The 72,089-nt window shown below is 37.3% G+C and overlaps 1 protein-coding gene and 1 pseudogene across 1 annotated transcript in view; both read left to right on the top strand.

Annotated features, from left to right (window-relative positions):
* The window catches only part of LOC145016947 (uncharacterized), a 648-nt gene extending 546 nt beyond the window's left edge, over positions 1-102 (top strand). Inside the window, exon 1 of the mRNA XM_078975093.1 lies at positions 1-102. This exon is cut by the window's left edge and continues 546 nt beyond it. Within this exon, the coding sequence (XP_078831219.1) occupies positions 1-102 (102 nt within the window).
* Positions 103-34,639: 34,537 nt separating this feature from the next.
* LOC145015296 (putative germin-like protein 2-1) lies at positions 34,640-49,044 on the top strand (annotated as a pseudogene).
* Positions 49,045-72,089: the final 23,045 nt, after the last annotated feature.

The raw sequence follows: 72,089 nt of genomic DNA, 5'->3' as shown, positions 1-72,089 counted from the left end.
CGGGAGATTGATTGGGAGCACATTGAGAATAGGAGGTCAGATCAGGTGCATACCTTGGAGGGTACTGGGAAGAAACCCAAGACTTCTGATGTAACATCCTAGATTTCGAGACCAAAAATTTCATTTATGAATTAATATTTTATAAAGCATTTCACCAAAACATTGTCAATAATGTAACACATTACAAAATCATAATGTTTTGTCTCAGCCCATGACGTCAAAAGTAATGAAAATCAGAGTACAATCCCAGAAACCCAATGTGGAAACCATGTGTGTGTGTGATGCGATGCTACACCGCCGACTCCTTCCCCTTCGACGAAGAGGTACCTGAAGCCAAACCAAAAACTATAAGCAAAAAGCTTAGTGAGTTCCCCCATCATACCACATATCATGTAATATCGACAGTATCTTTCAACCGGTAACTGCCATCGGTATCTTTCAACCGGTAACTATCATCGGTATCTTTCAACCGGTAACCGCCATCGATATCTTTCAACCGGTAACTGCCATCAGAACCTTTCAACCAGTAACTAGGGACTATTTCCACTACCACTAGCACACTATAAACATATAGTCAGACATATCGGGTACTGACCTACCCCTCGGTCTTAACGACCTACGCCAGGGAAAGACTATTCCCTATCACAACCAATGACACAAATATTATATCTCTCAAGAATATCTCATAACCAAATCACATAACCAAACCAATATAATTATCATAAAGACAACTATCTACTAATTACCCCTATTGGTGGGTTGGCATTGTGGCCTTAGACCCACCCCTACTAGAAGGTAACTCACCTCCATGTCGTGTAGTGTCTGACCCATCCTCAGCGTGAAGATCGACTCTCCTCGAATTTTTAATCCCTACACGACAATTCTCAAGTAATCAAATAGAACATGCAACCCTAACCAGGGTCAATACCATAACCAGCCAAAGTCAACATCCAGTTGACCTGACTCGGCGAGTTGGCCCGCCAACTCGCCGAATCCATACTCCACTAATCCGATACAACCTCAACACCGCTCGTCTAGTCTAGCGAGAACTCGTTTAGTTTTTCTTCATTCAAACCATCAGGACCATCTCCATACGACTCGCCGAGTTCTTCCTTTAACTCGACGAGTTCATCTCCCTCATAAGAACGTGTCCAGTCTATGACTCGCCGAGTTGTAGAACAATTCGTCGAGTCCATCTTCAAAGGTTAGGAGATTGCCTTGGACGAGTCGAGTCTGTTCATACACTCATCGAGTCGCATGATTCCTATGTCCCTTTACAAGTCTAAACATTTATGAGACTTCCTTCCCGAACCACTGGTCCAACCACCGAAAGGATTTAGTGGTCATTACACACCAACTCACTGTGTTCCAAGAACAACTCGTCAAGTCCCTTCTTGACCCTTACTATACAGTTGATTTAAATGGGTCTTAACATGTCAAAATCATAGATCTGGCCTCCTAATGTCCATTTTATACGTAGAGTTCCAAACTTGGTGCACATGCATGGGGTTTTTGGCTTAAAAGTCCATAAAAGGTGCTTCTACAATGTGCATTGGGCTCTCATGGCCATAGAGTTGGCACCTTTATGCTATGAGACCCCTCCAATGACTCAGATCTGAAAGTAGAACCCCATGAATCACTTCATCAATTCGGAAATAGCTTAAAAAGCCCTAAATGCACCCAAAATCTAAGCCCTAAAGATGAACAACCAAATGGAAGACCAAAACAGGGGGCATTTACCTTGGTTGAGTTGAAGATGGAATAAGATATTTGGATCTACAAGCCCCAGCTCGAATTCCCAAGCTTCTCCCTTCCTTTCAGGCTTCACAACCACCCAAAAGCACCAAAATGGCCTTAGATCACTCAAAGCGGCTAGAGTTTCGATAAGAGGTGTTCTGGAAGCATAAGGGACAATGGAGGCTGCAATAAGGCGTTTAAATAAGGTGCAAACCCTCAAATTTAGGGTTTCACTTAAACAGAACCTACTCGCCGAGTCGGTCTCCGACTCGTCGAGTAGGTTACTTAAACTTCCCACGGAACTCGTCTCAACTCGTCGAGTCCCAGAGAAAAAAATACACAAAATTCTTGAATTAAAGACATACCAGGAATCGGGTGTTACAAATATCCCCCATTTATCTTAGACTTCGTCCTCGAAGTTTGTTGCACGATCTTGAAAAAGCTTGGGGTAATGCTCCCTCATCTCGTCCTCCAGCTCCCAGGTCCATTCCAAGCCCTTTCAGTGCTACCACTACAGCTTTACTAGCTCCACTCTCTTGTTCCTTAGATCCCTTGAGTTCCTGTCAAGGATTGCCACTGGTCGCTCAACGTAGTTCAGGCTGTCATCAACCTGAATATCCTCCAGAGGCACCCGTTGACGGATGGTCAGAGCAAGCGGACCATCATTTTTAGACATGCATTTTAGCACTTCCTCCTATACAAGATCTCGAAAGGAGGACAGTCGATACTCGCATGATAGCTATTGTTGTAGGAGAACTCCCCAACGGGAGGTAAGTATCCCAACTACCTCCAAAGTCTAAAATACATTCCTGCAGCATATCCTCCAGAGTCGGGATGGTCCGCTTGCTCTGACCATCCGTCTGCTAGTGCAAGGCGATGCTAAAATGTAGTCGAGTACCCAGTTGATCATGAAAATTCTTCCAAAACCGGGAAGTGAACCACACATCCCTGTCTGAAATCACCGAAAGTGGCACCCCGTGCCGTGCCACTACATCCCGGATGTAGACGCTGGCCAACTTTTCGGCCGAAATACTCTCCTGAATTGGGATAAAATGAGCACTCTGGGTCAATCGATTATCAATGACCCAAATCGAATCCACCCCTCATGCGGTCCTGAGAAGCTTCGTAATAAAGTCCATAGTAATATCCTCCCACTTCCATAGCGGGATATCCTATGACTAGACCTTGTCGTGAGGTCTATGGTGCTCAGCCTTGACTTTCCTGCAGGTCAGGCACCTCTCCACAAACCAAGCTATGTCCCTCTTCATGTGGGCCACCAATAATCGAGACGAAGATCCCTATACATCTTCGTCGCCCTAGGATGGATGGAGAACCTGAATTTGTGCGCCTCTGCCAACAGTACCTGGCGCACACTCCCATGTTACAAGACCCACACCCTACGGTGAAGAGTTAACAATCCTCGTCTATCATAGTCAAGGGAGGAAACCTGGCCCACAATTTTCTCGCTCTTCCGATGTTCCTCCTTTATGGCCTCCTTCTGGGCCTCCCAAATTTGCTCCAACAACGGCATCACAACCGTTATCCTCAGACAAATTTCCTTGATCGGCGCTGCCTTGCAGGTAAGCGCATCGGACACGACATTGGCCTTCCCCGGGTGGTAGAGGATCTCTCAATCATAATCCTTTATCAAATCAAGCTGCCGACGTTGCTTCATATTCAGATTTGGCTAGTCCATAAGATACCTCAGGCTCTTGTGGTCTGTGTAAATGGTACAACGATCCCGATAGTGGTAATGGTGCCAAATCTTGAGGGAAAAAAATAGCCCCCAACTCCAAATCATGCGTCGAGCAATTCGCCTCGTGAGGCTTCAGCTTCCTCGAATCGTAAGCTATAACATGCCCTCTCTGCATCAATATCGTGCCTAAACCTGAGATGAACCCATCGTTGTATACCACAAAGTCCTCCATGCCCTCTGGTAGGGCTAAGATTGGTGCCTCGCATAATCTCTGTCTCAATGTCTCAAATGCGGCCTGCTGCTTAGGCCCCCAGCAAAAGACTACGACTTTCCTCATCAACCGGTTCAGGGGCACGGCTACCTTGGAGAAGTCTTGAATGAACATCCGATAGTAGCCTGCCAGTCCTAGGAAGCTTTGAATCTCGGATGGAGACCTCAGAACCTTCCACCTCATCACGGCCTCCACCTTGTACGGGTCAACCGAAATCCTATTCTGGTTGACAAGGTAAACTGCACCTCACGCAACCAGAACTCACACTTGGAGAACTTAGCATACAAGTTCTCCCTCCTCAATGTACCCAGAACCTCCCGCAAGTGCTCCTCATGCTGCTCTCGCATCTTGGAATAAACCAAAATGTCATCGATAAAAACTATCATAAAACGATCCAACATCGGTATGCACACGTGGTTTATGAGATCCATGAACACGGCAGGAGCATTGGTGAGCTTGAAAGGCATCACCACGAACTCATAGTGGCCATATCACATCCGGAACGCAGTCTTCTGCATATCCTCCTCTCTGACTCTCATCTGATGATATCCTAAACGCAGATCAATCTTGGAGAACCAAGATGCTCCCTGTAGCTGGTAAAAGAGGTCATCAATCCTTGGGAGTGGGTAACAGTTCTTCACTGTTACCTTATTCAACTCCCGATAGTCTATACACATCCGATGTGACGCATCCTTCTTCTTCACAAACAGAATCGGGGCTCCCCAGGGTGAACTGTTCGGTCTGATGAATCCTTTGTCTAATAGCTCATGCAACTACGTAGACAACTCCTGCATCTCAGGAGGAGCCAACTGATACGGTGCCTTGGCTATCGGAGGCGCACCAGGGACTAGGTTGATCCTGAACTCTACCTGCTTCTCCGGAGGTATCTCAGGCAACTCCTCGGGGAATACATCTACAAACTCTCATACCACGGGCACATCGCCCACCATCACCTTACCCGCTTCTCGGGTATCCATAACATAGGCAACAAATCCTGTGCAACCCTGCTGAAGGTAGCGCATGGCTCTTGCTACTAAACATAGAGCTAGTCCTCGTTGTGGCCTCTTGCCCTGAATCACCAGCTCTCCCCCACTTGGGGTCCTGATCCGCACCAACTGTTGCTCACACTCAATCACTGCCCCGTTGTGTCTTAGCCAATCCATACCAATATTAACCTTGTTCCCCCATAATGGTATGGGAACCAGATCTACCAGGTAACGCTCCTAGAACAATCTTAAAACACAATATCGGTAGACCTCTGATGCCCGCACTGACTGGTCATCTGCAATCTCGAACTCCAAAGGGCAATCCAGTATGCCCGAAGACTCAGGAAACTTCTTACTAAGCGCAAGAGAGACAAACGATCGGGTAGCACCCGAATCAAACAATACCTGAACTGGGATACCGTTCACATGGAACGATCCTACATCGAGCATACATGTATCAAAATCACAACGTCATAACATAAAGGGTAAAGATAAGAAATAATACCCGTCAGCACATCGGGTGCAACGCGTGGCTCCTTGGTTGTCAACTGAAATGCTCGGCTACGCACCACTAGAGCCTCTACCACGGCCTTTCGGCCATCCGTCACCCGTGCCGTCGCTGGCACTACTACGGTCGCTACTGTCAATCTAGGGAAGTTGGCATTTTATGGCCCCTCTGATTGTAGTGAAAGCAAATCAGGTCTGAAATTTGAACCGTGGGAGCAGGGGCAGTACAATCCCTTCCAAAATGTCCAATCTGGTCGCACTTATATCAGCTGGAACCCAGCACAGTGCGACAAACTCCCTCATGTGACCAACCGCACTTCCCATAGCAGTCCCGCCCCTGCTGGCCCTTCAACCTCGCATCGAATCACTTGGGTTTCTTCCCTGAAACCCTTGTAATATGCGTAGTCTCTGACTTCCTCTTCCTGATGTTCTCCAAATCGATCTCCCTTTCCCGCGCCCTCGCAATCGTGGACTCCAGGGTCAGGCAGGCTAAATAGCTGACATGCTCCCGGATATGAGCCCTCAACATATCATGGTAGCGGGTCTTCCACAGCTCCTCATGCCCCGTACACTGCGGTACCAACAATGCCCTCTCCCAGAACTTGGCGGTGATCTCCGCCATAGTCTTTGTAGTCTGTATCATATCCAAAATCTCTCTAGCCAGCTGCTGAAGCTCCACAACTGGCGCAAACTCAGCCCTAATTTGGGCCATGAAATCTAACCAAGTCATAGCCTCGACGGTTGGGGCCCCCAACGAGTCACCAACCGACTCCCACCAATCTCTAGCTCTATCCCTTAGACATCCCGCAACAAAGAGGACCTTCGACCCTTCCGGGGAAAAGCTCGTCAACCGTGCAGACTCAATGTCTGCGATCCATCTCTTGGAAGCTATAGGGTCCTTCACCCCGTGAAAATCCGGCGCACCACTCCCTCGGAAGTCCTTGAAGGACAGTGTGCGCGTACCCGTATGGCTAGACGCCAGATTACTCTTGAATGCTCGTAGGCGATCCTCCATCAACTCAACAATCCCTTCCTTGATCGACCCAAAAATAACCGAGGTCGACTTAAGGATACCTCTCGTGATCTCAGATGCGATGAACTCACGTAGCCCGTCATCAACCTGCCCGAATCCTGCACCCGATCCTAATCCTGATCTTGACCCAGAACCTAATCCTCCTGCACCATGTCGTGTGATCACCATACTGAAAATAAACACATAAACGTCAGGATCATTCATGCTCTCGAGAGGTCTAACACACTCTCTAAGTTTCCTGGTTCCATCTCGACCCTCCTTGACTCAAGTACAGATCCTCTGCTTCTAGTAGTACGGTCCCATACTACCTTCCACATCTATCCTTACTTTATTCAAGGGTTTCTTCGACTTCACCATGTCCTTTTACTAATACCCTTTCCTACTAATCTCATCCTAGGCGTCCCTAGGGCACTCTCCGACCTACCCTCCGCCATCAGCTAGACTAGGAGTCCATGCTTCCCTTCCCTAACTAGCTTGCGAATACTGTTACATATCCACTCTTAGTTAGTTAAAGTTAGCTAGGACTATTAAGCACAAAGCAAGCAACATTTGTGGATCGACTAACCACATCAGGCATAACCTAATCAGGATATCCTACTATTGTCTAAACAGTCCTATCATACAGCTCATACAACAGGCATTTAAGGTATCCTCTAGATCCTTAGCCCTACTCTAGCATGCAGTTTTATGAATCATATATCAGGCATACAAGGCATCCTTCTAGATCCTTAGCCCTTTTGATTGCAATAAAAGCAAATCAGGTCTGATGTCTGTACCGTGTGATCAGGGGCAGTACAATCCCTACCAAAATGCCCAGTCTAGTCGTACTTATAACAGCCAGAACCCAACCCAGTGTAGCAAACTCCCTCATGTGACCGACCGCACTTCCCACAACGGTCCCGCCCTTGCTGGCCCTTTGACCTCGCGTCGAATCCCTTGGGTTTCTTTCCCAAAACGCCTACAACCTGTGTCGTCTCTGACTTCCTCTTCCTGAGGTGCTCCAAATCAATCTCCCTCTCCCGCGCCCTAGCAATCATGGACTCCAAGGTTGGATAGGACGAATAGCTAACAGGCTCCCGAATGTCGGCTTTCAACATATCATGATAGCGGGTCTTCCGCATCTCCTTATCCCCTGCATATTGCGGTACCAACAAAGCCCTCTCACGGAACAAGGAAGTAACTCCACCACAGTCTCCGTAGTCTGTCTCATATCCAAAAACTCCCTGGCCAACTGCTAAAGCTCCACAGCTGGTGCAAAATCAGCCCTGAATCGGGTCACGAAATATATCCAAGTCATAGCCTCGTGGCTAGGGCTCCCAACGAATCACCAACTAACTCCCACCAATCTCTGGCTTGATCCCTCAAAGAACCTGCAGCAAAACGTACCTTTGACCCTTCCCAGTAGAAGCTCGTCAACTCCGTAGACTTGATGTCTGCGATCCATCTCCTAGCAGCAATGGGGTCCTTCACCCCATGCAAGTCTGGTGCACCACTCCCCCTGAAGTCCTTGAAGGACAGTGTGCGCATACCCTCCTGGCTAGATGCCAAATCACTCCTGAATAACCAGAGGCGATCCTCCATCAGCTTGATAATCCCTTCCTTGATCGACCCGAAAATGAATGCGGTCACATCAAGGATTCCTCTCACGATCTCAGACGCGATGAACTTGCGTAGCCCGTCATCAACTTGCTCGGATCTTTCCCTCGAGCTTGATCCTGATCCTGATCCTGACCCAGATCCTGATCCTCCTGCTCCATGTTGTGTGGTCACCATAATGAAAATAAACACATAAACTTCAGGATCATACATACTCCCGAGAGGTCTCACACACTCTCCAAGTTCCCTAGTTCCATCTCAGCCCTCCTTGACTCGAGTACGGATCTTCTGGGCCCATACTACCTTCCACATTTATTCGTACTTTCCTCAAGGATTGCTTCAACTTCACCAAGCCTCTTTAACGATACCCTTTTTCCACTAATCTCATCCTAGGCTTTCCTAGGGCATCCTCTGACCTACTCTCAGCTATCAACTGCACTTGGAGTCCCTACCACCTTCTCCCAACTAGCTTGCGAATACTGTTACATATCCGCTCACTAGTTAGTTAAAGTTAGCCAGGACCCCTATAGCACAAAGCAAGCAGCATTCGTGCATTGAGTAACCAAATCAGGCATAACCTAATCAGGCTATCCTACCGCTGACTAAACAGTCCTATCATTAAGTTCTCAAAATCGTGTATCAAGCATACAAGGCATCCTAGATCCTTAGGCCTATTCTAGCATGCAGTTCTCAGAATCATATATCAGGCTTACAAGGAATCCTCCTAGATCCTTAGCCCTACTCTAACATGCAGTTCTCATAATCATAAATTAGACACCTAACATAATAAGTATGGGTATCTTGGGGAAAACTTACTTGAGCTCGGCCGGTCGCACGCATCACACACCTTGTCCTTTCTTAAAATACTTTAACTTAAAATTTTAGAAGATGTTTTTTTAAATCTTTTAGTCCCTCGGTTTGGGTCCAGACCAACTTGTAACATCCCAAATTTCGAGACCAACAATTTCATTTTTGAATTAGTAATTTATAAAGCATTTTACTAAAACATTGTAAATAAATCAAAACATTACGAAATCATAATGTTGTGTCCCAAACCATGACATCAAAAGTAACGAAAATTAGAGTACAATCCCAGAAACCCAATGCGGAAACCATGTAACAACCCGTCTCTGGTATGTTGCTTTTATAGTATTTATTTTTGAAGTTCGTAGAGGAACTCGGCGAGTCTATGTCCCGACTAGTCGAGTAGGGTCGCGATTTTGATCAGCTTATAGATCGGCGACTCGGCGAGTCCATATTCGGGACTCGGCGAGTCGGCCTGCTAGGTAGAAACCCTAAATCCTCGGGTTTGCACCCTATTTAAACCACCTTATCATCCCCAAACTCGCCTCTTTCATCCCCAAAACGTTATCTAAGCAAACCCTAATCATCCCATTGAGTTTCTGAGCATTCTTGGTGAAATTCTTGAAGTTTTGAAGAGAAGAAGAAGGCTAAATCCAAAGAAGAAGAAGAAGAAGATCCAAGTCCTTGCACCCATCTCAGAGTACTTTGAGGTAATGATCAGTTTCTTCCCGTTTTGTTGATAGATTCCCCTTTATAAGCATATTTAGCCCATTCTTTAGCTTGTTCATAGTAGAGAAATCATATTGGATGGACTAGCTTTCGAAACTAGCCATGTTTCAGTTCCAAAAGCGTAGATCTATCAACTTTATGGAGCCATTTTGCATGATAGCCCTAGATCTACTCTTCCAAGTGCCTTTCTAGCCTTTATACCCTTTTGTATGCTTTTGTACACGTAAAGTTGGGAACTTTATGTGGTAAACCAGCCTTAGGAGCTCAGATCTATATATTGTATGCAGTGGTTTTGAGCAGAATCGAGTTTTTAGAAGTTGCATGCATGAGACTTGGCGAGTCGTTCTTCGGACTCAGCGAGTCGAGTCGCGAGTCCCCGATTCTTCCCCTTTGAGTGATTCCGAGTGGGGACCAGTGAGTAGTGTAAGGACTCAGGGAGTTAGAGGTTATACTCAACAATGGAGGGACTCGACGAGTTGTTCATACAACTCGGCGAGCTGGATACAGATGACTTGAGTGTTGATATAGAATGGGAACTCGTCGAGTGTATGCCATACTCGATGAGTAGCAGCGATCAGGGTTGGGAAATGAGAGTAGGGACTCGGCGAGTTGGCGGCCCAACTCGGCGAGTCAGGTCAATTGTAAAGTTGACTTTGACCAAGAGAGTTGACTTTAGCCAGGGGTAAAAGAGTCATTTTACCCCAATACTGTTATTAGTATTTGATTGAGTGTATTTGTGGATTTGTAGCCAGGGAGATACCGGAGGAGCAATAGATGGTTCCCGGAGCCACACACTCAACAGCCAAATCACGAGGTGAGTTTCCTTTCAGTAGGAACGAGTCTAAGGCCATAATGCCGGCCCGTTTAGCTAGTAGTAGTTTCCGAACTTCGGTCCGATGCAGATTCTAGTATGTTTGACGCCTTCGTGGCTCAGACAGGATTTTGTGTTATGTGATCCGCATTACAGCCCGATGTAGTATGCTATCTATGTGTCCATGTTAGTTGATATGCTTATGTGATGCTATGTTCAGTAGTTCCGGACTTCTGTCCGATGCAGTCAGTTCCGGACTTCGGTCCGATGCAGTTAGTTCCGGACTTTGGTCCGATGCAGGAGGCAAGGCCTCAGTAGTTCCAGATTTCGATCCGATGTAGAGGGCAAGGCCCTGGTTAGTTTCCGGACTTTGGTCCGATGCAGTTTCCGGACTTCGGTCCGATGCAGTGGGCAAGGCCCAGTATGTGTTTATTTGTATTGTATGGTATGTGGTAGTTTGGGGGAGCTCACTAAGCTTCGTGCTTACAGTTTCAATTCTGGTTTCAGGTACTTCCGCAAGCAAATGGAAGAGCTCGGGTTGATAGCATCACATACACCACAACTTCAGCTGTACTGGGAGTTGTTTTTAGTTTTCATAGATGTGATTTAATACAGTCTTGATACAGTTTACTCATAACACTTGGCCATTGTTTTTGAGATATTGACGTACGAGTTTTACCTTATGATATTATCATGGTGTTTTTAGTAATTATTAAACAAAATTTTTTGGGTCGTATTTTGGGATGTTTCAAACCATGTGTGTGTGTGATGCGTTGCTGCACCGCCAACTCCTTCCCCTTTGACGAAGAGGTACCTGAAGCCAAACCAAAAACTGTAAGCACAAATCTTAGTGAGTTCCCCCATCATACCACATATCATATAATATTGTCGGTATCTTTCAACCGGTAACTGCCATCAGTATCTTTCAACCGGTAACTATCATCGGTATCTTTCAACCGATAACCACCATCAACATCTTTCAACCGGTAACTGTCATTAGTACTTTCAACCGGTAACTGCCATCAGTATCTTTCAACCGGTAACTAGGGACTATTACACCCCTACCACTAGCATACTATAAACATACAGTCAGACATATCGGGTACTAACCTACCCCTCGGTCCTAACAACCTATGCCAGGGAAAGACTATTCCCTGTCACTACCACTGACACATGTATCATATCACGTAGGAATATCTCATAACCAAATCACATAACCAAACCAAGATAATTATCATAAAGACAACTATCCACTAATTACCCCTGTTGGTGGGTCGGCATTGTGGCCTTAGACCCACCCATACTGGAAGGTAACTCACCTCGATGTCGTGTAGTGTCTAAACCGTCTTCAACGTGAAGATCGACTCTCCTCGACTCCTTAATCCCGACACAACAATTCTCAAGTCATCAAACAGAACATGCAACCCTAACCAGGGTCAATACCATAACCAGCCAAAGTCAACCATGGTCAAAGTCAACACCCAGTTGACCTGACTCGCTAAGTTGGCCCATCAACTCATCGAGTCCATACTCCACTAATCTGATACAACCTTAACACCACTCGTCAAGTCTAGCGAGAACTCGTCGAGTTTTCCTTCATTGAAACCATCGGGACCATCTCCATCCGTTTCGCCGAGTTCTTCCTTCAACTAGGCGAATTCATCTCCCTCATAAGAACATGTCTGGTCTATGACTTGCCGAGTTGTAGAACAACTCGTTGAGTCCATCTTCAAAGGTTGGGAGATTGCCTTGGACTCGCCGAGTCTGTTCATACACTCATCGAGTCCCATGATTCCCATATCCCATTACAAGTCTAAACATTTACGGGACTTCCTTCCCGAACCACTGGTCCAACCACAGAAAGGATTAAATGGTCATTATGTTGAATTAGTGTCTAAGCCCGTAACCATATTTGGTAAGTACTTGACCCGGTTGTGCATGGTCCTTTTGGGTTGCCTTCACCAAAGCAACTTGACTGGAGAAATAATAGAGAAAGAGATTATTATGATTTATTAATATATTATAAGAATAATATATTAAAGGAGAAATCATATTTGTTTAATTAATATTGGTCAATATATAATTAAGAATTAATTATGTGATCAAATGTAATTAATTAATCTAGAGGGGATGAATTGTAATTATGTGATAATTGCAAATTAGGGCATTAGATGCCCCATAGATGGGGTGGATGAATTCAAGGTGATAAGGCCTTAGAATTCGTCCAAGATAAGGATTCAAGGCTTATCTTATGGGTTGCTTTGTTGGCAAGTACCCAGATAAGGATAAGGACTGAAACCCTAATCTCTACCCTATATAAAGACCCCTTAGGCCTTAGAAAATAGGCTACTTGATCCCTAGAATACCTAGAGCCGATTTTTTCCTCTCCTTCTCTCTCTCTCTCTCTCTCTCTCTTGCTTCTCCATTTGCTTGTGGTGTTTGTGAGCCATTAGAGGTACTATACTTGTGGTACTTGCTTTCCAAGACAAGGAGATTGAAGATTAGTGTTGTTATTACAATATAACAACATGAGGTATGTCATCCCTTCTACTATATAGATTTCAAAATACCTAGGTGCATGCTAGGGTTCTTCTTGTGTTTATAAAGTTGTGTATCTAATAGTGAAAACATAGATCCAAATCTAGGGTTGCATGCACACATAAGATTGTTTGTATAAAACCCATTAGTGGTATCAGAGCAGGTGGTTAATTGTTTTCAATTAGAATTATACAACTGTATGAATTTGACACTTTAGGGTTTATGGCCAATAAACCCTAGGAGGCAAGATTTCGAAATTAGGGTTCTTGAACATTGTTTTCGAAAATTTGATAGGGTTTTTTGAAACCCTTTCCTTTGTGCCCAAGATTTCAAAATCTAGGGTTTGCAAACTCTAGGGTTTTTGAAATATGCATCCTCTCCAAGATAAGATCCTAAATTTTAGGGATTTGGATAATCCCATATCTTGTAATTATCCTTTAGTGGTTAAATATGGTAATTAAAGATTTTGAATTATCCCATCCCATGATTTTTGAAATCTAGAGGGATTTAAGGGATTAGGATAAATTAATTGTTTAATTTAAGATAATCCTTTATGATTTAGTAATTCAAATTAATTGTTTAATTTAGTTAATTATTAAATCAAGAGTTTTAATATTTAAAATTTATAATTTAAAAGTTTTAAATTTCGAAAATTTTAAATTGAAATTGAGACCCTAGTATTTTAAAATGTTTAAAATACACCCTATACTATTATAATATTACAAATTATATATATATATATATATATATATATATATATATGTGTGTGTGTGTGTGTGTGTATAACTAAAATGCTAGTCTTACCGTTAGTAGGTCTCATTCATGAAGCCGATCTATAAGGGGGGTATAAGGTTATGGCCTATAAAATGGTCATTTAAGGGGTATCCACTCTTACCCACCGCTTCCTTGATTGGTGGAGGGTCGTTAGCCGAACGGGTAGGATAGGACAATCCTCTATTCATTAATAAGTATAATGAATCTATATAAAGTAACTAAACGTCCTTACAAAATTCCCAATCCTAGTTACTTTAGGCAAAAGTGAATTGATGCAATCCCAAGAAATTATACTTTTCACCCTGGCTAAGAAGTTAGTGGAGCGTGTGTGGTTAACCGGAACACTAATTGGTTCTAAGCAAAGGTGGAAAAGGGTGAATCATTGTTTGTCATAGTTCGATGGAGCGTGTGTGGTTAACCGGCACATCGAATATGTGACTGTAACAATGAGGGCACCGTGTACATTTGCATGGTTATTCACACCCGCTTTGTGATACTCGGCATGCCAGTCACAAACGAGAGGGGCATATCGAGATTTAAATATGCCATTGAAACGTTCAATGAATCTCAAAAGAATCTAGGAATTCTCAATACATTTAAAACTTAAGCCTTTTATGTTTTTCATGGTGAAGAATTAGTGAATCATCATTCACTGTCCTCCCAATTATTTGCATGTTGGATTACAACATCCCTGTTCTAATGTGTAAATAATGTTGTTTGATCCTAGCCCTAATTTCTCATTTTGGGTGTTTAATTAGGGATTCAATTCTAATCAAACTTTGTTCCTTTCTATTTGCAGATGTCTAACCCAAACGCCAACAACGCTGCTGCTTGTTTATTCTTGCTAATGAGCCTATGTCAAAAAGTAACATTTGATGGAATGAATTTCAACGAATGAATAAGATACATTCGCATGATTGCTCGTTACAAAGACAAAGAATATGTCCTCGACGAGAAGCTTGAAAAGATCAATCCGAAAATCGCTACTCCCAAAGAAATGGCCGTCTTTGAGGCACATGAGCGTGATTCAACGAAAGTTCATTGCATTATGCTGGCCACTATGAATCTTGAACTCCAAAAGTCCTATGAGGACATGTATCCCTATGAAATGCACTAAGATTTTCTGGAGAGGTACCACCAAAGCGCAAGGCAAGAGCGCTATGAGATCATCACCAACATGATCTCCGCTAAGACGGGGAGTGGAGAGTCCCTAACCTCGCATTTGCAAAAGATGCAGAGGTATGTTGACCGTCTTCGCAAGTTAAATTTAACTTTGGGGAAGATTTGGCTATCGACATCATTCTCCACTCCATGCCCTTGTGCTACAACCAATTTAGGATGACCGACCAAATGAAAAAAGAAGAGGTCACCTTAAGCAAACTCCAAGGGCTCTTAAGGACTACTGAGAGCAACCTAAAGGACAAGTTTGTTGCATCAACTCCCACTCCACCCGCTGCTCCTGTTTTGGCCATCGGGTAACGGAAGGGAAAGAAGAGGAAGACTCCTTCAAAGAGCTACCATAAGGGAAATCCCTAAGATGGTACCTCTTCTAGTGGAACCAAAATTGGTTCTGCTAAGCCCAACTCAAACCTAAAGGAGGCAGAGTGCCACCATTGCCACAAAATAGGGCACTGGAAGAGAAGCTGCCCGGAATATCTGCAAGCCATCAAGGATGGGAAGATTAAGCCGTGTTTCCCAGGTATTTACACAATTAAATCTAATGATGCATCGCATGCTATTTCTTAGGTTCTTGATACAAGTTGTGGTTTTCATATATGTTCTGATTTGCAGGGACTAAGAAGAGATAGGGATGTGGAGTGTTAAAAAATAAATCTATCATGGGGAATAGAAGATCGTCACCTGTCACCAAGATTGGAGTGTATTCTTTAACGCTTAGTAATGAATTAGATTTAGATTTAAATAATTGTTGCTATTCACCAAATATGGCAAGAAACATCATTTCATTTCATGGTTTGTTTAGACAAGGATTTAGATATTCGTTTAATAATGAGAAAGGTTCAATTTATGCTTATCTAAATGGTGTTTTATATTTTGAAGCATTGCCTTGTAATGGAATTTATGAAACTATCATGGTTGTAGATAAACTAGGAAATGATGTATTGTATGTGGATTCTTCCAATAGTATGGATAAAGCATGCTTGTGGCATTGTCGTCTTGGACATGTTAACAAGAAACACATAGCCTAAATACAAAAGGATGGAGTGTTGGAGTCATTCAACCTTAGGGATGATGACATGTGCGAGTCTTGTTTACTTGGAAAGATGACCAAGTCACCCTTTACTGGCACTTGTGAAAGGGGTGAGGGTTTATCGGATCTCATACACACTGATGTGTGTGGGCACTTTAGATCTACCACAAGGGATGCAAACCGCTTCTATGTGACTTCCACCGATGATTATCGTAGATATGGGTATATTTACTTAATCAAGAACAAGTCAGAAACCTTTGAAAAATTCAAAGAAATTAAACAAGAAGGGGAGAATCAATTGGGCAAGAATATCAAGATTCTTCGATCTGATCGACGAGGAGAGTACCTAAGTCTTGAATTCCACGACTATCTCAAGGAATGCAGAATAGTTTCACCATTGACGCCGCCTAGGACACCACAGTTGAATGGTGTGGCTAAGAGGCGTAATCGAACCCTGTTGGACATGGTTTGTTCCATGATGATTCGTGTTTCACTACCTATCTCATTCTGGGGATATGCCTTAGAGACTACCGCCCATATCCTTAACTTAGTCCCTACAAAGAAGGTTGCCAAAACACCTCATGAGATGTGGATAGGGAAAGATCCCTCATTGGCACATATCAAGGTTTGGGGTTGCGAGGCTTTTGTAAGACGAGAGACTCACGACATGCTCGAACCTCGTAGTGAGCGGTGTATTTTTATCGGCTACCCGCAAGGAGAGGGGTTTTCCGAGAGCGAGAACTCATAAGCCAAGGGGATAGTGAGAGGCAAATCGATCTTGAAGAGATTCAAGAGTCGAGCGATGAAGGAACCTCTAACGCTGGCACTCAACCTGAGGAGAAAACTCCGGTTGAACTGATTGACGAATCCTTACCTCTTAGACATTCCGAAAGAGTTAGAGTTCAAACCTAGTTATATGGTTTTCATATTAATACATAAGGAAACACGTATATTATTGATAGTACACTAATAAATATAGATGAACCTAACATCTATAAGGAAGCCATGGCAAGCTCGGAGTCTGCAAAATGGAAAGAGGCGATGGACAACGATATTCAATCCATATACGACAACCAAGTTTGGAATTTGGTTGACCATGTGCCCGGACGTAAGACGATTGGGTGTAAGTGGATCTTTAAGAAGAAGATCGACATGGATGGGAATGTGCACACGTATAAGGCGCGATTGGTTGCGAAGGGCTTTACTCAAACTCTTGGAGTTGACTATGATGAGACCTTTTCACCAGTTGCCAAGATAAAGTCTATTAGGGTGATGCTGGCCATTACTGCTTTTCATGATTATGAAATATGGAAAATGGATGTCAAAACCGCTTTCCTTAATGGGAAGTTGACTGAGGATGTTTACATGGCTTAGCCAGAAGGTTTTGTCAATGCAAAGCATCCCAATAGATTGTGCAAGCTTGAGAAGTCCATTTAAGGACTTAAGCAAGCATCTCGCAGATGGAGTCTTTGGTTCGATGAGAAAGTCAAAGAGTTTGGATTTGTACGAAGTGAAGATGAATCATGTGTGTAAGTCAAAGGCAGTGGGAGTATAGTTAGCTTCCTCGTATTGTATGTTGATGACATACTGCTCATAGGAAACGTCATCCCGACACTACATATAGTTAAGTCTTGGCTCGGGAAGTGCTTCGCTATGAAGGACCTCGGAGAACCTTCCTATATTTTGGGAATAAGGAGAGTGAGAGATCGAAGTAAGAGACTAATAGGAGTTAGTCAGAATACTTACTTGGACAAGGTGATAAAACGTTTTAGTATAGAAAACTCGAAGAAGGGAGAATTACCGATACAAAGTAATGCCAAGTTGAGTAAGACTCAAAGTTCGAGTACCGAAGCCGAGATAGTAGAGATGAACCAAGTACCTTGCGCTTCCACAGTTGGCTTGATCATGTATGCTATGACTTGTACTCGCCCTGATGTGGTCTTCGCTTTGAGCATGGCCAGTAGATATCAAGGGAACCCTGGCAGAGCATATTGGACCGCAGTCAAGAATATTCATAAGTACCTTCGGAGGACAAAGGAATGGTTTCTAGTCCTCGGAGGGAGTGATAACTTAAAGGTGCGAGGGTATAGTGGTGCCAGTTTCTAGACCAACAGGGACAACTATTGTTCACAGTCGGATTGGGTCTTTACCCTAAATGGAGGAGCAGTGACTTGGAAAAGTTCCAAGCAAGAAACCGTAGCTGATTCAACGTGCGAATTAGAGTACATTGCAGCGAGCGAAGCTTCAAAGGAGGTGATATGGTGGAAGAACTTCATTGGAGACCTTGGAGTTGTACCTGCCATAGAGGAGCCTATGGAAATTTTCTGTGATAATGAAGGAGCGGTTTCCTTGACCAAGGAACCGAGGGATCATGGTAGATCTCGACATATCGACATAAAATATCACTTTATTAGACATCGGGTAGAAGAGGGACTCCTTGTAGTTAGGAGGATATTGTTAGAGAATAACCCAGCAGATCCGCTTACGAAGGGACTGAGTAGGGTTAAGCACTTGCAGCACGCTAGGAGCATTGGGATGAAGGATGATATTAGTTTGGATTAGATAGTTTAGAAACATGTAATAGATAAATGTAATTGACATTTGATGATTAAATAAAGGAGTATTATTTATTGTCTTATGTTGATTGTTTAACTATTATTCTGCTTTGCATGTTTTGACTTCCTGAATAATTGAGTTAATTAAGAATAATCAAATTATTCAAACGATCCACAGTCATCCATATGTTGGTAGTAGGTATGAATGAAGATTGTCATGAGTTGGTGTGTAGATTGTCTGAAAGGTATTAGACATAACAAAGGTTTTTTACAACGTTCATGAGTGCTTATGAATAAGTTTTGAGCATTGGAATAAACCCGCGCTTGCTGGAATCACTTCATGGAGTTTATCACGAGTGATCGCAAGACGATAATATCATATGGTCTTAAAACCAATATATATGGTTTATTGTTTGCTAATTGATTATGCATTGATAATGCGAAACCGCATCAGTAACTTGATGTCATAAAATGCATTGTTGTGTATAATTTGATTAGTGAGTAGTAAATGCATATAAGTCGAAGTTTATCGGTTTCTTTTATCCTAAAAGGGTAAAAGCGATATTAGGGCCCCTCGATGATTTGATTTGACTTATGTGTCGGGCCCGGTCATGACTAAATTGATGTGTTCAATTAAGTTCTATGACAGATAAATCTAAGATCGAGAAAACAAACTGCTGAATAATAAGTATGACTATGTTCCATGAGATTATCCGCACGATATCTAAAACAGATGACTGTATGATCCCTTATCTAAAGGACAGGTTGCTGAAAAGATCAGAGTTCAACAGTGTCTTTGAGAGCTACGATTGCTAATCGAGTTATACTTACATTTGTGGTTACTAGACTTATCCAATTGGGAGACTGTTGGATTAGTGTCTAAGCCCGTAACCATATTTGGTAAGTACTTGACCCGGTTGTGCATGGACCTTTTGGGTTGCCTTCACCAAAGCAACTTAACTGGAAAAATAATAGAGAAAGTGGTTATTATGATTTATTAATATATTATAAGAATAATATATTATAGGAGAAATCATATTTGTTTAATTAATATTGGTCAATAATTAATTCTGTGATCAAATGTAATTAATTAAACGAGAGGGGATGAATTGTAATTATGTGATACTTGCAAATTAGGGCATTGGATGCCCTATGAATGGGGTGGATGAATTCAAGGTGATAAGGCCTTAGAATTTGTCCAAGGTAACGATAAGGACTAAAACCCTAATCTCTACCCTATATAAAGACCCCTTAGGCCTTAGAAAATCAGCCACTTGATCCCTAGAAGACCTAGAGTCGATTTTTGCCTCTCCGTTTCTCTCTTTCTTGCTTCTCCGTTTGCTTGTGGTATTTGTGAGCCATTAAAGGTACTACACTTGTGGTACTTGCTTTCCAAGACAATGAGATTGAAGACTAGTGTTGTTATTACAATATACCAACAATAATTATGTAATCCCTTCTACTATATAGATTTAGAAATACCTAGGTGCATGCTAGGGTTCTTTTTGTGTTCATAAAGTTGTGTATCTAATAGTGAAAACATAGATCCAAATATAGGGTTGCATGCACACATAGGACTATTTGTATAAAACCCATCATATTACACACCAACTCGCCGAGTTCCAAGAATAATTAATCGAGTCCTTTCTTAACCCTTACTATACAGTCGATTTAAATGGGTCTTAACATGTCAAAATCATAGATATGGCCTCCTAATGTCCATTTTATATGTAAAGTTCCAAACTTGGTGCACATGCATGCAGTTTTTGGCTCAAAAATCCATAAAAGGTGCTTCTACAATGTGCATGGGGCTCTCATGGCCATAGAGTTGGCACCTTTATGCCATGAGACCCCTCCAATGACTCAGATCTAAAAGTAGAACCCTATGAATCACTTCAGAAATCCGGAAATGGCTTAGAAAGCCCTAAATGCACCCAAAATCTAACCCCTAAAGATGAACAACCAAATGGAAGACCAAAACAGGGGGGATTTACATTGGTTGATTTGAAGATGGAATAACATCTCTAGATCTACAAGCCCCAACTCGAATTCCCAAGCTTCTCCCTATCTTTCAGGCTTCACCAAACAATCAAAAGCATCAAAAATGGCCTTAGATCACTCAAAGCGGCTAGGGTTTCGATAAGAGGTGTTCTGGAAGCATAAGAGACAATGGAGGCTGAAATAAGGCGTTTAAATAGGGTGCAAACCCTCAAATTTAGGGTTTCACTGAAACAACAGCTAATCAGACTATCATACTGCTGACTAACCATCCCTAGCATATAGCTCAATAAGCTCATACAATAGGCATATAAGGCATCCTCCCTAGATCCTTAGTCCTAATCTAACATGCAGTTCTCATAATCATATCAAATAACATAACATATCAAGTATGGGTATCTTAGGAAAAACTTACTCGAGCTCGGTCGGTCGCATGCATCACACCTTGTTCTTTCTCAAACTCCTTATTTTTTAATTTTAGAAACTATTTTCTTGTACATATCTTTCAAGCCCTTGATTTGAGTCCAGACACCCCCGAAGGTGTTCCCGAATCCCTCAAACCAAGGCTCTGATACCAACTTGTAACATCCTAAAAATGAGACCAAAAATTTTTGTTTTAATTATATTGCTTATAAAATTTGTTTGAGGAAAACATTATTGATATCATATTAATTCATAGACCATAGTTACATGTCTCAAAAACCATATCATCAATTAGTAATAATGTCAAAGTACAATCCCAAAAATCTCAAATGCGGAATCATGTGTGTGCGATGCACTGCTACCCTACCGACTCCTTCCCTTTCAATGAGGAGGTACCTGAAACCAAAACTGAAAACCGTAAGCACAAAGATTAGTGAGTTCCCCCTTCATACCACATACCATACAATCATACATACTATCAGATTATGGGTTCCTCGACCTACCCATGTCAAGCCATTCTGGAGTGCTGACCTACCCATGTCAAGACATTCTGGGGTGCTGACCTACCCGTATCAGGCAATTTTGGGGTGCATGCCTACCCTTCGGTCTATCTCAACTGGCCACGGGGACTGTTTCACCCCTTTCCACTATCACATAATAACATATAATAATCATGCTGTCAGACATATCTGGGGTGTCCGACCTACCCTTCGCTCCTAACAACCGAATCAGGGGACTATTCCCCTCCTGTTACCAATATCGCATATAACATATCATACTGGCACATAAGACACATCTGGTAGTAGAAAACCTAGACAATTATCATGAAGACAATCTAAAGACAACTCCTAATGGTGGGCCGACATTAAGGTTGTAGACCCACCTCTACTGGAAGGTAACTCACCTCAATGTCGTGTAGTGTCTGCACTGTCCTCCGTATGGAAATCAACTTTTCTCAACTCCTTAATCCCTACACAACAACCTTTATAAATTAATATTTCATACTCATAACCCTCACAAGTGTCAACTCAAGTCCAAGTCAAAGTCAAGGTCGAAACCCTGGTCAAAGTCAACATCTGGTTGACTAGACTCGCTGAGTTGGTCCACCAACTCGTCGAGTCCCCACGTCCTCAAAAATGCTACAACCTCATCCCTACTCATAGAGTCTAGCAAGAGCTCGACGAGTTCTCCTTCAGTAATACATTGGGACCTTCTTCAACTGACTCATCAAGTTCATCCTTGAACTCGTCGAGTTCATCTTCATTCGTATGAAGGTGTTTAGTCAATGAGTCACCGAGTTCTCCTTGAACTCGTCGAGTCCGTCTTCATGTGGTTGGGACATTGCCTTGAACTCACACGAGATCCTCCTTGAACTCGTCGAGTCCTTCGATCTTCAAGTCCATAACAAATCCCAACAGGTTGAGTTTTCCTTCAACACAACCAAAAACAATTTCTAGAAGACGTTTGGGGGGAAACTACGACCCGACTCGCTGAGTCAACTAAGTGACTCGCCGAGTCCCTCTTTGTCCAAAACTATACAGTTGATTTTAATCAGTCTTAATGCATCCAAATCATAGATATGACCTCCTAGGGTCCATATTATATGTAAAGTTCCAATCTTGACATCCATACATGAGGTATTTTGCCCAAATGACTCTAGAATGAAGTCTACAAGATGCATGGGGTGCTTGTGGCAATAAACTTGGCACCTTTATTCCATAAGAACCCCTAATGGTTGTAGATCTGAAGCTATACCATCAATGACCCACAAAATTCTGAGTATGGAACCTCTAAGGCTTAGAAAAGGTAGAAACGGACCCTTACTAAAGATCTAAGAGATAGATGGTCAAGGTTTCAGCTTTATACCTCAAATGAGCTGGAAATGGGGAACAACCTCTGGATCTACTAGCTTCCACTCGAACTTCCATTCTCCTTCTTCCTTCTCAAGCTTCACAATCTCCACAAGCACACAAAAATGGCTCAAGAATACTCAAGCAAGGTCACGTATTCGATTTAGGGTTTCTTAGAGTTGGGAGGGACGATAAGGGATGGGTTGAGATAGGTTAAGTTGTTTAAATAGGGTTCAAACCCTAAATATAAGGGTTTCATCCAAACAGCCCTACTCGTCAACTAGGTCTCTCGACTCGTCGAGTAGGTCGCTAAACCTCCGAGTCAAAATCGAGTCTACTCGACGAGTTGAGCCTCCAACTCACTGATTCCCAGAAAAAAAACATGAAATTTCTTTAATTTAAATACGTACTAGGAACCGGGTGTTACACTTGGGCATTTTGGTGCACTTTGTGAAGAAGAAGAGAAGAGTATCAAGCAGGGAACGAGAAGAGGCTTTGGGATCGGGTGTGATTTCATCCATAACTTCTGTTGAAGGTAAAAAGTCTATAACTTGCTCGCTATTTTGATTAGATCTCATTTTATGGAGTTTTGGGGATTATTCCATCATCTTGAGGCTTGCAGTGTACCAAGTGATTTAGACTTCAGATCTGGACCTCATAAGGTCCCTAAAGTCCAAAGGTCCTAACTTTATCCAGCTAATAAATGAGCCTTCGTGATTAAGACCCTAAATGAGAGTTGTTTTGGCATTTCAAGCCCTAAGTGCCATGCATGAACGTAAAGCTTGCAGCTTTATGTGACATTCGAGCCTTGGGAGGCTAGATCTAGAGTTTGGGGTTGTATATATGACTTAAAACGTCTCAATGAGGAAGTAGACTGAATGGACTCTCCAAGTCAACGAGATGACTCGTCGAGTCGGATAGGGTTTTCCCGAATGAGTCTGGACATGGATAACTCGACGAATTGATGAGACAACTCGACGAGTTAAGTTAGATTGTAACACTCTAAAAATTCAAGCCAATTTAAACTTTTCAAAAACAACCCATTTTAATAATGTTATTACAAAAGGTTTTCAATACATTTATTATCAGAGTATTCCCAGAACCATATCATAAACATAAACACGAGGAGCGGTACGATCACGCCTTTGTCTTACCACGGTCTCCTGAAGAACCTGAAAAACATTAAACCACAACTATAAGCCCGAAAGATTAGTGAGATGCCCCCAAAATACCAACCACATACACCACACACATAACATGTTATATCATATCGAATCACAGAACAGCCATGCGTATCGGGTCTACTGTGTGACTGGTCTGTCGTGTCGGGCCTTCAGTCCACCTGGTCCACCCTCCGAGTCTAGTCATGTCCCTCGAGTCTGCTGTATGGTTACCCACCTGGTCCACTCTCTGAGTCTACAGTATGACTGGTCCGCCCACATCGGGCCTTCAGTCGGCCTGGTCCACTCTCCGAGCCTCGGTACGTCTGGTCTGCCCTCGTGGGGCCTACAGCCTATCCGGACCGCTCGTTGGGCCTTCGGAATAACCGGTCCGCCCTGGGTATGTTGGCCTACAGCACAAAGCAGGTCCCGCCTCAATCCAACCCTATTCAAACAACCATGTGCACATAAACATACAATCATATAACAATTCACATTCAATCAAACCGATCTAGCAGATCACGTAACACAACATACTCTAAGCAGGATACCGACCTAACCGGTCACTAGCATAGCATCACCCTATATACCAGGATACCGACCTTAACCAGGTCTCTAACGAATACCATCCTAACTGCCAGGATGCAAACATAGTAAAATAACAACATAACAACAATACCCGGATTACAATCCAATAAAGGGCCGGCCTTGGTGCCTTAGACCCTGTTGATATAGTGAGGATAACTCACCTTGCAACTGTTGACTGAAAAGATAAGATCACGCTGTTCCAATCTCCGACATGAACTTCACCCCTGATAAAGCCAAAAGACTAAACCCAATAAATACCACAAAATACCAAAATGCCCTTAGAAGTCAACAGGTCAACTCTTGGTCAAAGTCAAAGTCAAAGTCAACCTCCTGACTGGCTCTACTCACCGAGTCAGCCCGATGATTCGCCTAGTCTCTCAACTCTGAAAATCCCATCTCAACTCATTGAGTCATCCCTTGACTCACCGATTCTTAGCTTAACCAGAAAGGGCTAGGACCTCAAGATTAGACTCGCCGAGTCCAAGAACAGACTCGCCGAGTCCAAGGCTATCTTCAACCAACTCGCCGAGTTGTTCTTCAAACTCGTCGAGTTCCTGCCCGCCTTCAAGCAACTCGCCGAGTACACCCTTGTGACTCGCCGAGTACCACTAGCTCTTAACCCATACAGAGGCTTTCCAAGCCATGTAGGGGTTCCAATCCATAGATCTACTCTTCCACAAGCTATTCCTCACGTAAAGTTGCAAACTTTACGTGAATCCAAAGAGATCTAAGCATAATATACTCTAGGGCTAGGGTTTGGGACAAAAGAACTTCACCAACAACTCTTGAGCATAGACTTTATGGATTTCTGGATCATTAACAACCTAGATCTGAGGTAGCAACGTCAGATCTTACACCAAACTTGAGATGGACCTCTTACATACCACAAAAACCCCATAGTTGATTGATTTAGATGCACAAAAGCTCAAATAGCAGATTATTACCTCAAATGAAAGCTCTAACTGAAGAATAAGCTAAATCTCTACAAAGCCCCTTACTCCAACCTTCTTGTTCTTCAATTCCCTTCCAAGATTTCCTCCTCCAAGGCTCTAAATGCTCTCCAACTCTCTCACAACCGAAAACTAGGGTTTCTGGACTTCAAGGGAGAGTAAAGAGGCTAGGGAGAGGGTTTTATGTTCATTATATAGGGCTAAATCCCCGGGATTAGGGTTTTCTCCATACAACACCAACTCGCCGAGTCCACCCTTGAGACTTGCCGAGTTGGACGCTTATCACTTGACCAGCATCGTGACCCTACTCGCCGAGTTGCCCTTTCACATTTTCACTTTGAACCCCGAATTTGCACTCCTGAACTCGGGATGTTACAATTCTCCCCCACTTAAATTAGGCTTCGTCCTCAAAGCCTGCGGCAACACACTCCAGAAACTATTCTCTCAATGCACCACCTGACATTAACCCAACCAGGTTCCTAAAAACACTACCATCGAAACCCGAAACCCAACTCTTCCCTTGCGGTGTCCTGACCACCACCTCAAGCCGACCACCAACTTCATTCTCTAATAACCATACTTGTCAACCGGGTACCACTCCATGCTACTTCACTCGTTCCAGATCACAACACTCACTTGACTCTTACGAGCTAGATATAACCCTGAACCACCGGAATCCCATCCCGGTACCGTACCGCTATCCTTTTCCTTGACAGACATATCCTTCACCGAATTCATGGCTGAGACTTGACCTGCTCCCTTTCCGAGTCCAACTCTATCCCTTCCATGCTGATAGAATGACACATCCTTCAGCTTCAGAGAAACTCCTATGAGTTCTCCTCCACAATCACATACCCTTGCCGGACTGGTTCTAACATCCTCAGGTTGGGAAAACCCGATGCACTGATGACACCTCTAAACATTCCCCAGGATGAATTACCAGTACATGCACAAATCCTTGATCACAATCAAGCTGGGAATCCAAGACTCCATCCCTGCATACCTTCCGAGCCTCTTGACTTTACACCCTCGAAATTTCTTCCGTAACCTCGGCAGACATCCAAACCGGATGTGATTCCATACCACTGCCACACACACTGCGCAATAACCATAATTGGAACACGCCAATCATAACTTCGCACTACTAATTCACTTCCGCGACTTACATTCCCTCTCGAAGCTACATTCCTTTCCCTTTTTCCTTACCAAGGAGATCCACTTGGCAGTCTTGACACTACCACAAGTGCCACGGTGCTCACCCAACACTACACCATTTCCTTATGGCATAACCGCTATCCCATGCACCATACATACTTTGAATCCACTCGCGAAGGCTCTCAAGTCCATGCACTACCTCCACTAATCGTGGTCAATATCCAGGGCAGACCTTTTAACGCTAACATATCACGACATACTCATCCATTTCCTCGCACCGATCTAACAACACATGCAGAGTCTTCAGCATGACTAGATCGCCTTACCAGGCCTTCAGCCAACTGGACCACTCTCATAACCTTCATCAGACCCGGACCGCCCTCCAGGGCCTTCAGTCTAGCTGGACCATTCTCCGAGCCTTCGACTTGACTGGCACGCTGACCGGCCTTCAGTCTATCCGGACCGCTCAACTAGCACTTCACATTCCGAGTTACTCCTTCGGGAAAACTCCTCCCATGCAAACTGTTCTAGCCCTCTAGGGGTTCCGAATGCTACCTCCATCCCATATACTCAGTCCCGACCCGATCCTAGGCCTTCCACCATCAATCACTCTTGGTCTGCATCACGCCCCACACGCCTGCCATTTACTCATACCAGCCTACGCTTTTGATTGACCGAAACACTGTCGAATCCCATGCAGCTAAACGAAATCCCAAACTTGCCGATCCTCCGGAGAATTCTCCAATTCTCCCCCACTTAGAGCACTGACTATCAACCACTGGTCGCAATCATCGACCTCCCTCAACAACCCTTCACGACACATACTCTTTCACGCGAACCATTTCCCACTAACACGAGCAACCTTCACCAATCGCATACCAATACTGATCATCCCAGCACGAAAGAACTCGATCCTCAGCTAACCACCCCTTAGACAGCAAATGTTGCTCAATATCCAAACCAACACCCGATTCCCATGAACAACCCTCATGAATGATAATCAACGAGATTTCTAACACTAAGCCCATAACCATGCCATAATCCTCAAAATCAAAGAATACAACACCGAAAACCACACAACGAGTCTAGCAGATAAACAATACTCCACAATAATCATAAAATAACATGACATCAAGAAAGAAACATATACGCCGCTGCATCCGGCACTGCCCTGACCTCTTCTGCGATAAGCTGTAAAGCATGACCCTGAGCCCTTGGGGGCTCCGCTCCACCCTGACCTCCACCCATGATCCTCAATGGGGCCGGTGCTGGAGCCTGCACCGGTCTTGTAACAAGTTGTGGATAGTTGACTATCAAGTTCCCAACCTGATGACAATGATAACAGATCCTCAAATCCCGACTCGGGACTGCCTGCCGACAATCCCTCGCATAGTGCCCATCCTTTTCGCACTTGCGGCACGCACCACCGGACCGACAAACTCCAGTGTGACCCTTCCCACACTTCCCACCAGTGTGGCTGCTATGATCTCCTAATCTAGAATCGACGATCTTAGACCGTTTCGGCGCCAGCTACGACTGCACTGGAGCCTGCCTCTGCTCTCGCAACTGCAACTCAATCTCCAACTCACGCCGCCTGGCGGCCTCCTGCAACTATAACAAGGTCTCGCACCTCTGCGTAGACACGAACTATCTGATATCCCTCTTGAGCATACCCAGATATCGGGACATCTGAGCCTGCTCCGAAGCAAACTCGGGGCAAAACATCACCCTCTCAGTGAACATCCTGGTGATCTCCGTCACCGACTCCGAATCCTACTTCAACTCAAGGAACTCCTTAGCCAACCTCTCCCTCTCAACCCACGGAACATAATAAGTGCTAAACATCTCTCGGAACTGATCCCATGAAACCGCAGCCCTCTGAGCATCCGAATATGACCCCGTAGTCAATCTCCACCAACACTTCACCCCAAGCCTCAACAGGTTCAGAGCATCTCATAGCAACAATCGGGTCTTGAACTCCATCAAAGGTAGGGGGCTTCGTATTATCGAAGTCCCGATACTGGAAACCTCTACCAGCTCCTCCCCCTGTCGCTGCTACAGCCGCTGTAGCCGCCGCGACAGCCGTCTCTGCGAGAGCTGCATAACGCTCATCAAAATACTCCACCATGGCGGTCTTGATCGACCCAAACAGTTCCGGCAGCTCAGACCGGAACAACGCAGCACCCTCATCGTGCAGGATCTCACGTATCCTAGCATCCAACTCGCCTGTGCTCAACTGACCAACAACCTCGGGCAGTACAGACCCGCCCTGACCTCCCTCTCCTGCTCCCGATCCCGACCCGAATCCACTCCCAGCATGCCTTGTGACCACCATACTGAAAAATACCACAATATCTCAGATACTTCCCACTAACCCGGGAACCAACTCTCAACCCAACCCTAGAGGTCATGGTTTCCCTGATATGCATATAGGTCCTGTGCTTTAAGTAGTACGGGCCCATACTACCTTCCACACCTACCCATATTTGTATGAAGTACTACCACAACACCCTAGTGGCAAATATACATAGCAAGCGCTCAATCCTCGCTCCTATAGGAACACTGAAAATCTCATACAGAAGGAAACCCTAGGCTAGCAGGAATCATAAAACAAGCAACATTATCATGAAATCCTGAAGATCCCTAGCCTAGTACTAGCATGCTGTTCTGTCAAAGCTCGAAAATAACTATCATGCATGGTATTTTGGGGTTATTTACTGGCTCCGGCTGATCGTACCTCTGCGTCCTCCTTTTACTTAATTTGAAAACCTTTTTAAATTCTCTTTTAAAAACTCTCCCTGATTTGAGACTGGATTCACACGAATGTTCCTCCAATTCACTCAAACCAAGGCTCTGATACTAACTTGTAACACTCTAAAAATTCAAGTCAATTTAAACTTTTCAAAAACAACCCATTTTAATAATGTTATTACAAAAGGTTTTCAATACATTTATTATCAGAGTATTCCCAGAACCATATCATAGACATAAACACGAGGAGCGGTACGATCATGCCTTTGCCTTACCACAGTCTCCTGAAGAACCTGAAAAATATTAAACCACAATTGTGAGCCCGAAAGCTTAGTGAGATACCCCCAAAATACCAACTTTATATACCACACACATAACATGCTATATCATATCGAATCACAGAACAACCATGCATATCGGGTCTACTGTGTGACTGGTCCTCCGTATCGAGCCTTCAGTCCACCTGGTCCACCCTCCGAGTCTAGTCATGTCCCTCGAGTCTGCAGTATGGTTAGTTCACCCGCACCGGGCCTTCAACCCACCTAGTCCACTCTCTGAGTCTACCGTATGACTAGTCTGCCCGCATCGGGCCTTCAGTCGGCCTAATCCACTCTCCGAGCCTCGGCACGTCTGGTCCGCCCTCGTGGGGCCTACAACCTATCCGGACCGCTCGCTTGGCCTTCGGAATAACCAGTCCGCCCTGGGTATGTTGGCCTACAGCACAAAGCAGGTCACACCTCAACCCAACCCCAGTCAAACAACCATGTGCACATAAACATACAATCATATAGCAATTCACATTCAATCAGACTGATCTAGCAGATCACATAACATATCATACTCTAAGCAGGATACCGACCTAACTGGTCACTAGCATAGCATCACCCTATATACCAGGATATAGACCTTAACCAGGTCTCTAACGAATACCATCCTAACTACCAAGATGCAAACATAGTAAAACAACAACATAACAATAATACCCGAATTACAATCCGATAAAGGGCCGGCCTTGGTGCCTTAGAACCTGTTGATATAGTGAGGATAACTCACCTTGCAACTGCTGACTAAAAAGATAAGATCATGCTGCTCCAATCTCCGACACGAACTTCACACCTGATAAAGCCGAAAGACTAAACCCAATAAATACCACAAAATACCAAAATTCCCTTAGAAGTCAACTGGTCAACTCTTGGTTAAAGTCAAAGTCAAAGTCAAAGTCAACCTCCTGACTGGCTCTACTCGCCGAGTCTCTCAACTCTGAAAATCCTATATCAACTCACTGAGTCATCCCTTGACTCACCGATTCTTAGCTTAACCAGAAAAGGCTAGGACCTCAAGATCAGACTCGCCGAGTCCAAGGCTATCTTCAACCAACTCGCCGAGTTGTTCTTCAAACTCGTTGAGTTCCTGCCCGCCTTCAAGCAACTCACCAAGTACACCCTTGTGACTCGCCGAGTACCACTTGCTCTTAACCCATACAGAGGATTTCCAAGCCATGCAGGGGTTCCAATCCATAGATCTACTCTTCCACAAGCTATTCCTTATGTAAAGTTGCAAACTTTACGTGAATCCAAAGAGATCTAAGCATAATATACTATAGGGCTAGGGTTTGGGACAAAAGAACTTCACCAGCAACTCTTGGGCATAGACTTTATGGCTTTCTGGATCATTAACAACCTAGATCTGAGGTATCAACCTCAGATCTTACACCAAACTTGAGATGGACCTCATACATACCACAAAAACCCCATAGTTGATTGATTTAGATGCACAAAAGCTCAAACAGCAGATTATTACCTCATATGAAAGCTCCAACTGAAGAATAAGCTAAATCTCTACAAAGCTCCTTGCTCCAACCTTCTTGTTCTTCAATTCCCTTCCAAGATTTCCTCCTTCAAGGCTCTAAATGCTCTCCAACTCTCTCACAACCGAAAGCTAGGGTTTATGGACTTCAAAGGAGAGTAAAGAGGCTGGGGATAGGGTTTTATGTTCATTATATAGGGCTAAATCCCCGAGATTAGGGTTTTCTCCATACAGCACCAACTCGCCGAGTTGGTCACTTATCACTCGACCAGCATCGCGACCCTACTCACTGAGTCCACCCATGGACTCGCCGAGTTTCCCTTTCACATTTTCACTTTGAACCCCGAACTTGCACTCCTGAACTCGAGATGTTACATGGATTTTCGCGACATCTTAGAGGAAATGACGAGACTCGATGAATCACATAGATGCACTCGGCGAGTCGGGTCAACATGGACTATTGACTTGAGTGTTGACTTCTGTTGACTTTAGGGTTTTGGTTAAGACGGGGATTATAGGGACCATGGAGGGGTAAAATGGTCTTTTACCTATTTCAAGAGCTTGAGAGAGAAAATAACTTAGGGTCGTGTCTTAAGTGTTAGTTAAAAATAATTATCCTATGTGTTAGGCGGAGCCTAGTTCGAGATTCTTGTACGAGGTTATTTGTTTGCTTGCTTACGAGGTGAGCCTTCTCACTATACTTACCTAGAGTGTTAATCTATGGTGACCGAAGGGTCTTATGTGCTTATATTGAGTATTGTGATATAATGCATTATGTCTTTGTGATTTATGCTGTGTATTATCCTAAACATACTGAGTTAGGACTAGAGGGTCCACCTGAATTGTGAGACCGGAGGGTCCCACTGAGACATATTGACCGGAGGGTCTTATTTGAGTATATCTATGAGAGGCTAATGAGATATATGTGGTGTTTTGGAGAACTCACTAAGTTTCGTGCTTACCGTGTTATTTGTTATGTGTTTCAGGTACTTCTCAAGATCACAGAAAGGCATCAGCTTAATTGAACACACACGAGTTAGAGATACGTTTTGGAGGATCCTGGATTGTGTTTTAAACAATTTATGAACATGTGTTTTGATAACTTGATATTTGGGGATTTTTTATGGTTGTGCTAATGAAATTAATGTGATTTTTAAATGAAAATTTTGTTTGAAAATTTACGGTGTTACAAATTTTTACTGTGATTTTTGGGGCATTATACGACTATGACTTTTTTTTTTTTTTTTAATTGATTCTTTTTAAATAGTTCCCACTTATTAACTTATCATTTTTTAATAGTAGTACTAGTTTGGTTAATTACTTTTTTTTTTCTTTTCTCGTACTAGATAAATAATTTCTCGGCAACATGTTATTATTTTAAATTTATAAAACACTAAGAAAAAAGCAAGTAAAGGAAATGAAAACATATAATTGTGAACTTGTGATGTTGAATCATTTTTCAGCAACAAGGATAATGAATTTTGAATCGTTTTATAGACTTTAACAACAAGGATTTCAAAAAGCATGATGTTAAAATTTCATGTTATCTATAGAAAATCAGATAGAAAACACATAAATTAACTTCTTTAAAAAAAAACTAACATGAATGAAGTAAAGGATAATAATAAAAATATTGCAATTTACACTAATCTCAAATCAGATTAATACGAATCATAAATCAGAGTTGGTGAGGCTACCTAAATTTTGATTAATACGAATACAAGATCGATTTTCTTCATGGTTGCATGAAATCATATTACCAAAATTGATGTATTAAGATAGATTGAAAGTAGAGATCCAAAAAAAGAAATTTAAATCAGATATCAGAAGGTTGCATGAAAAAATTAAAATCAATTTATTATTAATCGGTTTTTTCTATTACCATTGAAAAAAATCAGAATTGGTTCATAAAATCATTCAATTGATGGTGGAGAGAGGTTTAATTTGATAACTATTCCAGAAAAATCGTATGTCACTTAGGCTTATCTACTAATTTTGTTATGGCTTTATTTTATTTCACTTTCAACTCGGCCATCATACATGATGTATCATGTGTTTTTCTATACTACCATGAAATAAAAGGGATAATGACTTAAAAGAGTAATGTATTTTTCGATTTGTACATATTTGGTCATTGAATTTTTTTCGTCTGTATTTACTCCTTCAACTTGTTAAACTATACAAATTCAGTCCTTATGACCGGTTACTCTAGGTTAGCAGAAAAAACATGACTTAATAGGGCAATATATTTTTCATTTTGTACATATTTAATCCTTAATATTTTTGTACACATTTAGTCTTTAATATATATATATATATATATATATATATATATATATATATATATATATATATATATATATATATATATATATATATATATAAATCATTTTTCTTTTTGTACTTATTCAGTAGTTATAAATGATTTCATTAAGTTTTTCTCACGACATCGTACGTATTACAATCATTGATGATTGTTTGGGGTTGTTGATGCTTATGTCCATCGCGATCTAGAATGCTTGGTTGCGTAGGTCTTATGGTTCGGCTTACGTTTTGTGTTCTGAACGACTTAACTTTTTCGTACGATATAATATTTTAACGATATTTATATCTATGTGTTCGTTTTTTGAGTCTACTACAACTTTCGTTAAGATTACTTTCGTTAAAATGTAATATACTTTTATTTACGATTTTATAAAAAAAAAAACATTCATACATGCATTCATAAAAAAACGTACGGATATAAAGATCGTAAGTAAAAATATATTATATTTAATGGGAGTAATCTAAACGTAAGTTGTAGTAGACTAAAATACGAACGTATGGATATAAAGATCATTAAAACCTGAGATCGTATGAAGAAGTTATAACGTTTTGAACACATGACTTAAGCAACCAAGCAGTCGAAATCGCGATGGACATAAGCATCAAAAGCCCCAAAACATCTCATTAATAATTCTCACACGTAAGATGTCGTGAGAAAAAAAGCTAAAGAAATCATTCATAAATACTGAATGAGTACAAAAACAAAAATGATTTATTTTACAAAAAAAAATAGTAATCACTAAATGTGTACAAAAATACCAAGGACTAAACGTGTACAAAATACGAAATATATTACCTTATTAATTCATTTTTGCCGGCTAACCTGGAGTAGCCAGTCATAAGGATTTGAATGTATACAATTTAATAAGGTTAAAAAGATAAATATAGATTAAGAAAAAACCCAATAACCAAATATATACAAATAAAAAAATATATTACGAATTCGTTATGGCAAAATAAAAACCCATGTCCACTCCCTTACTAGTAAAGTAAAAGTGGCACTTAAAAGGAACATGGTATGCAATTTGGTGCTTAAAATGATATTATAGATTGGACGAATTCTAACAGGTGTTTGGAAGCCGGCTGACCAATTCGATCTCCAGAATCGGCATAACATTCATATTAATACACTTATGTGAAAAACAAACCTCAATTTCTAGCGCGTAATATTGTTTTCAATGTGTTAGACGGCAATATTTAAAAATAATTTATTTTTAAATAGTTGCAAAAGGAGAACGTAAACATGCAATATAACAACAGAATCAAGAACCATGAAGCAACAAATTATCTCTATATATATCCACAAACAGGTTCTTTCACCACCCAAAACCATCTCAACTGTCGCGTTTATATCTTTTTGTTGTTCCTTATCAAATTCTTATAAGAAATGTCGAATAAACTCTTTCTATTGAGTTTTGTAGCTTTAACTTTTAGCTACCTGGTCTTAGCCCACGAGCCTAGCCCCCTCCAGGATTTTTGTGTAGCCGATCCCAACTACCCAGGTATTTTAATATTCTAATCATTGTTACATATTAATTCTCTATGCTCTTAATTTAAATCATTTTCATGTAACAAAAGATTGTACTTAACATGCAGTGAAAGTAAACGGTGTGACATGCAAGAACCCGATGCAAGTTCAGGCAAAAGATTTTTTCTTTAGTGGGCTACACCTCATGGGTAACACATTACACATCGAACCAATTGGGGTCAAAGGTGACCCCAGTATTTGTGACTCAATTAAACACTATGGGCATCTCGATGGTTCGGATTGACTATGCACCATGGGGACTTAATGTTAAAAAACTACAAGCTCATTTTTCCCAACATCTTCATTTCTTATATCATTAGAGGACAAAGAAACAGAAGGTTTTCAAGAACTTACAAAAAAACCTCACTACATAAAACTTATTCTACTCTCACAACAAAACACTCAAACCCTAATCTAAAAGATTATCAAATATGAACAATCGAGACATAACAAACCAGAATATGAACAATGATCAGAAAAATACAACATATCTAGTTCTCGATCTATGTAATCTGTAATAACCCTAACAAACGAAGCTTACAGAAGAAACTTGCATCGGAGAGAAGAATAAGATGAAAAATATCTCGACTAACTGATCTCTTCCCACTCTCTCTCTTCTTTTATATCTCACCTGTATAAAACGGATCTAATAACCCGACCCAGTTTTTAGGTCCGCGCCTTTTTCCTTTTTCACACCTGCAATCACTTATACAATATGTATACATATACATATAAAAATAAATATAAGATTGTACTTTAACTCATAATATTTTCAACATCCCCCCTCAATCGAAATATTTATTTTCCACTTTTAAAAACATCAACAACACCCATTTTCTTAATTAAAAAGTCATGCTGTTTTATAGTTAAGGATTTTGTTAAAATGTCTGCAGTTTGTTCAGAAGAACAAATTTTAACCATTTGTATCACTCCATTAGAAATTTTTTCTCTAATAAAATGCAAATCAATTTCAAAATGTTTTGTTCTCTCATGAAACACAAGGTTTAAAGCCAATTTGATAGTTGACTCATTATCACAAAAAACTGAAACATGAGTTAAATCTTTAATTTCTAATTCAAACAAAATTTTTAAAATCCAAACTATTTAACAAGTAATAGACCCTAAAGCTCTATATTCAGCTTCAGTAGAGGATCTAGAAACAGTAGACTGTTTCTTACTTTTCCAGGAAATTAGACAGTTATTAAAATAAATCAAATATCCAGACACTGATTTCCTTGTAATCAATCACTTAGCCCAGTTAGCATCTACATACCATTTAAGCTCAAACTTATCAGATTTGGTTATAACTACTCCTCTTCCAGGACTGTTTTTTAGATATCTTAAAAGTCTAAAAGCAAGTTTAAGATGAGACCTTTTAGGTCTATGCATGAACTGACTAAGTACCTGGATAGCATATGAAATATCTGGCCTAGTAATTGTCAAATATATCAATTTACCAATAAGTTTCTGAAACTCAGTTTTATTACCTAACAGTGGATTTTCATTTTCCTTTCCATTTCCATCAGCTTTTATCAAAAAATTTGCTTCCAATGGAGTATTTACAGGTTTACACCCAAGCATACCATACTCATGTAACAATTCTAAACAATATTTTCTTTGATTTAAACACAAACCATCATTAAATTTTATTACCTCAATTCCCAAAAAATATTTTAAAATTCCAAGATCTTTAATTAAGAATTGAGTTTTCATAAATTCCTTAACTTTCTGTAATTCATGCTCACAACTTCCAGTCAAAATAATATCATCTACATATACAAGCAAAACAGTTAATGACCCTTCAAATTTCCTTACAAATAACGAATAATCACTTATACTTTGCTTAAAACCAAACATAAACAGGGAAGAACAAAGTTTTTCATTCCACTTTCTAGGAGCTTGTTTTAGACCATACAAAGATTTTGTAAGTTTACAAACTCTAGAATCACCAACAGAAAAATATCCAGGAGGAAGAGACATATAAACATCTTCAGTTTAGTCACCATATAAGAATGCATTATTAATATTTAACTGATACAAAGGCCAAGAATTTTGTACAGATAATGAAACAATTATTCTAACAGTCACAATTTTTGCAACAGGAGAGAAAGTTTCTTCAAAATCAATTCCTTCCCTTTGATTATATCCTTTAGCTACTAAACGAGCCTTATATCTTTCTACTTCACCATTAGACTTGTATTTAATTTTAAATACCCACTTACAGCCTATTGGTTTTCTGTTCTTAGGTAAACATGTAATTTCCCAGGTATTATTTCTATGGAGAGCTTCCATCTCTTCATTCATAGCTTTAACCCAATTCGGATCAGTTAAAGCTTCCTTATAATCTTTAGGCTCAACAGTTTTATTTAAATTTGAAATAAAGCATTTAGTATTATTGTCTAAAGAAGAATAATTAACAGTCCTTTCTATTCCATATTTATACTTGCCTTCAACAACATAATCTGAAAACTTAACAGGCATATGAGACTCACGTCTAGACCTAGAAGACCCTAAAGACTGTTCAACAAAAGGGATTAAAGGTAACTGACCACTTTCCTCAGAAATGTTAGAAGAAGAAGGAACAAAATCACCAGAAGGAGGCACAACTGCCTCGCCACTACGATTAATATCATTATCAGAAATGATATCATCCAGGTGAATGGCTGCATCAGTACCATCCAGTTGTGATTCTACTCTCAGCTCATCAAGATTAATAGAATCATTTAAGTATTCATTAGTATCAAACTCATCATAGGAAAATGGATCATTAGGGCCAAAATCAGAAAAAATTTTGTCAACATTAGTTGACTTCAGTTTAAATGGAAAAACAGATTCATAAAATTTCACATCCCTGGACATAAAAGAAGTATTAGTATCAAGACTAAGAAGTTTATAAGCTTTTTTATCAGAAGAATAACCTAGTAAAACACATTTTTCAGCACGTTCAGAAAACTTATCAGAAACATTTTGTTTAACAGCAAAACAAAGACAACCAAAAACTCTCAAATAATCAAACACAGGTGTTCTTTTATAAACAAATTCATAAGGAGATAATCCATTTAAAACTGATGTAGGCATTCTATTTATTAAAAAAAACTGCAGTTAACACAGCATCTCCCCAATATTTTACAGGAACAGCTGACTGAAACAAAAGTGACCTTGCAACATTAAGAATGTGTCTGTGCTTCCTTTCCACAACTCCATTTTGTTGTGGAGTGTAAGCACAGGAAGTCTGATGAATAATACCTTTTTCAACACAAAAGTATTTCATTTGATTATTCACAAACTCAGTACCATTATCAGACCTCACAACCTTAATACTAACATTAAACTGATTTAGTAAAATATTCACAAAAGTCTTAAAACAATCAAAAACTTCACTTTTAGATTTTAAAAGAAAAACCCAAGTAGCCCTTGAGAAATCATCCACAATAGTCAGAAAAAACTTGAACCCTTCTACAGAGGATAGTCTATAGGGACCCCAAACATCTAAGTGAATTAGTTCACCCAACTGAGTTGAACTATGTTGACTAGGAGAGAAGGACTCCCTAGTCTGTTTAGCCCTATGACAGACTTCACAAGGAGGAAGAGAATCATTTCCTAGATTCAATTTATCTTTCAAAATATTTAAAGCCTGATTAGCTGGATGACCTAATCTACTATGCCACATTAGCTTCGAAACACAACACTTAGGATTAGTTAGATTTACTGAATTAACTGAAGGAACATGATCTAGATAATATAACCCCCCAGATTCTCTACCATTCTCCACCATCTTCTTTGATAGTGAATCCTGAATTTTACAATTATGTTCAGAGAAAACAACTTCACATCCATTATCCTTACACAATTTTGATGGGTTATGGTCATAAGACATCCTATGTGCTCATACAAACCCTAATGCTTGGATCTAGGTTTCTCTATTGTACATGCTTTGAATCCAAGACTATAAACCCTAATTCTAGCATACATATAATCATATTAACATGAGAATAAGTTTATAGTGTTACCTTGATTGTTATGTAGCAATAACAATCCCAATTCCACCTTGGATTGACTTTGGAATGCTTAGAGTCACAAGTGTCACTCCTCTAATGGCTCACAAACACCATAAGCAAGTGGAGAAGGTATAAAGAGAGAGGTGAGAGATTAGAATTCGTATCTAGGATCTCTTGGGAAGGGATACACGAATTCATGACCCTAGGGGTGTTTATATAGTGTAGAGATAGGGTTTCAGTCATTATCCTTATCTAGTTGATTATCCATTAAGCAACCAATAAGATAATCCTTGAATCCTTATCATACTTGAATTCTAAGGCTTTCCAACCTTAAATTCGTCCACCATATAAATAAGATAATCCTTACCTTATTTTGTAACTATCACATAATTACAAATCAGCCCCTCTAGTTTAATTAATTACATTTGATCACAAAACTAATTCTTAATTAATTATTGACCAATATTAATTAAACAAATATGATTTCTCCTTTAATATATTATTCTTATAACATATTAATAAATCATATTATCCTCTCTCTCTTTATTCATTTCTCCAATCAAGTTGCTTTGGTGAAGGCAACCCAAAAGGACCATGCACCATCGGGTCAAGTACATACCAAAATAGTTATGGACTTAGACACTAATCCAACAGTCTCCCACTTGGATAAGTCTAACAACTATTCTGCGTATGACTTCAGATCCCGATCTGCAATCGTAGCTTTCCAAAGCCGCTGTCAACTCTGATCATATCAGATACGCGTATCCTTAGATAAGGGATCATATATTCCTCCATTCTTGATATCGTATGATTTCAAAGCATTCTCTTTGTACTATATCTCGATTTCCGATTTATGACGACAGACTAACTGAACAAATCAAATTAGTCCTAGCCCGGCCGAGCATTTACGTATGTCATCACTAAACCATCGAGGGGCCCAAAGATATCGCTTCTATCCTACCTTGGATAAAAGGAACGGATAAACTTTGATACAATGCTTGCTTGCACTCACTAACCAAATCACACACAACAATATGTTTTATCACACCAAGTTACTAGTGCGTTTACATATTATCAATGTGCAACCGATTAGCAAGATACAACTCACACATCTCGGTTTCAAGAATATAAGATGTTATCGTCTCACTAATCACTCGAGATAGTGATCCAAGTGAGCGTGGGTTTAATCCAATGCTCAAATCATATTCATAAGCACTCATGAACATTGCAGCAAACATTTGCTTATGTCTAATACTCTTTTAGACAATCCACACACCAATTCCCAACAGTCTTCATTCATATCTACTTCCAACATATGAACGACTGTGGCCCGTTTGAATAATTCGATTATTCTTAATAAACTCAATTATTCTGGAAATCAAAACATGCAAAGTGAAACACAAGAATAATACTAATCCCATATGGCCTCAAACCTTTGAGTATAAACAAAACACGTTTTATTTATCACCATATCGATTACTCATTATTTGTCGTTTCGGGTAATCAACTTCTTACTTGAATTCCAACACTTGTCCCATGCTCCTAGCATGCACACAATGTTTACCTATGGTTCTTACTTTTGTGAAATAGACAAATTGAACACGTTTCCAATCCTTCTCATTTTACAACTCTAAATCCATTTTCTTAAGTGTAAGAATATCAAATTCTTGTTACTTATAGAATCTACTAGATTCTAACACTTTATGCAACGATCCTTTTGTAATGTCACTGCACCAAAGTCTCAAAGACTATTGCCAATGATATTACAAAGTCCTCTATCGGAGATTGTTACAAGACAATTCCTTAGATACGATGTCTCTCACTCAAAGTACATTCCTTTGAACATCCTTTTGCATAAAGGTTTCTAATCTAGTCATAGATTTTCAATATTTACTTCCCAATATGGACACGCTTCCATATTTTCCATATGACAACTCATTCTTAATAGAATCTTATCTATTCGTAATGATGTCGATATTGTCTATCCAATATGGAAACACTTCCATAATTTCCAATACTATACTTCCAACTACTCACAAGCGACCAATCCTCGTCGAACTTTGGATTGTCCTTTGATAGTTGTTTAATTATTTTAGTCAAAACCAATTCTAGTCCCTTTTCCCTCTAAATGCACTATACATTTGGAAAATTTTAGAATGGTCAAACATTAAAGCATTTGCAATCGATCCTATACCCAAAGTGTATGGGACACAACGCACAATGTTTTATTTGCTATGTTCTCAAAATTCGAATTGCGAAGAGGAATGTCGTAATTACAATCGAAATTTTAAGAACACACTATGTACCTTTGACTAAATTTATCAACATTTCGCAACCTAATCCTTTAGATTTGAAATGAAGCATAATATTCTCTCCCTTAATTATAGCAAAACAACCTTTCGACTCTTACAACTTTGCAAAGTATGACTCTTGTTTTCTATAATTAATATTGCCAACTATGCAATACGTGCCTTAATAATCATACAATCATAACATTTATGCTCCCACTATCATGATGATTATTATAAAACATAACACTTATGCTCCCACTAGCTTCGACATGTATTCATAAACATCTTAACTTTCAGAAAAACAATACTTATTGAATTTCTTAAGTTCATGTTTCTAATACTTAGTGCTTTGATAATCTTTTATCAAGGCTTCTTGAACTTATACACTTTTGCCTTAGATAGTTCATATGTGTGTCTAAACAATTAAGACTAATTGCCAAACCTCACAATTCAAATTATGGAAAGGGATGTCGTAACCATGATTGAATTCGAGAATGCAATTTTACAATCACTATCTTTAAAATCTATCTTAGTGAAAGCATTTTCTCACAATCATTTTCATGAAGGAGGAAATCTTATGACACTTAGATTTAAACGGTGTATGTGTTCCTATCCATGTGAATTTGTTAAAAACCAAAGTTTACGACAAATTCAAACTCATATGGATCGAACTTTCTTAATCTTGATTTCTTGCCTTATGGTAGCACAGCTGCCCACTACGTCTTCCAAGTAGTTAAGTAGCTCACCTTTTCCTATCAATGTACTTTCCATTGATCAAGGTCCTTGCCTTTTATGCATTCAAATGAGAACTCATAGGACTCACATGCATAATTAACTCGATTGGATTGGCACGTAAACAAAATAATGTCTTCACGATAGGTTGTAAACCTCAACTCGTGTGCTAGTGATGATCGATAAGGCTTATTTGATTTGTTCTTGAAACTTTTCAAGACTATTAAGACTCCCACTGACTCCTTGACATATACGATTCTCTTATCAAAACATTTTTTGATAAACAAATATTCAAGAGTTAGTGTAGCTTATATCAAAACAAAACACTTCATAATTTTGGTCTTAGTTGGTCTTTGTCGTATCCAAGACATCACAACTTTCCACAATTGATGAATGTTATAAACCTTCTTAATACTATTCACTCAATGTCACAGTCTTGACTTTAAGACTTGTTTTGGAATGAAGTATGATTGACTTCTTGATTTGACCATTTCTTCAATCTTTGATTCCTCTTCTTGGACATACAATTGTACCAAGACTCACTTAGAGGATCAATTGAGATATGCTTCTTAATCATTAAGACCTATCATAAAGCATAAAAGCTACTCTCCCTTCTTCTTAGAATGGAGAAACTCTTATCTTTCTGCCTACTTGATTCTTCTTATTCGTTTTGCTATTGATCTAAACCCTTTAATCAATTCAAAATTACACTTAATCTTGTAAGTGTAATCATATTTACTAAGCCTTTAGTAAATCATGACGAATATCTTTGTTACTCTTATGGTGAACTCGATCAATACACAACTTTGTGTACTCGATCTCCTAGTCCTTTACTTGACACTTTGTCAACGAATTAGTCTAATTTCCAAAATATGAAATTTCTCAGTCATCATGCAACCAAGTTGCGTGATTCCAAGTTTCTGTCCAATTGAAACTTGGGCGATGAGAAACTCTCCCTATTTGGTAAATTCTTGACATTTCCATAAATAACATAACTAAGAATCATATCCATTCGTTGTAGAAATATGCAAACATCAATTTTCATAACAATTTCATTGCAAGGAAGAAAACAAATAAATAAGTCAAACAAAATTTGTTTTATTTATAAAAGCAGCGGAAAAACATTTGTCCTTACAATGCAAAATCTATTGAAAACTATGTAAAAAGAAAATTTCTAACAACTCTATCATAACTATCTAAGCTCAAAATCCAATCTTCAAGTCCATGAGATCGAGATCTATCTCTTATGATTAGATTCATCTTGCTTTCTTATCAAGCTTCCTTTCTTTTCACCGATCCTTCAAAACATTCAAATGCAATCTTATCACATCATGTATTAAGAATCAATGAATAGGAACTTAATGGAGTTAGATAGTGGATTCTTACCTAAAGCATAGTCATACTTTTGACTCTCCCATCTCTTAGATCTCTTAGGTAAATAGGGCAACTTCGTCTCCAATGCCCCTTCTCTTGGCAATAAAAGCAAATTGACTCCTTTGGAACAACACATGGAACTACTTCAGACATTGTCTTTCTCTTATGATCAAACTTTTCGATCATTGCATGTCTTTCATTGCCATTGTCTATATCCATAGAGGTCTTGAAGGCAGATTCACCAATCAACTTTGCTTTTCTATTGCGCCAAACCATTGTTGATTCAGCAGCAATAAGCATGTAGGTGAGATCTATAAGGGTCACGTCGCGGTTCATCATATAGTACTTTCTTACGAACTCACTATATGAGTTAGGAAGTGACTGAAGAACCCAATCAACAGCCATTTCCTCACAGACAACGGATCCCAACAGTGTGACTTCATCCCTAAGACGTGTGCACACAGCGACTTTCCTTCTTTATGTTTACTTGCCAAAAGGGCTTGAGTGATATTGAACCTTTCAATTTTACAATCTTGTGGGTTAGGGAGAATAATTGGAGGAGGAGCATGATTTCTTGTTCCTCGATCGAATCGTGGAATACCATCTTCATGTGGAATACTTGTTCCACGGGATTTGAGAAGACCATAGTTGTCGAACTTTGACATCGGGAGAAAAAACGAATTCAAGTTAGTTGATTGATTGAGTCCTTGGTAAATCACCCAAATGAAATTCCAAGGCTAGAACCCAACACAATATCCTACAACTCGGGAGAGGGATGCCGTAACCCAAATCGCAGAACATTTGAAGGTAAGTGAATGACGATTCACTAATTTCCACCATGAAAAACGAAAAAGAAATTTAAGTTTTAAATCTATGAAAACTCCTAGATCCTTTGAGATTCATTGAACATTTCAATGACATGTTTAAATCTCGATATGCCCCTCTTGTTTGTGACTGGGATGCCGAGGATCACAAAGCGGGTGTGAATAACCATGCAAACTACATGGTGCCCTCACATGTTACAATCACCTATTCGATGTGTCGGTAAACCAGACACGCTCCACCGAACTATGACAAACATTGAGTCACCCTTTGCTACCTTTGCTTAGAACCATTTAGTGTGCCGGTAAACCACACACGCTCCACTAACGTCTTCGCAAGGGCACAAAGTGTAATTTCATGGAATTGCATCAATTCACTTTTGCCTAAGTAACTAAGATTGGGAATTTGAAAAACATTTAGTTACTTTGTATTTCATTATACTTATAATGGAAGGTTTCGTCCTATCCTACCCGTTCAGCTAACAACCCTCCACTAGTCAAGAGTGCGGTGGGTAAGAGTGGATACCCATTCAATCGCCATTTTATAGGCAATTTCCTTAAACACCCCTTATAGACCAGCTTCGTGAATGAGGCCTACTAACGGTAAGACTGACTTTTACTCATACATATATATAATGTTAGACTTTTAATGTTTATATATAGTATAGGGTGTATTTTATACTTTTAAAATATTATATGGTTAACTTTAACAATTACACTTTTAATTCAATAAAAAAAGTTAACCTAAACCTTTATGGATTTATTAAATCTCTTTTAATTATACTCCTTAATTAATTAATAAAACCATAAGGGTGTGATTTGAACTTTTCAAAACATTACTAGAGTTTTAGAATTTAACATTTCTAATTAAACTTTTAATCAACTTTTAAATTCCAAAACTTGAGGGCAAGTTTTGAAACCTTTTTTCAAAACATTAGGGTTTTAACTATTTAAATTTCAAAACAACAAAACTTTTGGGGTTCAAATTTAAACTATAAAACCTAAAGGGATAAATTGAAACTATTTCACAAGATAATTCAAATCTAAATTACAAATAATCAAACTTTATCTAATAAAACAAGTGATTATCTAAATTTTGACAATTATCTTCTATTTAGGTAAGGATAATCACATAATAATGAAAAAATTCGGATTTTATCACAAAAGCAAGTTTATGGTAATTATCCAAAACCAAAACAGGAAGAAAATCGCGAATCGGAGCTGTCAGACCCTTTGACTCGTCGAGTCTGGACCTGGACTCGTCGAGTACAGCTGACTCGGCGAGTTCACCAAGTGACTCGGCGAGTCAAACATTCAGAAACTCAAAAAATCGATTTTCAGTGCTTATTTCGATCAAATATGCATCAATACAATTGAAACCAATCTAGGCTCTGATACCACTGTTGGGTTTTGGTCATAAGACATCCTATGTGCTCATACAAACCCTAATGCTTGGATCTAGGTTTCTCTATTGTACATGCTTTGAATCCAAGACTATAAACCCTAATTCTAGCATACATATAATCATATTAACATGAGAATAAGTTTATAGTGTTACCTTGATTGTTATGTAGCAATAACAATCCCAATTCCACCTTGGATTGACTTTGGAATGCTTAGAGTCACAAGTGTCACTCCTCTAATGGCTCACAAACACCATAAGCAAGTGGAGAAGGTATAAAGAGAGAGGTGAGAGATTAGAATTCGTATCTAGGACCTCTTGGGAAGGGATACACGAATTCATGACCCTAGGGGTGTTTATATAGTGTAGAGATAGGGTTTCAGTCATTATCCTTATCTAGTTGATTATCCATTAAGCAACCAATAAGATAATCCTTGAATCCTTATCATACTCGAATTCTAAGGCTTTCCAACCTTAAATTCGTCCACCATATAAATAAGATAATCCTTACCTTATTTTGTAACTATCACATAATTAAAAATCAGCCCCTCTAGTTTAATTAATTACATTTGATCACAAAACTAATTCTTAATTAATTATTGACCAATATTAATTAAACAAATATGATTTCTCCTTTAATATATTATTCTTATAACATATTAATAAATCATATTATCCTCTCTCTCTTTATTCATTTCTCCAATCAAGTTGCTTTGGTGAAGGCAACCCAAAAGGACCATGCACCATCGGGTCAAGTACATACCAAAATAGTTATGGACTTAGACACTAATCCAACAAATTTATGTACAGACAAAAGGTTAACACTAAAGTCTGGCACAGCAAAAACATCAAATAAAGTAAGATTAGAAGACAGTTGAACATTCCCAATCTTATTTATTTTTGCAGAAGAACCATTTGGATGTTTTACAAGTAGATTTAGTTTAGACACATCCACAGTGTCGTGGAGTTGTGATTCTGAGCCTAATCATATGTTGATTTGCTCCAGAATCAATAATCCAACTTTGAGATTTATTTGGAATAACACAAGAGTTAAAACAATATGTTGTTGTACCTGCCATATTTACAGCAGCAGGTACATCCTCACTACCAGAACTCTCATTTATAAGACGAAGAAACTTTGAATATTGTTCACTAGTAAGATAATGACATTCACTACCAGACTCAGAAGCAACCACAGAGCTGCTGTTAGGACCAACAGAAGAAGAATTCACAGAAGTAGATTTGTTTTGATTATTATTTCCATTTCTTTGTTTAAAATCCTTAGGATATCCAATCAATTTAAAACACTTTTCTATTGTATGACCTTTAAGATTACAATGCTTACACTGTAATCCTTGATTTCTAAATCTATTCTGACCTTGACCTCTTTTAAAATCATTAACCTTACTATTAAAAACAGACACTTGAGGTTTTGAAGAACTAACAGAACTCAAAGACCCATTCTTTTGAAGAGACTCTTCTCTAGAGAGAATTGAGAAAGCAGTTTTAACAGTAGGTAATGGCTCCATTAAAAGAATGTGACTTTTAACTTGATTATATACATCATCAAGACCACTTAAAAATTGCATTAATTTCATCATTTTAGAATGATCATTTAGTTTATTTGCAGCCTCACAAACACATTCAGACAAAGTAGTCAAGCCATCAAACTCTTTCCATAAAGAATCAAGTTTATTATAATAGTCTGAAAGAGAAGAACCACTTTGTTTTAAAGTGTTTATTTGCTGATGAATATTAAAAATTACAGAACCATCAGCCTTATTATAGGTTTCAAACAACTCATCCCAAATATCTTTAGCATTATCAGAATAAACATGACTAGCATATATTGCTTCAGATATAGATCCTAATAACCAATTACACACAACAGCATTCACACGTTCCCATTTAGATTTTTTTGTTTCATCAGTTTTTTCAAGAACAATAGTTCCATCCACAAAACCTAGTTTATTTCTAGCTTTAAGACCTCTAGTCATTGCACTACGCCATAAACGAAAATTTTCATTACCAGTCAACTTGATAGTTATTATGGAAGTGACTGCATTATCAGATGGATGTATGTATAAGGGATCATCAAAGTCAACTAAAGAATCCTTTGGGACACCACTTCCCTCAGGTATATCTCCAGCCATAACAAATCACAAAAAACAATACCAATTAAACAGCCAAGAACAAACTCGAACAGGTAAAGAACAAAAAACAACACTTGTGTTGGCTTAAAGTCCAGATGGTCACCACAGTTTGTCGGGGCCCAAGACAACCAAAGCACAAGGTGAACAAAGGCAAAAAACAATCAGCAATCTTCAGACAACAACTAACTGATGTACCAGATCTTGTACATCTATAACCAAACAAGAGAAAGGGAACAAGAAACCCTCACAGTGCTTTAAGGCAAGTTATTTGTTTATGAAGAAATCGACTCCCTGAATCTTTTACTCAACGGGTTTATCGGTGATGAAATCCGACCCCAAAGAGAAGATTAGAGGGATTAATCGATAACTGATACTTGTGACTTCCAGTTCCACTCAGATCTTAGCACCAGCAGGAACCTCAATCTGCAAAAACAACAAAAAATTCTCGCAGTACCAGGATCTAAAAGAATATAAAGAAAAAAGAAAGAAACCCTAAGTCTAATACAGAGTAGCTCAAAACGAGGTTAATCGAAGAACAAAAAATCTAACCTCATAACATCGATGACTCAAATCATAGTCACGAACACCAGAAGATGCGTCAAGAACAACGAGACGACGAGCCTTAAGCTCTGATACCATGTTAAAAAACTACAAGCTCATTTTTCCCAACATCTTCATTTCTTATATCATTAGAGGACAAAGAAACAGAAGGTTTTCAAGAACTTACATAAAAACCTCACTACATAAAACCTATTCTACTCTCACAACAAAACACTCAAACCCTAATCTAAAAGATTATCAAATATGAACAATCGAGACATAACAAACCAGAATATGAACAATGATCAGAAAAATACAACATATCTAGTTCTCGATCTATGTAATCTGTAATAACCCTAACAAACGAAGCTTACAGAAGAAACTTGCATCAGAGAGAAGAATAAGATGAAAAATATCTCGACTAACTGATCTCTTCCCACTCTCTCTCTTCTTTTATATCTCACCTGTATAAAACGGATCTAATAACCCGACCCAGTTTTTAGGTCCGCGCCTTTTTCCTTTTTCACACCTGCAATCACTTATACAATATGTATACATATACATATAAAAATAAATATAAGATTGTACTTTAACTCATAATATTTTCAACACTTAATCCTCCTCACACTCACCCAAGAGCCACTGAGATTCTCACTGGTCTTGAAGGGACACTACAAGTTGGATTTGTAACTTCTAATCCTGATAACCGATTTATCACAAAGGTACTTCAAAAGGGTGATGTTTTCGTGTTCCCTGTGGGGCTTGTTCATTTCCAGCGCAATGTTGGTAATGGATATGCTGTGGTTATTGCTGCATTAAGCAGTCAAAACCCAGGTGCCATAACAATTGGGAATGCTGTTTTCGGTGCAAATCCTGCAATTCCAGGGGACATTCTTGCCAAGGCGTTTCAAGTGGATAAGACTATGGTGGATCAGCTACAAGCAAAGTTCTAGAGTTTCAAAGATTGTAAAGACAGAAGGATATGATTAGAGTTGTTTAGCTCGTGTGATTATTGCTTGGGTTCATTCAAAATTAATTGTGTGCGGTTTTCTTTTCGATTCTAATTCGTTCTTTGAAAAAAAAAAAGATCATTGATATTTATTCACGTACACTACATGTTTTATTGGGGATAATGTCATAAAAAATCTTAAGTTGGGATTAAAATGTCTGTTTACCCTTCAACAGATTTTTGGTTTGTTTATGCCGCAAACTTGTTATTTTTTTTGTCGGTTTGCTCTTTTTACCTGTAATAGTAGGTTTCCAGGTTACCATGAATTATTTTTTTCAAAAAAACCCTTAAGATTATCAACATATAAAATATATATATATATATATATATATATATATATATATATATATATATATATATATATATATTAAAAAATTTGTTAAACTAAATAGTTTTTAAAATATAGAGTAAATTACTGAAATCGTCCATGTGGTTTGATCAAAATTACACATTTGGTCCCTAACTTTTTTTCTGCACTCGGATCGTCCATGTGGTTTGATTTTGTTGCGTTTTTCGTCCCTATGGTTTGATAAAAATTGCATGTTTGGTCCCTAATTTTATGTATGTAAGGGATGAAAAATGCAACAAAATCAAACCATAAGGACGAAAAACGCAACAAAATCAAATCACAGGGACAATCCGAGTGCAAAAAAAAAAGTTAGGGACCAAACGTGTAATTTTGACCAAACCACAGGGATGATTTCAGTAATTTACTCTAAAATATAAATGTCAAAAGTTTATATCAAACTAATATAAGTTTTATTGTATTTATATTATGAAATAAAACTGAAACATATTTTTAGCTATATGTACGATAAATTTTATATTTGTTCGATATAAACTATTTATATTTAAATTTTAAAAAATTTACCTAGTTTTATAAAAATTTAAATATATTCCTTAATTAATACTTACACTTTTCAAAACAAAATTAAAAAATGTTTGTTAATTAATAACTAATTATGCTAGAATAGACAAATATATGTATATTTTATATGTTTAAAATTTTTATGTTATTTTTGATGCATAAAATGTTTATGATATTTTTAAAAAAAATGATAATATTATTATTTTATTAAACATATAAAAAAATATAATACATTATTATTTTTGAAATACAAACCATTTAAACATATAAAATATTTTTCTTTTCATTTTAAAAAAATTAATTGAATGTAATTAATGTCATATTATTCATATGTTTAACTATTTTAGCATAATTAATTATTAACTAATAGATGTTTTTTAATTTTGATTTTAAAAGTTTAAGTAGTAATTAAGGAATAAATTCAAATTTTGATAAAATTAGGTAAATTTTTTAAAATTTAACTATAAAAAATTATATCAAATCAATATAAAATTTACCATACGTAAAGCCAAAAATATATTTCTGTTTTGGTTTCATAATATAAGTTTAGTAAAACTTATATTAGTTTTATATAAATTTTTGACATTTTATTTTTAAAAAACTATTTAATTTTCTCAAAATTTGAATATGTATTTATATTTTATATGTTTATAATCTTAAGGGGTTTTTGCAAAATATTTATAAACTTAAGGGTTTTTTCGCAAAAAATAATTAATGGTAACCTGGAAACCTGCTATTACATGTAAAAGGGCAAAACTGACAAAAAAAATGACTAGATTGCGGTATAAACGAACCAAAAATCTATTGAATGGTGAAGCCAACATTTTCTGTCAAACTTAAGGCTTTTTATGATATTATCCCTGTGTTGTTGGTTTAATACGAACGATAATTGTTATATTTTAAGCTTTACTGACAACAAAATATTACCTGTACGTAGATGAAGAAGTTTATGATCTTAAATCTGTCCTAGATCAATCCGTTGAGGTGCAAGAAATTCCAATAAAAAGTTGTATACACAGTAAAATCTAGAACAGATATCGATCAAAACCATACACATACCTTGCTCGATTAATAATGCGTTATGAACAAAAGTTGGCTATCTATATTAACATGCAATACAAGCTTACATGCAAAGCTACCAACAATACCTACAAAGGAGAGATATTGGCACGGCTCAATCAAAATCACTAAGGTAATTAATGGTTAACTTTGTGTTTAGATTGAGCCGCACAATATCTCTTTCATTTCATGATACCTGGTTTACTGAGAGAGAGAGAGAGAGAGAGAGAGAGAGAGAGAGAGAGAGAGAGAGAGAGAGAGAGAGAGAGAGAGAGAGAGAGAGAGAGAGAGAGAGAGAGAGAGAGAGAGAGAGAGAGAGAGAGAGAGAGAGAGAGAGAGAGATTTTTCTGCTGTTTATAAAAAAAAAAGGCTTTTGTATTGCGTACATGATGTACCTATATATCTAATTCTTTACCTACTTGTATCTAAACAAAAAAGGGTTTGTGTATTGAATGCATGATAGTTTACCTATATATATCTAATTCTTAACTTACTTGTATCTAAAAACTGATCCCACCAACCATTGCCATTGCTTTTGGTGCCAAATACTGATAAAAAATCTTGTTTGGTTCGTATTTGTTCTCGTCCCACACAATATCTATAAATTAGGCATGTATTCGCGGTTATATAGGATAAAATTATAGGGATAAAATAATGTTGTTTTTCCTGTTAAAAATGGTTTTTAAGCCTCTTCATAATATTTTTATTTTATAGTCCATGTTTTTTTTGCTTTTAAGGATCTTTAAAAAATCTTTGGGTATATATAAAAACAAACCGCCACCTTGCGAATTTATTATTATACTTAAGCTACATAAGAAAAACAAAAAAGATATATTAACTTTTAGAAAATATACAACCCTTTTATTATTATTAGAGTAAATTACACGAATAGTCCCTATGGTTTAGGGTAATTTGCGTGTTTGATCCCTAATTTATTTTTTTAACTCGGAAGGTCTCTACTGTTTGTTTTTGTTACGCACTTGGTCCTATCTTATCTAAAAAGACTATTATGCCCTTGATTTTTTTAATTTATTTAAATAAACACACCCTTAATCCCACCCCTCACCTTACCACATTTACCCCATCATTTTTTTTCTTTTTTAAATAATTGTCTTTTTAGATAAGATAGAGATCAAACGCATAACAAAAATAAACAGTAGGGACCAAACGCGTAACAAAAACAAACCATAAGGACCTTCCGAGTTAAAAAAAATAAGTTAGAGACCAAACACGCAAATTATCCCAAACCATAGGGACCATTCGTGTAATTTATTATTATTATTATTATTATTATTATTATTATTATTATTATTGCATATTTGGATGGATTTTGTAGTTATACATATGCACATATGCATTTGTTTAGTTTCATTCTAACCATTGCATATATGATATGATTTTGATGTTTTATTAATATGAAAATACATCATCTTTCATAAATACTAAATTAAATGGGTATATATACACTTTGTAAAACGAAATATTATAAAAGTTATTCTTTTAAGTCATAAAAAATGATGACTTTTAACATTTTAAATAATAGTTGACGTTGATTGATAAAATTTAAATGCATGATAAATTTTCATTTTTAAAATTTATAATATATTATCATTTTTTTTAAAAGTTAAATAAGTAAACAAAATTAGATTCGTCCAAAATACTCGAATTAATAAAGAAAATTTTCAAATATCAAGTAAGATTTCAATTGAGTTTAGTTGCATAAAGCTCGATGAGCAATCTTATATAACATACATTATTTTATAATTGATATCATCAACTATCCTTTAACTGTATATTTGAAGTTTTTAGATTTTTAATGACAATGACCTTATTTAATACATATATTTATTTATGGGTAAAAAGTTCAACATGTTCTTTAACTAATAACACAATTTAAATACAATGTTAAAAAGTAACACTAATAAAAGAATTATATATAACTAGAGTCACCCATACGTTTAAACCATAATTATTTGTCATTAAAAATTTTGGTTTTAATACAAATTATTATATAATTTTGTATCAAGTTAGTATAAAATTTTATATGTTATAGATAATGACAACAAAGTAATTACTTTTAATCAAATTTATATTTATATTTATAACTATATTATTTGTGGTTAAAATTAAATCATTTATATTTTTCAATATTAACTTGATTTTTTTAAATATTAAATTCCATAATTAATGTAAAAAAAATAACTATATAATACTCTTTATTGTTTATGTTTATTAAGTTCTAAGAGATAAAGTTATAAATACTTTAAACATGTTTGGACTATATTAAATCAACATTCTATTTAATTTTTATTAGTAGTTGAAAACTTTAATAAGGTGTATTAATTTAGAATGATGTTAAATAATATTATGATTTCAAATCAATTTAGTAAAGGATAACTTATTTATCTTTAACCACATTAAAAGTTAAAAAGAATGATCTCTTTTATAAAGGAGTAAAACATCGGCTCCAACACAACATCAGATGCCTATTATTCATTCCAATTCAACATAGATGCGGGAGAGTTTCTTGTTGAGGAACAGTAACGACCGTAATGAAAAGGGAAGAAAGAGAAATCGACATCCTCACATTAGTATAATATGATAGCCTTCGTCATCGAAATTATTGATCTCCCCAACGGTAGCGGACCAAAAAATTGTAATAGTAGTTGTACAATTTTTTTTTCGTCCAAAAAATAATAACTTAAAAAAATTTTAAATGTACTAGTACATTAAACCAATCCATTACATTTTAATATTTAAATTTGACATCTACGAGTATACATTTATTAAAACCGATCCATTATATCTTTAATCTTCACTAACATAAGGGCTTCTTTTTCAATATAAGAAATCATGACATCATTTGAAAAATCATCACGTATTTTGTTACGCAAGTCCGTCCTCAAAAACTTCGTCCTAGAAAAACATCTTTCGACTGTTGCAGTCGCGGCGGATAAAACCAAAACCAACTTTAACAACCTATAAACCATAGGATAAGACCGATGTTTCCTTTTTTCCACCATCAAACGAGAAAGGTGAGAAAGTCCTTATAAACTAGCGAAACGTCATCTTTATGCAAAGCATGATAATATATCTCAAGTTCACCATCAAGTTGTATCATTTACGCATCATAAAAATCTTTTTTGTACAGTTCACTCAACTTTAACAAATTTGCTTTATCAAGCTTAGAAAATGAATCACAAGGACTCAAAGCCCCATGTATTCTATTAATTGGGTGCTAAGTTCACTAAATTGGTCCATGAATTCCACAATTTTCATATCCATAACTATGTTGAAAACTTCAACTTCAAAAAGAAATTGATTAGTAAGTTTAGTCTTTCGGCCTCTCGATGTGACATAGTTTTCCGTCATCTTCATAATATTAATATTATGTTTTTGATAGAAAGAGAATACCTTCGATAAAATTTGAGCAACCATGTGTCTCTTAAAGACTTCAATGTCTCTATTGTCCCTCTAACCAAAGAAGCGGCTTCTAAAATGCCTTGATCATTTTTTTGAAGATGCTACGACAATACGTTCATGAGATGTAACACTTCATACATCAATTGTAAGTTAAACATGAAATCAAGTGTCTTGAAATATCTTAAGATATCAAATGCTTTCGGTTACTTAAAGTGGATCATTCAACTTCGACATAAGTAAGAACATTAGGAACCTTCGGAAATAAGTTCATCAAACTTGTGATTGTTTTGAAATCTAAACTTCAATATCCCGCTCGAACAAGAGAGCTCTCTTCATTTAACCATGTTCCAGTTTCAAGTTCACAATTTCCAAATGGCTTTTGCACCCTTTCTCTTTGAATTTCGCATAACATGTCTTGTCTTTTACATGAATCACCTACCACATTAACAACCAAAGAAAGTTACTCAAAGAAGTCTTTAACACCATCATGCTTCTTTGCTACACCCACAATAAGTAACTAAATTTGGCGTGCAAAGAAATTCACATAATGCGCTGAATCATTATCTCGTAAAAACAAAGCTTTTAGACCATTGAATGCACCTCACATATTGCTTGCCCCATCGTAAAATTTTCTTCTCACCTGATAAAATCAATATATTAAACATTAAAGAGAATAGTATTCAATTAAAATTCATAACATGGAAAAAAAAGTTTTAATATACCAGGGACATACTCAACTTGTTACTAGTAAAAACATTATCTATAAACGCTTTAAGAGTCAAAGAGGATGTATCCTTCATAGGCACAATTCTAATGAATCTTTCCTTCACCACTCCAAGGTTGTAGACATATCTAAAAAATATGGCTATTTTTTCATATTTTTTTATACAACACTACATTCATCAACAAATAACACAACCAATTTCTTTTCAAATACTTAAAAGTATCTTTATTGCAAAGTATTCAACAATTTGCTTTTGAGTCCTTGGGCACGTCACTTGATTATTTTGAGGAGCATTTTCTAAGGTACCATTATGAATACCTTCATTATGATCTTTCATGAACGATAATAACTCGAAGGAAATCCATCTATTAATGGAATCACTCGACGTATCAAGACCCCGAAATGGTAAACCATTTTTTAATAAAAATTTACAACGCCAAATTGAAGCACCTAAATGAAGTTTATAGTTACTCTTCTTAATTTTGGTTTGCTACTTGTAGGCTATACTAATATATTGTTTTTCTTTCAATAAAAATTCACAATTTTCTCTTGCATTGTGATGAAAACTATCAATACCACCCATTTGATCTCTCAATGAACTTTTTTTATTCCACGTATCAAAACCTTCTAAAACAAATGCTTCTCTACCTTTTTGTTGCCTCACCATGTCTCTACATACATAGCGAAATAAACAACGTAGTTTGTTCTCTTTTATGCTATACTCTAACCAATCAAAGTCATCAAACCAATTAACAACAAAATGTCTTTCTTTTGTACATATTTTCTTTAAATGGAATGTAAGACCCCTTTGTTAAAAAGGTACTTGAAGCAAACATTCCCTCCTCATTTCATCTATTTGATTTGGATTGTAATTTGTAATCTTGGGTCTAACACCCGAGTCTCTTGGAAGAGCTTTCAATTCAACACTTCTAATTTGAGTAGTTGTAGGCTGTGGATTTACATTAGAAACCGAAGGGAATGAATGATTAAAAGGACATGGTATTTTAGAGGATCCTTCAAAACTTAAATCATTGGAGCATGGAATTTTAGAGGATTCTCCAAAACTTGATTTATTGATGTTTGTTCTTCCGAAAAAAGGACTCAATTTTATCATAATAATTCAATATCAAATAAGTAAGCAATCCATTTATCTAATAAGTATCCAGAGTAAATTACACGAATCATACTTCGTGTAGGTGCCAAAAGACACATTCAATCTCTATTTTCAAAAACTAACTCTGACCTTCCCCAATACGTTTAAAGGTTGCACGTTTCGTCCCTAATTTCGTTAGCCTTACCTAAAAAAACAAATTTACCCTTATTTATTTATTTTTTTAATTTTTCATATTGTTAAATAATTATTTATATTATTATAAAAGCTTATAGGTCCCACCTCTAACTTCTTCGTCCCCTCTCTCTAACAAGAGAAGACATTCTGTCAAGCTATGGAGTTTTTAAATATGATTTTCAGATTGGAGTTTCCGGTATGGGTTTAGAGGCAGAGTAACATCGGAGTTTCAGAATGGAAAACTCGCAAGTATACCATTTCTTTTTTTTGTTGTCAACCTCTTCGTTTAAGAGAATAATATCGTCGAGGTAAATTAGACCATACATTCTTCTTTTTGTTGTTATCTTCTTCGATGAACGAAATAGATTAAAATTTGATGATCTGGTGGAGTTGGTGTTGGAGTTGGTCTATGGTTTCTCGATTTTTGGTTCATCATGTTACAAGAAGTTCAGGAACAATTTCTAGAATAGATTTGAATCTGAATATGGGTTTCATCATTTGTTCATTCTAGAAGAGAATCGTCTCTATTATTGGCCAATGGTTACTCGATTTCTAATTCATCTGCGATTCTTAACGGAGACAACATCTTCATCACCACTGACTCCATCATCTCTTATCCCACCAATGTTTTCACCCTTCATCATCTCTGCCTTGCTAATTAGATCTCCAACACCATAATCCTAAGATCTTCTATTCACTAAGACAATGATTAAGCATTTGTATATATAAAATCCATAAATCAAACAAAGGAAATGAGAGATTCAGGTGCTTGAGGAGTTCCAAACTATAAAGCGAACCTGTTTTCATCATGAGGGTGATTTCTAGGCGATTTAACAAGAAATTAATTTAACCAAGTGATTTAGGGTTTGTTCTGGTAGGGGTTATAGACTAACGTGGAATCGGATGTAGGTTTAGGTTTTATTGGGGTAATATTGATAGAGATGGCAAAAAAGATGGAGAGATATAGGGTGGCAGTATTGTTGGATTAAATGTCTAAGACCATAACTATTATTGGTATGTACTCGACCCGAGAGTAGCATAGTCCATTTGGGTTGCACTTCACCTAAACAATTTGTATGGATAGTCTTTTAAGAATATTATACTTATGATTTATTAATATATTATAAGTTATAATATATTAATATGAAATCATATTATTTAATTAGTATTGATCAAGAATTAATTTAGTGATCAAAATGAACTAATTAAATATGGACTCTTATATATATATATATATATATATATATATATATATATATATATATATATATATATATATATATATATATATATATATATATATATATATATATATATATAGAATAGGCCAAGTTCATTTAGGTTGAGCTAAGCTTGCATGGATAGTCCATGGAGTTTTTAACCATGAATCCTATGGAAATGAAATGTCATGGGTATTAGGGTTTACATGAATGTAACCCTAATCCTCCATACTATATAAAGAGATCTTTGGCACATGAAATGACACTAGTGTGTGTGTGTGTAAAACAAGAGTGGGCCGATTTCTAGTGTGATTACTATTCTCTCAAGTTTCCCAAGGTGTTTTGGTGATTTGTGATTCTAATTGAGGCATCCACATTATTGGTTCTATGCTCTTGAAGCTCCAAGGAATCAACCACAATAAAAGGTATGTCATCCCACTGAGTTTTATATTACAAGTACCTTATGGTATGTTTGTTAGGATGAGAACCTTGGAAAATTCATATTTTCATGTATAATAGAGAAAACATAGATCCAAGGTTTCTAGGGTTGCATGTGCACCATAGGAGTGTTAGAATGCTCAAAACCCATCAGTGGTATCAGAGCATAGGCTTGTTTTCATTATACTTGATGCAAAGTGCTTGAAAAAGTCGAAATTATGTCCACCGTTTAGTGGACTCACCGAGTCCATGGGGGGACTCGACGAGTCCAAGTACAAACTCATCCTACTCGTCGAGTAGGCTCTTGCACTTGGCGAGTAGGAGGCCCTGTGTAGAGATTTTCGAGTTTTGCTGCTGGAAATGGACTAGAATCATTACCCTAAACTGTTTCGGACTTATAAAAACTTGTTTTTGATGTGATAATGATCACGCTAATCCAATTTCAGAGATAATTGTCATAATTTCAGGCTTTGTATTAGTTTATATGTTCATGCTAATTTCTTGAAGATTGATGATATGAATTATCTTATTCTTATGAGTTAGTTTAGATTAATAGAAAAATTATGTGATAACTTGTTATCAATCCAAATTAATCTAAAAGTTTTTCATAAGATGTGTTTTTGTAACTTGTCCTCAAGTTATATGAAAAGTCTCATTTATGATTTTTAAAACTCATAAGATTTCCATTTGTTATGAAAATGAAGAGTCTCATTTTTTTTTAAATGTTTTAAAGTCTTCCATAACTTGTCCTCAAGTTATGGAACTTGAAGAGTTTTTTCATTAAAACTACTTTAAAATCATAAGTTATGGAAACCAAAAGTTTTTGAATAGTTTCAAAGCTTGCCATCAAGTTTCGGAATTTGTAAAGTCTCAAACATACTTTAATTCTAAACCCTAGAGTTTTAATAGTTAAAATTCAACCCTTATACTTTATAGTATTATAAGTTAATATATATATATATATATATATATATATGTATGTATATATATATATATGTATGTATATATATATATATATGTATGTATGTATAAGAGCAAGTCAGTCTTACTGTTCGTAGGCCTCATTAACGAAGCCGGTCTATATGAGGGGTATAAGGTTCTTGCCTATAAAGTGGCAGCTTAATGGGTGTCCACTCTAACCCACTGCTTCCTTGATAGGTGGAGGGTCGTTAGCTGAACGGGTAGGACAAGGACTATAATTATCATTATAAATATAATGATAGATATAAAGTAACTAAACCTATTATAAAATCATAATCTTAGTTACTTTAGGAAAATATGAAATTGGTGTTATCCCATGAAATTACACATTGTACCTTACCAAGACGTTGGTGGAGCGTGTGTGGGTAACCATCACACTAACATGGACTAGTAAGACCGGCAAAGGGTGACTTAATATTTATCATAGATCGGTGGAGCGCGTGTGGGTACCCCACACATTGATTAGGTGATAAAATTAAGGGTACCAAGTTAATTTGCATGGTTATTCACACCTTGTTTGTGATCCTTGATATCCCAGTCACAAACTTGAGAGGGCACAATCGAGCTTTAAACATGCCATTGAAAACTTCAATGAATCTCAAAAGATCTAGGAGTTTCAATCCAATTAAAACCTAATACATATTTTCGTTTTTCATGGTGGAAATTGGTGAATCGTCATCCACCCACCTTCAAATATTTTATAGCTTGGATTACGACATCCGTCTTCCAAGTTATAAAATATTATGTTGGGTCCTAACCTTAATATTTCATATTGGGTGTTATATTAAGGACTTAAATCAACTAACTTGTATTTCTCCCATTGTAGATGTCTGGTTCAGACAATTATGGTCTTCCCAAAAAGCTTAGAACAAGCTTTCCTAATGAAGATGATGTCTCGCGGTTGGATCATGGAAATCATACTTCTCTTCCTCCACCTCCTCAAATTATTTTTCCCGGACCCACCAGCTCAAAGACTTGAAAAATTCAAGGTCACTCAAGCCCTACTTGCAATAAACCATGAAGATGGAAGGCATTTGTGCTCTCACGTCTTGGAGATGAAGTCACATATCGACAGGCTGAGAATGTTGGGTGTCAAAATCTCAAGGAAGTTAGCTGTTGACTGGGCTCTTCAATCACTTCCTGAATCGTATAGTGAGTTCATTAAGAACTACTATGTGACAGACCACGACATGAGCCTCATTGATCTTTCTTATTTGCTTGTTGCTTTTGAATCGGAAATGTTTTGGCGCACTGGAAAAGTAAATTTGGGTGGAAGATCTGCTTCTCAAACTTCCATGGACATTGAAAATAGTAACATTGGAAGTCCATAAAAGATTTCTCTTCCCAATGGAAATGGATCGACATTGGTCAACCCGGTTGACCAAAAGGTAAAGGGAAAGGCTAAATTTGTGATAGTCTTGTGTACCATTCCCAAAGAGTCTATATGTTTTTACTGTCAAGAGAAGGGACATTGGTTGCGAAGCCTCCCTGACTACCTGAAAGATCTGAGAGAAGGAAGAATCAAAAAGTTCGACTCTACTTCAGGTAAATACATTATCTAACTCTGATAAGTTTCTAATTGTTGATTCTTATTACATGATGTGACTAGGTTAGATTTTGATGTTTAGCGGGATCAAACAAAGGGAAGGAAACTTAAAGGAAAAATATGTTGAATCTGATCGCGAAGATGGATTTAATCGCATGGTTCGAAGGTCGGATTTTTGAGTTACTGTTTAAGAGTTATGATAGATTGTTAGGAAATATGTAGTAGCATAGTTTTCATTTAAAGTTGCATTGTAAGGAAAAAGTTTTTTCCGCATTTTATAAATAAATAAAATTTTGTTTTATTTTATTATATCTCCTTGCAATGACATTTATGAAAAATTGATATTTGTATGTTTCTAGCAATATTGGAAATATGAAATTTGATTCTTTCTTTTGTGGTAGTGTATAAATTTACTAAATAAGGAATGATTCTCATCGCCCAACTTTCAATTGGATAAAAACTTGGAATCATGCAAGTTGTACTGTATGATAAATGAGAATTTTCATCTTTGGAACATTAAGACTAATTCCTTGTTCACATGTATATGTGAGTCAAGTGAAGGACTAATGGATCGAGTACACATTCTTTTGCACTGGTCAAGTCCACCAAAAAGATCGATAAGACTATTCATCATGATTTACTAAAGTTTAGTAAATATGGTTATAATTACAAGTTTAAGTATAATTCTGAAACGTTGGAAAACTTTCAATGTATGGCAAAACGAATGAGAAAAATCAAATTAGGCAGAAAGATAAAATGTTCTCAAATATGAAAAGATAGGAGAGTACTTTAGTATCATATTTTATGATCATATTAATGATTATGAAACCATATCACAATTGATCCTCTAAGGACATCTTAGTGCCTTCTTATGGCTAAGAAGAGGAGTCATGAATTGCTAAAATAGTTAAATCAAGAAGATGAGTCGTATTTCGTTCGAAAACAATTCTTAGAATCATACTTCAAGATTGTAACTTGAGTGACATATCTTAAAGAAGGTTTATAACACTTGCCAAATGTAGAGTAAGATGTTTTCTACTCTTGTACATTTGAAATTGGTAAGTTGTGATGTTTTTGATAAAACAAAGACTAACTAAGGCAAATTATGTGAAGTGTTTGTCTTGATAAGAATCTGCACTCTCTCTTGAATATTTGTATGTCAAGGAATGGTTCTTGGCAAGAGAGTCTTATATGTCAAGAGGACAGTGGGAGTCTTAAAGATCCTGAAAGAGTTTCAAAAACTAATCAAGAATAAAACCTGTAGTTTATCACTAGCATACGACTTCAGGTTTATAACCTATCGTGCTGACATAATTCTTGTTTCTATGCCCATTCCAGTTAAAGTTGACTATGCATGTGAGTTCTATGAGTTCTCGGTTGCTTGCATAACAACTTGGAAGACATGGGAGGCCCTAGTGCTGCCAGATGGCAAGAAATTAAGATTGAACAAGTTCAGTCCATATGAGTTTGAATTTGTCACTAACCTTGTCTTGTGATTATAGTTTTGACAAATTCACATGGATAGGAAAACATACACCATAAAATTTAAGTGTCATTAAGTTTCTCTCCGATTCGTGAAAATAATGGTCAGGATACGCTTTCACTAAATAGATTTTAAGTGGATAGCAATTTTGATATTTACATTCTCAAAGTCGTTAGTGGATCATATGTGGTTAACTGGTACACTAACATGGACTTATGAGAAATGTCAAAGGTCTAAACAATTGAGACTATTATTACGACATCCATTTTCATAGTTCTAAAAATTGTTTACACACACATGTGAGCTATCTAAGGAAAGGTGTATGATTTTGATAAAGTTTTATCAAAGCATCTCGTATCAAAAATCTGAACTTTTGTAAGCAAGTCAATAAAGTATTGATTTCTAGAAATCCAGCTGATTTCTGAGTACATATCAAAACTAGTGGGAGCATAATTGTGATGCTAGTAATTATTATGCTAGTGGGAGCATAATCAATTATGATAAGTGTTGCAAGTTAGCAGTGTTAATTATAGAAAACAAAAGTTTCAATTGGAAAAAGTTGTTTTGCTATAATTAATGGAGAGAAAATTATACTTCATTTCAACTCTAAAAAGCTTAGATTGAGATTTTAATCATCTTTAGTGTAGTGTATATATATATATATATATATATATATATATATATATATATATATATATATATATATGAATTTTATGTTGGAATGGTTCAACATAAGGAAATTCTATATATATTGCATTCTCAAAATTCGATTATGATTACGGCATCCCTCTTCATAGTCGAATTATGGAAACATGGCAAATAAAAAATATTGTAGCAAAAGACTGTCCTTGGATCATGTCTTTATGTGAGACATCATGAATTGTGTCCCATATGCTTCGGATATAGGATTGATTACATGGGGTATAGTATTTATCCTTTATAAATTTTCCAAATGCCTAGGGCATTAAGAGGGGAAAATGTCTAGAATTGGATATGACTAAAATGATTAAGCAATTGTTGAGGACATTTTAAGATTTTCCAAATATTGGTTGTTCATGGACAATTGGAAGTATAAGTGTTAATTTTTTTGAAAGGACCATATTGATATATTCTGAAAGGAGGCAACTCTTATTCAGAAGTGATAGTCAGCATAGAAATATGGAAATGTTTCATAGGTGGAAGTTATTCATTAAATCTGTGTAAGATTAGAAAACTTAATGCAAGAAGGATGTTCAAAGGAATGTACTTTGAATTTAAGACTTTGTTTCCATGGAATGATCTCCATTGGAATACTCTGTAATGTGTGTTGACAAGTCTTTGTGATTTTATGTATAGTCATTACAAGAGGATCAATGCATATAAGTTTAGAATCTAACAGATTTCGGTAAATGGCAGGAATTTGGAATTCTTACATTCATGATTAGGATTTGGGATTGTGAAATAAGTATCAATGGAATCATCTTCAATTGGTCTATTTCACACAATGAGGATCATAGACAAACATAGTGTGCATACTTGGAGTATGCCATAACTATTGTTTGGACAAACATAGTGTGCATGCTTGGAGCATGATATGACTATTGTTTTAATTCAAGTATTAGGTTGATAAATCGAAACATTATACAATGAATAATGTGTAATCAATATGGTGATAAATAAAAGGTGTTTTGTTTATATTCATAAGTTCTGAGACCATATTGGATTCGATTGTTCTTATGTTTCACTTTTCATGTTTTGACTTCCCGAATAATTAGTCAAGACTGTCATGAATTGGGCTTGTAGATGTCTAAAGTGTTTAGTCATAGCAAAAGTTACTACAACATTCATGAGTGCTCCTGGAATGAGATTCGAGTATTGGATTAAACCCACGCTCATTTGAATAACTTCATGGATTTTATCATGAGTGATCGTAAGACGATAATATCATATATTCTTCAAACGGAGATGTGTGAGTTGTAATTGCGTGTCAGTTGCACATTGACATATGTAAACGCAACCAATAACTTAGTTGTTATAAAACATATCGTTTGTGTGTAATTTGATGAGTAAATACAAGCAAACATTTGGGTCGAAGTTTATCCATTTCTTTTACCCTTGGAGGGATAAAAGCGATATCTGTGGGTCCCTCAATGATTTAGTGATGACACCCCAAATGCTTGGCCAAGCCTGGACTAATTTGATTTTTTCAATTAGTCAGTTGTTATAAAACGGAAATCGAGAAACAACAAATGGACAGAGAGAATGATTACAATCCATGTCTGAGTCCATATGATATCCAAAAAGGAGGAATATACGATCCTTTATCTAATGGACACGTCATTTGACTATTATTGGTATATACTAGATCCAAGAGTAGCATGGTCCATTTGGGTTGCACTTTACAAGAACAATTTGTATGGATAGTCTTTTGAGAATAGGATAGTTATGATTTATTAATATATTATAAGTTATAATATATTAATATGAAATCATATTATTCAATTATTATTGATCAAAAATTTATTTAGAATTAATTTAGTGATCAAAAGGAACTAATTAAATATGGACTCTTATATATATATATATATATATATATATATATATATATATATATATATATATATATATATATAGAATAGGCCAAGTTCATTTAGGATGAGCTAAGCTTGCATGGATAATCCATAGAGTTTTTAACCCATGGATCCTATGGAAATGAAAGGTAATGGGCATTAGGGTTTACATGAATGTAACCCTAATCCTTCATACTATATAAAGAGGTTTTTGGCAAATGAAATGGCACTAGTGTGTGTGTAAGACAAGAGTGGGCCGATTTATAGTGTTATTACTATTCTATCTAGTTTTGCAGGGTGTTTTGGTGACTTGTTATTCCACTTGAGGCATCCACATTATTGGTGCTAGGCTCTTGAAGATCCAAAGAATCAACCACAAGAAAAAGTATGTCATCCCAATAAGTTTTATATTACAAGTACCCCATGGTATGTTAGTTAGGATGAGAACCTTGGGAAAATCATATTTACATGCATAATAAAGAAAACATAGACCCAAAGTTTTAAGGGTTGCATGTACATCATAGGAGTGTTGAAATGCTTAAAACCCATCAGGTATAATATGACTGAAGTAGGATTAGAGGAAGGCGGAGAAGAGTGTTGATCGAAGAGGAGGATAACCGGTGGGTGTGGCATCGTGTGACCCACATTTCTGTTAGGACAAATCTGTTATGCATTAAATAATTTTTTTAATAAATTATAAAAAAAATCATATGAAAGGGTAACATAGTCATTTGATTTCTGTTATGCACGAAACGTGCACATTTAAACATATTAGAGATGATCTGAGTTATTTTTTAAAAATAAGGGTTGAACGTGCATTTTGACACTTGTACGAAGGACAATTTATGTAATTTACTCAATTATCTAACAAGTAGCAACAATTCAACAACTAATTTCAAGGTAAAGAACTACTAAACAATCAGAAATTTCAACAAAAAAACCACTAATTTAAACAATTTGGTAAACCTATAAATATAAATACTTGTTTCATTGTAGGTTTGAAGAGAGAAAAATCGAAATATCTTGAAAAGTTGGAGCAAAATCGAAATGTCCTTGAGCTTGGGGTTAAAAATCATTTTTTTTTCCCTTTCTGTTTGGGTCGCAACTTCACATAGAGCAAGGAGGTTTTTTTTTTTTTTTTTTTTTTTTTTTTTTTTTTTTTTTTTTTTAATTTATTATTTTTTTTTTCCTGTGGTTCATCATCAGCTGACCATATATAGTCCATAACTAGGGAATTATGTATTGGGTTTACGTGGGCTAATATTTTATTTTTTTGGGGTTAATTTTTTTTTGGGCTAGTATTAGTTATACCATGTTGGCATGTTATATATATATATATATATATATATATATATATATATATATATATATATATATATATATATATATATATATATATATATATATATATATATATATATATATATATATAAACTTAGAGGCTGAATCAGAGCAGTAGCCTGGTACCCCTGGCTCCAAAGATGTTTGCCACTGCTCCCTAATACAAAAACACAAGATGTGGATGGTACGTAGAATGTGATATCGAACTAATAAGTTGTCTATCATTTAAATGGAGACATAAAAGAATATGGAAATTTTGGATGAGGAGTTACGCTTGATTACAGAAAATTGAAAGGAAAAAGGATTTGTAGTGTTCTCTTCAACCATGTGACCATTTGTGTAGAAGGATGTTGAATATCATCCTACCTTATAAGCAACAACCATGATCGATTTATATTTGAGAGTTGTAGATTTTCTTATTTCATTTTAATGAACATTTTAGGATATTAATTAACGTTTGTAGTGGTTTTCATTAATGAGATGTTATTTTTAATATTTTTTTATTTTTTAATTTTTTTATTTTTCAAATAGTAAATGTTTTAATTTTGTTTTAAAAAACATAAATATTATGTGTGGTGGGAGGGATGGGAGGGACGAATTTCATGTATTGTAGGTTGTAAGTGAGAGAAAAGGGAAATATTGATTTGGTGCCTATGCCTATGTGACATGTGGGGTTGGGAACGGTAGGAGGGATGTACGTCCTTCAAACCAAAATGCAGATCCAAACTCAAAAGGAAATCTATGTCTCGACCAAGACATATGACTCCTTAACCTATTACTTTCATATTAAAAAGGGTTCAAAAGTACTCGTCCATGAGTGGGGCCCTTCCATACTTCCATAATATATTATATATGGATTAAATATGAGATATCGGTTAGATTGAACTAATAGATTTTGGTAGTTAATGTTTTCATATTAAAGTCATCAATGTTCAACAAACACAAAGAATTTGACTGATCAGTTGATGGACAAGTCAAGCAAGAAACATGAAACAAGTTACAACCAACAACTCAACACCATATATTAGTACACCATGAAACCAATATAAGGCTTTTCTCGTACCACTAGATTTGACCCATAAAAATGGAAGTGCCCGAACATCTCTTGGAATTAGGTTTTAGGACGACAAAATGTTTTTGAAAAGTTTATCATTTTTGTACTTCCACATGATCCATATGCTAATATAGAATGTCGAGATTGAATCTTTTGTTTTATGTTTGTTTTTTATTAATAAAACATACATTTGAGTGAAGTGCATACCCTATTACATCATATTTGAAGAGTTTTACATATTTTTCCATTTCTATGTTTAAGAATATGCTTTATTTTAGTGTAATTATGGTATTTTATGGCTAACTATCCGTTGTAATCACCCTATTTTAAAAGTTGAATGAAGTAGAAGACATCATATCTCTCTTCTTTGTTTTTTTTTCTTCTTCTTGATTTATAGAGCAATTTGGACAACATCCCCTGCCCTACAATTTAGAAGGGTCCCGCATCCCCAAAATTTGCAATTAAACCTAAATCCCATTAAACATGGACTGCTCCAACAAATTTATGCTTCGATTCTCTATGTGCTAATCCTTTTATCTCATTCTCTAATGCGCTCAACCCATTTGACCTAGAGTCGTAAATGTTTCTGATTGATTGCTCAGTAAATTAGAACTTTATAACTTTGATAAGGAATGTTGATTGTAGTATGAATTTTCAAGACCAATATAACTCCAGTTTTTCATGCACTCATGACAAGAAGTGATGGGTTTATTAGGTTACAACAATATGCATAATATGGAAAATCACTTAATAATTTAGAAGGGTGCATGAAAGCTAAAAAGATCTATGTCCTACAAATTGAAGGCAACATACTTTGAATAAAAAAAATCTAACATGAACCTAGCAATTTTGAAAATAAGAAATTAGGGTTTACATACCTTGTGATCTATTATAGCAAAGAGATCTCTTGAATCCTTCATTTTCACTTCAGAAAGATAACACAAAAAGTTTAATGCCTCTAATGGTTTGTATCCAAACCCTAGAAACTAGAAGAAATGAGGATATAGGATGAGAGAATAGAAAATTTTGATATCCTTTTGTTAAGAGTAATAGATGAAAATATGACACCCAAGGGGTCCTATTTATAGCTGATAAGAAAACCCTAGAAACCCTAATGATGAATAACATAATACTATTTCTAATCCGGGGGGTTATCCATTTTTCTTGTATTTAGGAGGCTTCCAGAAACCCTAATTGGGGCTAGCCAAAACCATCCACTCAGGGAAGGTTTTGGAATCTCTACATTGTTCAACTTTTGAACAACTATAGCTCAAGTCCTTGCACCTTTAATTATTCTTAATTAACCCATAATTAAATCCAAATTAATTATTACTATTTCAAATTAGTATGTTAGTCATATAAAATATTAATAAATCATTTCCAATTAACTTATTACTCACATAATAAAATAACAAATTGTCATTTCTCTCCAAATGTCATTCTATTCAATTTGTAGTTATGAGGGTAACCCAAAAAGGACTTTGTGTCTAATGACAAATATATCCCAATTAAGTTATAATCTTAGACACCTTAATCCAATAGTATCCCACTTGGATAAGTCTATAACAAAAGTTGCAAGTATCACCCTGAATTAACCAACAACGTGTGTTTTCTGAAGCAACTTGTAACGCCCTGTTCTGAATTGCTTTCCTAATTTGGGACTGTGGCATGAAGATGGGTTATGATAAGGCTGAGGGCCTTTGGAAAAGAGAGATCTAGATCCATTTAGGTGCAGATAATGTAATTGAGGTTATTCGGGAGTTTGGGTTGTATGTTGGAGCCAATGGGTAAATCAGTAAAGTGGCTGTTCGAGCTCTTTATGAATTTTTGATTTTCATTCAGAAGGTTTTGAGGCGAGTATAAGTTGATAAATGTGTAGAGATTCCCACCACCTTTCAGTGGATATAAAGAACGTCAAAAACGTAGTTGAAACGAAGAAGTTATGGCCATTTGAAGTTGGAGTGGTTCGGGTGAGTGATCGTTAACTTGTTGACCAAGCTCATTTAAGTCTAACGACGTGAGACGCACCTGATGCACCAAAACCCTAATTTTTGGGTAGTTAAAGGTATGAGATGATTAGGGTTGCTTCTCCTTAGCCTCTTTCACTCCCAAGTCACTAAAAAAACCTAGATTCAGCCCTCTTGAGCTCTTGTTGGTGCTTTTGATGTGCTAATGGTGCTTTGATTCCCTTAAAGAAGAAGGAGCTCTTGTGTTGACTCATTTTGGCAAGATAAGCTCATCTTTGTGGATTGGCTAAACTTGTGACCTCCAGTAAGGTATAAAGATCCTACCTTTTTCACTAGATCTAGGTTTTTCCTACCTTCTTTGCATGAGATCTTGGCTTACCAAGCACGATGTTCATATAGTTAGAAACTTTATGAACCATTGAGTCATTTGCTTTATTATAACCCCTAGATTTGGACCTTGGTGCAAGTTAAGGTCTCCAAGTTTGAATCTTGATGTGCATACCCATCTTTTGACCTAACTAGTGTTTAAGTCATGTATTGGACATATGTTACTTAAAAGCTTCGATTTTTATGGTCCTTGGGGTCAAGGAAGACCCTCTGGACTGCCCCATGTTAAGGCATAACGGATTAGCAGCTTAATGCTCATTTTTTTGGTCCGATCTAAACTCACGACGTGAGTAATAAAGCTGATGGGTTTTGAGCATTCTAACACTCCTATGGTGTACATGCAATTGTAGAAACATTGGATATATGTTTTCTCTATTATAAGTTTGACTCTGCTTCAGGTAAATACACTATCTAACTCTGACAAGTTTCTAATTGTTGATTCTTAATACATGATGTGACTAGGTTTGTAACGACCCAAAATTCCAGACTAAAAATTTCTTTTAATAAAACATTACTTAAAGCAAAGTCATCAATCCAAAACATAAACATAGTAATACTTTCCAAAACACATGAACGTTATCAGAGTAAGGCATTCCCAGGCTGTCTAATCTATGGTGTGTGCCATGCGATCACCCCGAGCTCTTCCCTCCGCTACCGGAAGTACCTGAAACCAAAACTGAAAACCGTAAGCACGAAGCTTAGTGAGTTCCCCACCCTACCACATACCATGCATAACCACATACTGCACATACTGAGCCACGCCCACTATTTTGGGCCTCGCTCCTACCTCGGGCCTCGCCCGCTACAACGGTCCCGCCTGGCTGCGAGCCCCGCTCGGATACAGATCTGTCTAACTTAGGCCTCGCCTGTCACTGCCCTTCCCCCTCGCTAACATATAATAGCACATAAGCATATTGATGGGTTTTGAGCATTCTAACACTTCCTAAGTGTACATGCAACCCTATTAACCTTGGATCTATGTTTGTCTAATTATCATGCAAAGTTGAATTCCAAGGTTATATTCCTATCTAGCATACATGGGGAACAATTTTAACTTAAAGTATAGATAGAATAACTTACCTTGTTGTTGTTTGTGTTCCTTGAAACCTTGTGAGCCTAGCACCCCAAGTGTGATGCCTCAAATGCTTCACACAACACCAAATGCTCTTGGAAGAACTTATGAGAGAACACACACTTCTTAAAAATCGGCCAAGCCCTCTTGTTTCTTAGTGTAGCCGATTTTAGGTGGAGAACATGTTTCTTATATAGTGTTGACACATCTAGGGTTAAACCCTAATGTGTCATGACTCTTCATTTCCATGACCCATGGGTTTGTAACTCCCATGGAGCATCCATGGAGCATCCTATGGGTGGAACCCAACTTGATAATCCATGGAGCCTCTTAGCCCACTATACAAGATATGGATGATTTACATAATCAACCCATATATTTAATTAGTTATCTTTTGATCACATAATTAATTCTAAATTAATTCTTGATCAAACTAATCAAATAATATTATTAATATATTAGAACTTATAATATATTAATAATCTCCAAGTATTATTTCTCTCATTTAGTCTATCCAATTGCACGGTGCCATGCAACCCAAATGGACCATGCCGGGTCGGGTCAAGTACATACCAGAAATAGTTATGGACTTAGACACCTTATCCAATAGTCTCCCACTTGGATAAGTCTAATAACTATTACTGCAAGTATGACTTCAGGAACCGATCGGCAATCGTAGCTCTTTACAAGGTTTCTCGGAACTAAGAAGATGATGGTACGCCATTTAAGATAAGTGATCATATAATCCTCTGTTCTAGATATCAGTCGGACAAATACACGGAACAATGTCTTACTTATTGTCCAACAGTTTGTTTCCCGATTTCCGATTTGTTTGACAAAGAACTTCATTGAACACATCAATTTAGTTCTGACCGGGCCCGGTACATAGGTCAAAACAAAGTCATCGAGGGGCCTAGATATCAGCTTCTAATCCAAGAAGGAACAAATAAACTTCGACTCATATGTTTGTTCTACCACTCATTGAATTACACACAAGAGCGTGATTTATAACATCGAGTTACCAATGCGTTTTTTCGTACAATCAATCCATAACCAACTTGTAAGTAACAAATCATATCTCTAGGTTTGAAGACTTATACGATATTACTGTCTCACGATCACTCGAGATAGAATTCCATGAAGTGATTCCAGTGAGCGTGGGTTGAGTCCAATGCTCAGAACTTATGAGCACTCATGATTGCTGTAGCCTTGTCCAAGACCTTTACGACCAAACATGACAGTCTTGATTCATATCTACTTCCGACATATGACCGACTGTGGAGGTTTGAATAATATGTTATACCAAACAAAAATTATTCTGGAAGTCAAAACATGCAAAAGAAATATAGTAAATGATCGACAAGAGATAGCAACACTTTACTCATAAATAAAACACTTTTATTCATCATCAGATGTCAATTACACTTTACAAATTTCGAGGTTATCTAACTACTAAATCTAATATCATCCTTCAGCCCTATGCTCCGAGCATGCTGGAGATGCTTAACCCGAGTCAGTCCCTTCGTGAGGGGATCTGCCGGATTCTCATCTGATGATACCCTCTTTGCCACGAGGAGTCCTTCTTCGAT

Source organism: Lactuca saligna, chromosome 9 (assembly GCF_052625555.1).
Source record: "Lactuca saligna cultivar CGN05327 chromosome 9, ASM5262555v1, whole genome shotgun sequence".
NCBI lineage: Eukaryota > Viridiplantae > Streptophyta > Magnoliopsida > Asterales > Asteraceae > Lactuca > Lactuca saligna.
Note: the sequence above shows the minus strand (reverse complement) of the source record. Positions and strands in the feature narration are given on the sequence as shown.